This window comes from Nicotiana tomentosiformis, chromosome 2 (genome assembly GCF_000390325.3).
Source record: "Nicotiana tomentosiformis chromosome 2, ASM39032v3, whole genome shotgun sequence".
Taxonomy (NCBI): Eukaryota; Viridiplantae; Streptophyta; class Magnoliopsida; order Solanales; family Solanaceae; genus Nicotiana; species Nicotiana tomentosiformis.
The window spans coordinates 128,348,444-128,420,532 of NC_090813.1; the positions used below are offsets into that span (position 1 = coordinate 128,348,444).

Below are 72,089 nucleotides of genomic sequence, written 5' to 3' on the forward strand. Positions count from 1 at the left end.
GAAAAGACGTTATATGCACGATGATATTTAAAAAATGACCGATTAGGGCCTTACAAAGGAACCTAATCATCTACGGGAGTAGTCTTTTCTCCATCGGGCTCCTACCCACTCTAAGACCCGCTTTTGCTCCCGTCATCATCATCATCGTCGTCATCGTCATCGTCATCATCATCGGAGACTAAGGCCCCATCATCAGCTTCAAGCTCTCTTGCCTTTGTTATCTCTTCAGAAAGATCAAATCCCCGAGCATGGATCTCCTCAAGGGTTTCCCTCCGAGTTTGGCATTTGGCAAATTCGGCGATCCAATGTGCTCGAGTTCGAGCAGTATCAACAACCTCTCTCACATGTAACTGAGCGGCTTCAACATCAGCCCGATAAACAGCCACCATTGCATCTGCATCGACCTTTGTTTTTTCAGCCTTGGCAAGTTCAGAGGCCAGCCGAGCCTCGAGCTCCTCCTTTTCCCTTGCTTGAGCCAAGCATTTATCCTTCGGGCTCAGAAGTTGACTTTCGGTCGATGAAAACTGGGCTCGAGCAGCCTCTCTCTCTGCAGCAAGGTGGTCCATGTCTTCTTTCCATTTCAAGGACTCCGCCTTTATCTCATCAACCTCCTCACGGAGTTTCCCGATCAACTCAAGCTTTTGCTGCAGCTATGAGACCGAAAGATTAGCCGTCGTTTCAGTATCGAGCCTATAGGCTTTTAATAGTATCATTACATGCTCGGACAGACCGGTCTGATCTTGGTGAGCTTTAGTCAACTCAGCTCGGATATCCTTGATTTCCTCCCCTTTTTGCCCTAATATGAGTTTAAGGGCATTCCTCTCCCCCGTGACCCGTCGGAGATCGGCCTCATATTGATGCAGCTCAGCTCAGGATCGAGAACATGCCTCTCGATAAGCTGCCGCAACCTACAAGGGAAGAAGAAACGAAGTGAAAAAAGAAAATAGACATAAGGGATAATACCAAACGAAATAAATTAAGGCTTACCTGATTAAAAGCTTGCTGCACTCCGCGGAAAAAATCGGATACATCACTGCTACCGGCAGCATCCTCGACACCGGTAAATAGACCACAGAAGGGATCATCCCCTTCTCGAGGCCTGCCAGAAAAAGTAGTAAAGGTGGGCGAGTCTTCGATTGCTGCTTCCCCAAGTAAGTTACTTGGGGCGTTCCCTTCGGTTCGAAGAGATTCGGAAACAACCCCTTCAGATATATTCCCAATCTGTTGGCTTTGATTGGAAATACCCTCGATCTGCAACAACTCAGTAACTCTGTCCGAATCCTTCTCCGATATATCCTCCGTTTGAGCCGGAGCTGTATAAACCACCATCAATCCACCTGCCTGTGGAGCATCATCGGTTTTCTTCGTTTGGGCCACCAACACGAACTCATCACCTTCTTCTTCCTCATCTTCGTCTATTAGGCGCTGAACCGACTCTAAGGTCAAAGGGATGGTATTCTTCTTCGACTTATGAGTCGACTAGGGGTGGGCATCAGTCGATTCGCTTCGGTTGTAAATATTATCGGTTTAGCGTATCGGTTATCGGTTTACAAATATGGTAAATCGATAACCGAACCGATAAGATATCGATTATCGGTTATCGGTTAACCGGTTATCGACCATTATCCATTCAGTTATCGATTTACCCGATAAGATAACTCAATCTAGAGTTAAGCAAAAAAAAAGAAGACAATTCACATATAGTATACTAATTTCTGCGTTCTGGCCACAACTAATATTTGAAGCTTCATTTTGACAAATTAAAACAATTTGACAATATTTGCTTCTGCTTTTATACCGTACATCTGCAACTCTTTAACTCTTCTTATTAAATACCTCAACGTCAGTGAGCTCAGAGCATATGAAGAAATAAAATCCAATAAAAAGACCAAGCAAGAATCCAATTCCAAAGCCAAGAATTCCCAACAATGCTAAATTGCAAGTCAAGGAAGTTGAGATTCCATTTCCATTAAACAATCAACAACAGGTGGCATCAGATGACAATTAATAATTCTCCAATGCCTTCACAGGATGTGAACACATAATCAAAAAAGGAATGTATAAAATAAACTATTGACATAACAACAACTTTCTATCATACACCCTATAAATACAAGAAACTTGAGACTGCTCAGGAATCCCCTTTCATTACAGTACCCCTCCAAGTTCCAGGAACATCAATTAATTAATTCTTGCGGCAAAAGCCAATTCACAATACATCAAGAAATTGGAAGTTTCAAAGATGTTCAAGCATATAGCAAAAGCCTGAACTGCAGACAATGACTTTTTACTAGTCAAGCTCAATAACTGAGATCACAAAAGAAAGCAAAAGCTAGGCAGTACAATAGCAGTTAACAGGAACATACATAATAATTTTTTGGTTTCCTGCCAAACCATAATCAAGAGCAACAAGAGTACTAGTAATTCAATTGTTGTCCAAAGTCCAAACACAACTGAAATAGTACTAATTCTTCCACAACAGTTGTCCAAATACATTAATAACAATACAAATTAGTAGCAATTTCACCTTAAGATTAACAAGTCCAAACATAATACTAATAGTTCAAATTCAAGTTAGCAAGACAACAACTACTCAATCCTTATATGCTTCACCAAATTGCGCTCCAAACAACGCTCAACATGCCTCATTAAGGACTCAGTACCAGTTTGTCGTGCATTGTAACATAAAACAAGATGACAATGACAACATCTTACTTCCACCATCCATCATCACCTTCTCCAATCCTTTCATAGTGACTCCAAACATGTGAGATAGCTTTCCTACATTGTTCTTGATCACCCTTATTACTCCCCGGAACAGGTTGAAAGGCTAATTTTGATTGACTTGTTACAACATCTAAAGGTATTTTTTTACAATTGGTCATATGCGTAAGCAGTGATTTCGTACCATTATCTTTTGTGTCAGCAAAATATTCTCTTTTGCAATGTTTACAGACACCCTTTTTATTTCCTTCAGAATCAATAATTTGGTCAAAATGATCCCGTGCAGGAGACCTCTTTTTTCTTTGTTTCCTTACTGTCGATTGAACTGATTGAGATTGTGCCATCACATTTGAATTAGAAGTTCCACTTTCACTAATCACTTTATCAATTATGATATTTTTAGCCATGTGTTTGTGTCACTGTGAGTTTGAATTTAAAAGAAATCAAGCAGTGAGGCAACAAAATATTAAAAAACGAATTAGAAGAATCAACTGTAAAATAATACATGTCCTAATTCTAAAAAAGGTCCAAAACAGAATTATGTTAGTTAAATATTTCTATTATGTCGTAATAACCCAAGCAAACCTAGAGAATGATTTCATAAGGAGTATAATGACAATGAGAAAAAGGCAAAATGCAGTTACGAGTTAATGTTGTCATACATCTTCCCAACTTAAACAAGCTTTTCTGCGGTAAAAGAATACATGTTCTAATTCTAAAAGATGTCAAAAACAGAATTAAACCCAAAAACAGAATTAAACCAAAAAATAGTGACTTGTCAACTGAAATCAACCGAAACCCCAAATTACCAATATCATTATCAACATAGCCATATAAGTAATGACAACTAAAAGCATAGCACAATAGAATAATTATTATCAACGTATCATTGCTTTCCCCCGTTCATCAATAGAATAATTATGTTTCTTCACTTTGCTTGTCTGTATCATACTCTGAAGGGACAAAACCTTTATAAGTTGAAGACTTTCAGACATGTGAACCCGCAGATACTCTGGAGTACCTGCAATTTCTTTCAGATATTCTTTAACAGTATTTCTTGCTGCTATTTTAATAGAGATGGAAGAATGAAAAGAAACGATTAGAAGTGCTTGCAGATAAACACAAACGTGGAGAAGCAGCAAGATTTATTAGAGCAACAAGAAAATCAAAATCGATAAAGAATGCAGGTATCAAGATTTATCAACATAGTCACTGAAGAATGCGACTGAGAAAGAATAGGAAAGAATGAAGTGAAGCCCTAGCATATGTATATACTTAAGGGTAAAGTAATAATTTCATTAATCCTTATTGGGTTATCGGTTAACCCATTAATAAAATTGGCAAACCGAGGCCCGAACCGATAACCCAATAGTAAAAAAATTCTAAACTGTTACCGAACCGTTAACCCAATAACCCAATACCGATAACCCAATAAATAATTAACGGTTCGGGTTATCGGTTTTACCCGATATATGCCCAGCCCTAGAGTCGACCTTGCCTTCGGTTTTGGATTCTCAGAAGTAGATGCCCTTTTCCTCTTATTTCCCTTCGCCGGTTTGGAAACTGGAACCGAGGTCTTCCTCGCCGGGCAAGGGCCACAAAACTGCGTCTCTGTGTAGGCCTACACACAAGAATTCCCCAAAACACAAGAAATCGGTTAAGTATAAGGAAAATATTTCGTTCGAACTCCCAAAAACATGAAAAATGGGCTTACCATGAATTTTTGCCTCCCATCGGCCCTTCGCGAGATCACGCCACGAACGTTCGGCGTATGAGTAGTTCGACGTTAGAGCCAGTACCCAGCTCTTAAGATCGGGGACAACACCGGGCATCCAAAGAACTGCTACATCACAAAAAAGATATCGGCAAGAAAACAAACAAAGAAACAAGGCAATAGGAAATAAAATAGTAAAGTACACTCACGATTCGTATTCCATTCTTCGGGGAACGACATCTTTTCGGCTGGGACCAGGTCCGAAGTCTTCACTCGAACAAACCTGCCCATCCAACCTCGATCCTTGTCTATACTCGAGAATAATACCTTGATAGTTTGGCGTTGCAGTTTTATTAATCCGCCTCGAAAGAGGCGGGGACTATACAGTCTAATAAGATGATCGAGGGTGAAAGGCATCCCCTCGATCATGTTTGCAAAGAAACGGATCGTAATAACGATACGCCAAAAGGAAGGATGAATTTGGCCTAGAGTTATTTGGTATTGCCGACAAAAGTCGACGATAACTAGGTCGAAAGGTCCTAACATAAACGGGTAGGTATACATGCTTAAGAACCCTTCCATATGGGTGGTAATATCTTCGTCGGAAGTCGGAATCACCACTTCCTTATTTTCCCAGTTGCAATCTGCCTTCAACTGTTCGAGTTACTTTTTGGTTATCGAGCATAAATATCTCGATACCGGTTCGCATCGACCGGGAACCAACGTGCCTTTGTCGAGCTTGAAATCGGAGGTGAGAAGGCATGTTTTGGGAACACACTCATCTGGCCGTGGCTCCACCAGTGTTTTATCGGTGGCGGGCTGCGAAGAAGAGGCCTCTCCTTTTTAAGGAACGGTCTTTGATGTTTTCACCATCTTCCTTGAATTTAAAAGAAAGGAATAAAGAGGGTATGATGTTTCAAAGAAAGATTTTGTAGTGAAAAACACAGAAGGACAAATTTCACGCAAACGAATTCAGAAAGTATGGGGAGATGCTTAGAAATTTTTTTGATCAGAAAATGTAAAGGTGATTAATGGTAGAAGAAAGGGATATTTATAGGTTAAACGGTGGCGGTTCAATAATCGGTAATGGCCGACCATCGTCAGACACGCATTAAATGCCTCGGTAAACGGAACTGACAGGACAACTATCATGTGCGTTATGATCGAACTCGGTGCAAACGTCAGTGTGTATCTAATCGTACCGTTGGAAAGTCATATCGTTTCTCGTTACATCCTTCCTGAGAAACAATGGGACTATCTGTATACGGTCAAAACCGAGTAATCAATCGTACGGACTGGTCGAGATGGCAATACTTCGATCGAAGGGTGTATGCGTAATGTCAGGGCGAGGTCCGAAGTAAGGACGTCATGCTTCGAGCTCTAAGTCCGATCAATGATCGGTTCGGTATCATTATCGAGCCCATAACCAAATCGAACTACGGGGCAACGCAAAGGTTGTCGAAGATGCTTAGACCGATCAACACCCACCTCGAATATCAAGACTCCGAATCGGGATCAAGCCCGAGTCAAGGCCGATGGCTCGATCCAATACCGACTTCGAGTCAGTATCGAACTCACAAACAATGGCCGTTGCAACCGCACTAAGGGAAATAATCTTGACAGGAATTGGGGAAAAGATAATTCATCATGGGTTCTCTACTATATATTTTTTATTATAGATAAAGTAGGATCCCTTTACTATAAAGAGGGAGATCCTTGTAAGCATAAGGGAGATTCACACAATATAACAAAGACAACTCTTGAGAGATTAATATCTTGGAGCTCATTTATTTTGCCTTGTACATCAAATACTTCTTTTTCTCTGCCTTATATTTCATTTCATTTGTCAAGAATATATATATTTTCCATTTCACTCTACCATTTGTATCGAATTATATCATGTGTCCTTAGACCATACACAAATTTAACTCTATTCAATTTTCCGGATAAACAAAGGACTAGATCAAAGACCATTTTTTTAAAACATTATTTATTATTTATATAATAATAGCAAAAAACTGCCATGGGTTTATCTGTTAAGATAATAAAAGGAAAAAATAGAAAATAGTATTTGCTTGCCTACCGCCCGAAGGCAGACAACGCCACAAGGGGTCGAGAGAACCGGAAAAAATTGCGAAATCAGCAAAATTCCATCGGTGTCAACTGGCGACCGCCCCCCTTTACTCTAAAAATTCAAATTGAATCTTTCACTTTGTCTTCTTCAATTCATCAATGGCAGAAGTTTCTAGAATCCACCGTTTCCACCTCCCGACAACCACCACCTATGCCACCGTGGCCGTGGCCGACGACGATGATGATGAAGAATACCCAAATCCCTTCGCTTTCGATTTCGACTCCCTTTCTCCTCCTCCTAATCACACCTTTTTTAATAATTTCAACTACAGCCCCAATTCAGGACCCGGATCCGTACATTCAGATCTGGATTCTGAGAATTCATTTTACGTCGATGAAGATCAAATGAATTTCGTTACGGATCTGTTCGTTACAGAAGACCCTGATTTTGATAATAGAAACCCTAATTCTCGGGTTTATCCGTTCGGTGATTTTGGATCTGATTTTGATGGGGATTTTCTTCCCTCAGAATCTAACGTGTTTAATAATACGGGTGATGGGCTTCGGGTTGTGGGTATGGGGTCGGATTCCGATTCGGAGGAGCTGAATTCTAGGGTTATTGATCAAAATTTGAATGAAGATTTCGAGTGGGAAGAAGTCAATGAAAGGGTTGAAGATAGAGACTTTTTGAGCTCTGTGATTGATGGGATTGAAGAAATATCAGTTTCTTCAGATATTTCGAGTTCAATTAACGGTGGAGATGATGAGCCGGTGAGGAATTTAGAATGGGAAGTTCTATTGGCGGTTAATAATATCGAGAGAAGCCTCGATTTTGATGGAAATGATGATACTGAATTTGGTGATGCCTTGTTTGGGCAATTTCTCGAAAGTGAAGGGACCTTGATGAAGGGTAGTCCACCAGCAGCTAAATCTGTTGTTGAAAATCTTCCGTTTGTGGTTTTGAAGGACGAAGAAAACAAGATGGCTTGTGCTGTTTGTAAAGATGAGATTTTGGTTGTGGAGAAGGTGACTGAGCTTCCTTGTTCCCATTATTACCATTGGGACTGTATTGTGCCGTGGTTAAATATACGTAATACTTGTCCTGTTTGTCGCCATGAGTTGCCTACGGATGATAATGATTATGAGAGGAGGAATAATGGAACGCGTACTGGCGTTGGAACTGGGCTCGATGATTTTCAGGTTAGATACAATTTTGAAGTTGTTCCTTGAGATTGTAGTTTCTATTCATATAAGAAAAGATTTGATAGGATGTGCATATTCCCTTAGTGGTGAGTATGTTGATTCATTTTATAGCAAGTTCCTTTCTTTGATTTTTACATTGGGTACAGTGTATGTAAGGTTGTCAATTTGTATGAGAGTATGAAATTGATAATTTGTGTACTTTACCATTCGACAGCGCCACAGAGTAAACAGAATGTTGAGTAATTAATGCTACTACAAAAATTGATGAAAGTTTGAAACTATTTGGGTGCATTTTGACATTTGAGTTTATGTTCCCTATAACATGTTCTATATTGAATTAGGAGGAAGGCTTATCTTTCTCAGTGCACTTAGAGATATTTGAGTCAATAATACAACAACAACATACCCTGTATTATCCCACACTGTGGGGTCTGGGGAGGGTAGTGTGTACGCAGACCTTACCCCTACCTTGTGAGGATAGAGAGGCTGTTTCCAATAGACTCTCGGCTCAGGAAAGCATACGCACCACATTAATGAAAATATAGACAAGAAGGGACAGTACCAAAAAGTCATATAAAAGCAGAATAAAAATAACAAGATAGTAAGATGATCAATAATGAAAGAAAACAACGGTTAGTCATAAAACCTACTACCAACAGGAAGCGAGATTGCGTGCCAATACCACTGTTATATACACTCTAGACTACCTACTTTACTACCCTAATCCCCGACCTCCATACCTTCCTATCAAGGGTCATGTGCTCGGTCTGCTGAAGCTGCGCCATGTCTTGCCTAATCACCTCTTCCCAGCTCTTCTTTGGTGTACCTCTACCTCTCCGTAGTCCCTCCAATGTCAACCTCTCACACCTCCTCACCGGGGCATCTGTGCTCCTCCTCCTCACATGCCTAAACCACCTAAGCCGCGCTTCCCGCATCTTGTCCTCAATAGGGGCCACATGTACCTTGTCGCGAATAACCTCATTTCTGATCCTATCTAACCTGGTGTGCCTGCACATCCATCGCAACATCCTCATCTCTGCTACCTTCATCTTCTGGACATGAGCGATCTTGATTGGCCAACACTCCGCCCCATACAACATCGTTGATCTGACCACCACTCTGTATAACTTACCCTTAAGTTTCGGTGGCACCTTCTTATCACACAAAATATCGGAAGCGAGTCTCCATTTTATCCATCCCGTTCCAATACGATGTGTGACATCTTCATCAATCTCCCTATCCCCCTGAATAATAGACCTAAGGTACTTAAAACTCCCTCTCCTAGGGATGACCTGCGAGTCCAGCCTCACCTCCCCTTCCCCTCCTTGAGTCTCGCCACTGAACTTACATTCCAAGTATTTTGTCTTGGTCCTGCTCAACTTGAAACCTTTAGATTTCAGGATCTGCCTCTATACCTCTAATTGCGCATTCACACCGTCTCGCATTTCGTCAATCAATACAATATCATCTGCAAATAGCATGCACCACGACACCTCCCCTTGGATGTGGAGCGTCAGTACGTCCATCGCCAGAGCAAACAAAAAAGGGCTGAGTGCCGACCCCTGATGCAACCCCTATCATAACCGGAAAATGGTCCGAGTCCCCACCCACCGTCCTCACTCGGGTTTTTACTCCATCATGCATGTCCTTAATCAACCTAACGTAGGCAACGCGTACTCCTCTAGCCTCCAAACATCTCCACAAAACTTCCCTTGGAGCTTTATCGTACGCCTTTTCTAAGTTGATGAACACTATATGCAAATCCTTCTTTCTCTCCCTATACTGCTCCATCAATCTCCTAACAAGGTGGATGGCTTCTGTAGTCGAACGCCCCGGCATAAACCTAAACTGGTTCTCGGAAATAGACACACTCCTCATCACCCTTAGCTCTACCACTCTCTCCCAGACTTTCATAGTATGGCTAAGCAGCTTGATACCCCGATAGTTATTACAATTTTGGATATCACCCTTGTTCTTGTATACAAGAACCATCGTGACACATTATTTGAGTCAATAATGTGGAAGAAAAAAAAAGAAAAAAGAAAAAAGTATGAGGTGTTTGACCAAAGAGAAAAGTGTTTTGAGCAGAAGCAGTTTGTCTGTGGGGATGTCGTGTCTTATCAGAAGCAGAAAGTAAATTTTTGCGAGATAAAAGCATCTTATCAATTATTTTTATTAGAAAGAAACAGATAGCAGAATGGACTCCGTGTTCCTTAGCAAGGAATCATGGATTGTCAACCTGTCAAGACTCAAGTGCACTGGTGGTTTCCTCTGTTATAATCTCAGGCTTCAGTTTGTGCATTATTGCATGAGGTTGTTCTGTCCTCAACTCAACTCGTGTTCTGCCTGAATAATATTGTTACAGATGCACTTCATCAAAAAATATTGTTACAGATGCAATTTTGCTGAGATAAACGGCAGGAGGACATGAATTGCTTATAGTTCTGCGAATAAAACCTTGATATACAACACCAAAAAAGAAGTATAAGAGCGGATAATACTGAAGCGATGCCGATTGCAGGATATGATCAAATGTGGAGAAACGCTAGTCCTTATTTGATTCTACTACAATAAAATAATCCTGGCTTTTCTGATATGATCAAAGATGTCTGAATAATGATTTGGAATATCTGGGTTCCTTTTGGTGTATGGTTTCTTGAATAACCCCTAATCCATGCATGTGACACAGTGACAGATCCTGAGAGCATAGCTAGTGAAGAGAGAAATTGGGTTATTCTTGCTAGTGTTAAATGCTTGTATTGATTACTAAAGGTTAACTTTTAACTGAACACTTATATGGTCTGTATGACTTGCTTATTTGTATAAAGCTCTTAATCTTACTCCATATATCTGCGAGTCATCACCTATCTCTTTGATTTCTATTGATAAATAGCTAAATTGCTTGAATCTAGGTAGTTCTTGACCATTTCTTCTGACCTCAAAACTTGGATTGACATGAAGGAAGGAAAAATAAGAAAACAGAAAAGAAAAGAAAAAGGAGATCATGTTGAGGAGAACAGGAGTATTAGGTTCTTATTTTTTGAATGATTAGGAAATCAAAGAAAGGAATGGATGTCATCTGACGCTAATATTAGTTAATGAAGTATTCATTTTGTTCACAAGCCTATGGTCTTCTTTGGTTATACACAAGGTTCTGTGAAGGAGGTCCACCTTTTCTTTCCACTCACTTTTGGATGAGAAAGAAATTTAAGTTTTTGTCCATGATATTAACCCAACCATTGTCTCCTTCTCCCATCTTCTCTTTGGAAAGGCAATCTGGAGCAAATAGATTAAATTCACCGTCTTCTTTCCTTTCCTTTCCTTTCCTTTGTCCTCCCTGAAAAAAAAAATCCAAAACATCTGCTCATGTCTCCCTTGAGCAACATGCATGTCAAAATTTGCTTTGGAATTTTCTATCAATGTAATACTAAGTCCACTGTCTGGATAACTTTATCGTGCTTTCGTAGCAGAGATATACATCATCTAATGACAATTTAACTGTCTGAAAGAGGACTTTATCATGCTTTATTAGCAGAGATATACATCATGCAATGACAACTTCCTGTCTGGAACTTTTTGCCTTGCTTCTGAGTAAAGATGTATGTATTTATACTGCTGGCTTCCATTTTGAACAACAAATTTTAGTATTGTAACTTAAAGCCTACACCAATCAGAAAGAAAGGCCCCTTCCCTGTCCAGAAGGCGGTCATGTTATGTAATGGGACTGATTATATTTGGTCGTCTTCTAGCTTCAAATTTGGTTCTCTGCAAGTTACCGAGAGCCGAGAGGAGATCCATTTAAAAAAAAGTTGAGGAGTTTCTGATCAGTCAATAGGAATTAATCTTTGATGAAGGTTGGAGGTTTGCTGCTTTACTGAGTCTAAACTATTACTTTCCGGTAGTTCCTTGTTTTATATATTTTGTTATGTTATTTTCTGAAGTCCTCTTGGTATATTGTCTATATTACCGTGCTGTTGAACTGGTTTCTTTTCAGCATCTGATTACCTATTCGCAAAGGATTTAACTTATATACGTACCGGTAGTGTAAGGAATTTTTACACTATCAGTGTACTTTTTACTATTACACCATGATACTATTACTTTATTTTTCTAGTTTATCAATTTAGACCTATGATAGACAGGTACCTGTTGTAGGTTCTGATGATGTAAAAAGGTTTTACATTGTTAGCACAGAAGTTAAACTCATTCACAAATCATAATATCATTTTTCTTTGGTAAATAAAACTATTTTTATTACCAATGGGGAAGTTACAGCTCAAAGAAAAAAGAGAAAGAGAGACATACTGGACATTCCCAGTATGCAGAACTGTATCTCACCACACAACTAAGAACAATATTTCTAACTAGGATAGAAGTTCAATCTATTTAATCTACTGCCCAGTTTTGGATTCATCCTTCCTCTCACAAATACTTCTTGAATAATCATCTTGATGATAGCTTCTACTGGCCTTCTTTTGTTCTGGAATACCTCTCTTGCCATTCAAAGTAAACAGCTGCATCTAGAGACATCCTATATACTGTAGCTACTGCATTTTTTCCTCTGCTACTCTCACACACCATTGTAATTCCTCATTCCATCCCCTAGGTTGTCTCATTACTCCTTGCCATTGTCATAGCTTTTTCCAAATCATAATATCATTATTCTCCTCTCTTTTCTTTTTCTTTTTCTTTTTGGAGTGGTTAAATGTGGTTAGGTAATGCCTAATAACAATGTCTTACAGGTTAATATGATCGTAGTTATCCTGCCTTACCTGGTTCCTGCCCTCTCAGCTTTACTGGGTCAAAAGGTTTATGCATGTGCACGTTTATAGATGGTAAATATTCGGTAGCACTTGCATCTTCTAAGGAGAAAAAGGGGAGAGACTGCATATAGATAGCACGTTAGAATATTCTGCTCAAGGCTTGAATTCAAGGTAAAAAAATGTCATTCAAGTATCATCTTCTTTTTGCTACACCTACTAAAATGTGAACGCATGTATCTCGCTTCCAAAGATAGTACTAATTCGACCATGATATATCCCGATTCCCATGAATATCACTGCACAAAGAGAAGACACGAAACTATAACCTGTAGGCTAGAGTACTGTTGGGGAATGATGAATATCAGGTGTGCTACTCTATTCAGTATTTTCAGTGTGCTTACTATCTAAAATGTTTCAAGTACTGTTTCTTTAGATACTAAAACAGTGAGATTCACACTGAACCATGACATGTTTCACCACCTCTGAGCTGCTACCTACAACTACTAATCATACCAAGTTAAGAAATAAAGCATCCCTTTGTTCTTTATCTTTCACTTTATCAGCAGTTCAACACCTCAAATCAGTTTTGCTTGTTCTACCTTTGAGTTCTTTCTAGATAAGGCATCTGGAAAAGACATCTTTTCAACTTTCAACTGACATTTGCCAGCTTACCAGATAACTCCGAAAAACTAGGACTATGGGTTACATAGTTTCTACCCACAATCTGATAATCTGTTAAGCTTAAGTTACTAAAAGAATTTCGCCTGATTATCTAGTCTTGTCTAGTAATTATTTTCAAGTTTTGTTACGACTTTATGGTTTATTTTTCTGTGCTATCTGTAATAGCTTAAACGTGGAGAAAATTGTTGTCCTAGTCAAATAACTTTTCATTTGTTATGGCTTAGTCATTTTATGGTTCGTGTGCAGACCCCTTTCTTCTATATCTTTTGAAGCTGCATTAGTTCTGAAACCATACTCGTGGTTGAGAATTCACAAATTATATCCAAATATTCTTCCTTTTTAACTTCAACTCAAATATTGTTCGAATGCCTACTTTAATGTGCTGTTTGGATTGCTGTGAAAAGTTTTGAGAAGTTGAAATGAGATTAATAATCTAATGTATAACTTAAAGGATAGAATAATCTGATGTATAAAGTCTCTGATTCAGTTAAATTACATTAAATGCAGTCATATGTGTGGGATGTATCGCCACTCGCCAGTGATTGTAATGTAGCTCTTGAGAAATACTGATCGCATTTACGTCTCTTACTCCATTGGTCGTTTTTAAGTGTTGTTTTAGTCTCTCTCTCTCTCACACACACACACAAAAAAAATGGTAAATAAGTGTCAGCTTTAGGAAATCAGAAAGTATTATAATTTTTTTCTCTTCAAATCTATTCTTGTTGCAAGTATGGCTGTCCAACAGGATGGGACGACATTTAGCCGGGACGGTGGCGGGACGGGACAAACGGGACGGAACGGTAGGCCCATCCCGTCCCGCTAACAAACGGGACGGGACGGACGGTAGGCCCATCCCGTCCCGCTAACAGACGGGATGGGACGGGACGGGACAGGACAGGTTCGCGGGCCTTAAGTGTCGTTTTAATTTTTTTATTTATTTAAGCATTGAGTTTGATAACGGTTATTCTTTTGACAATGACTAAGTTTTTAAAGTTTGCAACAATTAATTTTTTAACTTATTTAATAAACTTAAAAATTAAACGAAAATTATGAAACTAAGTAAAGAATTATAAAATATTAAAACAAAAGACTTGTAATGAAATATTCTAGTAATTATAAATTTATAATAGAGTTATAATTTATTTAATATAATTTCAAGTCATTAAGTAACTAAGTAAGAGTGTAAGACAATTCATAAAAAAATTCAACGCTTAGAGCCTTTTATTTTATTAATAGAACTTTCAAATCTCACATACAAATATAATTCTTTTGAAGAGCACCTAATCTACGCAGCCACCTCCTAGGTAGGGTCCTCCGCTAATGAATGTCTATGATCTCCGATTTGAAATCTTGCCGTGCTAAAAGCACTCTCCGATGCTACTGATGATGCTTGAATAGAAAGAATATCTCAGGCCATTATTGAAAGTGTTGGAAAAGTATTGCCACGCTCCCTCTACCATGCCAAAAGTTGTTCGTTGCCTTCTTCGTCTTTAATACTTTCCAATCCTTGATTAAGATAAAAATCAAGTTCATCATCAATAAAGGAATCAAAACCTGTTATATCATCCATATCTTCCCATAGAAGTTCTACTCTAGACTTAGAAGTAGAAGGAGCAGTTTCACCACCTGTTGTTTCCATAGATTTATATTTATCAAACATTGATCTAACATAAGAGTATATGTTAGCTTGGCAGTCTTCGAGAGATGATTGTTCATTTTCTTGAATTGCTAAATTCTCATAAATTTTACAAACAAGTATGAGTTAAGTATAGTAGAAATTAAATAAACTTGGGGAATAGGGAAAAAATACTTTTAAAATTTTACAATCATTTCATTAATGGCCGGTGCATTAGTTGGATTAGTTTTATACTTACCAAATACAACAGAAATTTCACAAATATATCATAATATTTGTGTAACAGTAGGATAATATATACCAGAAAATTATTTTGTAGCATAATAAAATTTTTCTAAAATTTAGTAAGCAATTGGAGCCGTTGCCCAACGGTTAGAATTCAAAAAAAAAAAAAGGACGCGGGACGGGACGGGACAAACGGGACGAAATGGCCATCCCGTCCCATCCCGTGTCCCGTTTAACATGGGCCCATCCCGTTTAAAATTAAGTAGGACGGGACGGGACGGGGGACGGGACTAGGACGGTACGGGACGTCCCGTCCCGTTGGACAACCTTAGTTGCAAGTGATCCATAGTAGCATTTTTTAAGTATCTCTCAACAGCTATTACTCATCTTTTTGAGGAGAGATAACGGGTAAATTAATCAAATAATTCTTATTAAGTCATTCTCTCAACGAGTGTGCTAATACTTTCAACGATAAGAGAGAGTATATATAAGCAAGGAAATTAAGGGTCCATGATTCGAGTCGGGAACCTAATTTTTTTTTTTTTTTTTGACTTAAGAGACTAAAGTAGGTGAAAAAAAGAGATGAACACAATTTTATATATATCGCATGTAAAACTGTAACATGCGCTATACTTTAACGGCCATAATAATTTACTGTATAGCGCATGTAATACATGCGCTTGTGTACAACTCATTTATTACATGCGCTATACTCAACAATTGAGCTGCCATAATAATTAACTGTATAGCACATTTATTAGATGCGCTATATTGATATTTGGAATCCCAACTGCTAACTTAAGGTCGAACGTTCATTCTTGAAAAAATCATTCTTGAGTGAATTTAAACCATACCTTTGTTCTTTAGCATCCTTTATACACCACTTCATCTTCATCAATATACCTTTTCTCTTTGAATCTTGCTACAATGTCTGATGAGCGAAAAATTAGGGTTGTATTATATTGGGGCGGTGAGGTTGTGGCGAAAAATAACCCGATACACTATAGTTGTTCTCCATAGTATATTGTTAAGGTGCCACTCACATTGGAGTACGACAAATTGATATCTCTGATTTGTAAAAGAACGAGTGTGAGTAAACGTTCGGTTAATCTTATCGCTTACCCCGCAAGCTGTTGCTTGTTATGTCGAGCTTAACATCGATAACGATGAAACTCTACAAGATTTTTTGAGAATTTCGGATGAACACAATGATGTTCTTATGTTAAGAATGCTGGAAATGTACGTAAAGTCAGAAGACATCAACAATATTGATGTTCCGCAAAGTATAGCTAACACTCAATCATCTGGCGGTATTTTCGAAGTTGTTTTATTCGAACAGATTCCGTACGAAAGAGTCTGGCCAGATTTAAACTTTTCTCCACGGGTTAATGAAGAGCGATGACGTAATTTCTCCCCAATGCAGCAACATAGAGGGTCGCCAAGTTTACAAAATTCACAGGCCGAGTGGTAAATTACAATTTACCATGTTGTAGTATAAATATTTCTTATTATGTATCATAATCGTACTAACTCATATATTTTTCATATGGTTTCTAGCCAGATATAAATTTTACAAGTTATGAACCAGCCAATAGCTGAAATATACCTAATTTTGGAGGGGTAGATCATGCTGGTCCATCCTCGAGTCATCATCAACTCGATAATGTGCATCATGGTCTATCTTCAAATTATGAATGGTACGTTTAAGAGTTAAAGTTAATATATTATGTTGAGATGCCTCCGAAATATTAATTATTGTATTAGTTGTACAGTGAAAATAAGCAACATGATGGTCTTGTCCTAATTCAGTGTAACGACCCGACCGATCATTTTGAGCATTTGCATTCCGTTCGGTGTTTGAAGTCTTGAGTAGTTTCATATGATGCATTAAAACTTGCGTGTGTGATCGATTTTAGTTTTCGAGTGGTTCAGGATTGGTTTGGAAGAATGATTCTCATTTTAGAAGCTTTAAGTTAGAAAAGTTGACCAAATTTGACTTATTTGACTGTAGATCGGAGTTTTGATGGTTCTGTTAGGTCCGGATGGTAATTTTGGACTTGCTCGTATGCCCGTATTTTGCATTTGGATATTTTCAGAAGGTTTTGGCTCTAATTGTTGAAAGTTGGCAATTTAGAGGTTTGAAAAGTTCATAGGTTTGACCGGGACTTGACTTTAAGGTTACTGAATTCTGATTGTTGTTCCGGGAGTTGGTATAGGTTCATGATGTCATTTGGGACTTTTGTGCAAAGTTTGGTTAGATTCCGGATTGGTTAGGCTTGAATCGGACGTTTGGTCCGAAGTGTGAAGTGTATGCACTTAAGAGATTGATCTTGATCAATGCTTCGTGCTTTTGATATTTTTTTTAATGATTTTAGGCCTTGAGTAAGTCCATGTTGTGTGCTGGGACTTGTTGGTATGTTTGGGTGAGGTCCTAGGGGCTCGACTGTGTTTTAGATTGATTTCGAACCATTTCGGAGTTTGCATAAGATATTGGTTTTCTGGTGCTCCAGTTGAGCTTCGCGATCGCGTTGAGTAATTGGTCAGTTGGGTTGGTAGTTCACCGTGTTTGCGTAGGAGCCATCGCATTCGCGGATATGGAAATTGGGTTGGATAGATTTGTTCCTCGCGTTCGCATATGTGGTACGCGATCACATTTCAGCGAGGGAGCTGGGGAATTTTGGCTTCGCGTTCGCATGGGCTTGGACGCGTTCGCAGAGGTCTGGCATCTGAGGTCATCGCGTTCGCGTGGTCGGTGTCGCGAACGCGTAGAGTATTTTTGTGGCAGTGTGATTTTGTGCATCGCGATCACAAGGGTACAACTGCGATCGCGTAGGGTACAATTGGGCAGTGCTTATAAGATATTATATTCGGGGGTTTTACTCTTTTAATCACATTTTGAGTTTAGGAGATCGGGTTTGGGCAATTTTGGAGGGGATTTTCACGACTTGAATTGACTTGAACTGGGGTAAGTATTTTTGACTCAAATTTGATTATTTTACATGATTCTATCTTTGATTTTGGTATTTGATTGATGAATCTAAAAGAGAAATTAGGGTTTTTTGTCAAAACTTTTCTAAAGTGAATAATTAAAATTTGAACATCGATTCAGAGTCGGATTTAGGTAAAACTAGTATAGTTGGACTCTTATTCGAATGGGGTTGTCGGAATTTATGAATTTTGTCGGATTCGAGGTGCGGGTCTGGGTTGACTTTTTGGTTGACTTTGAATAAGATTAAAGATTCAACTTTTATCGTTTGAGTATGTTTCCTATGACATTATTTGATGATTTTGAGTTATTTTTGGCTAGATTCGAACCGTTCGGAGGTCGATTAGTGTGGGATGGCATTTTTAGAGTAATATTTTGGCTTGTTCGGTATTGTTTTAGCTTGTTTGAGGTAAGTAACATATCTAAATTTAGTTTGAGGGTAATTATCCCTGGGACCTATAATACTTGAGATGTGTTGGGGGTGATACACGTGCTAGGTGATGAGAGTGTGTGCATACACCGGGTATTCATGATCTGGGTAGACTCTAGACTAGTATGAGACTAGTTTGCTTTCATGCCTCATTATATCCGTATTTTCTATACTTGAATGATAATTTGAGCTATGATTCATGTTAGAAATCATGTCTAGGCTGTGTACTTATTTGTTTGAGACATGATGGGGCTATTCTTGCAATTTTGAGTTGTTTGCCTTAATTGTAGTTAGATTTTCAGTCATAAATCTTCACATGTTATATTTCAGTCTCTGTACATTATTTATTTGTCATATCACATGATGTTGTTGTCTTATATATGTGATACTGTTTGGGCTGAGTTCTATGAGATGTGAGCCATTGCGACTTTGAGCGGTTGATGATTGATGTGGGCCATAGAGCCGTATTGTGACTGATATTTGGATCGGCTTACACGCCGCAACGGATTGATTATTGATTAACGCTTGGGCAAGCATCTGCCCTTCCGGAGTGTGATATTACAGTAAGCGTAGGCACAATGATATATATGTGCTTTTGGTGAGAGGCATTTGTGCCAGACACCCGTATAGTCTTGAGTGATTGTGTGTGTGATGGTGAGGGGAATTTGTGCTAGGCACCTTGAGTGTGGTGAGAGTGAGTGTACTTGATGATTTCACTGTGATGTTATTGACTTGGCATGTATACTTGAATGTATTTTCCTCGTGCTAGATGGTAATGAAATGTCCTATCTGTTGTTAAATTTTTGGGAAGTCACAGTTTTCTTGTTGAACTCATGTTTTAGTGATTTCAGAGAAAACAAATGGGCTTTGACTGTTATACTTGGAAAGCATGTCTAATTTTCCGTATTTACGGACGAGCTAAATATGACATCTCTTGAATTATTTTATTATACTGTTATCATTATATCATGTGTTGTTATTGATCATTTGTGTTGGGCACTGACCTTCATATGAGCTCGTCACTACTTTAGTCCGAGGTTAGGTTGGTTACTTATTGAGTACATGGGGTCGGTTATACTCATATTACACTTCTGCACCTTGCGTGCAGATCTTGGAGTTGATGCTGTTGTGTATGGCGGGAGTTGGCATTGAAGATGTACCTGCTTTCGGATATAACCATCATTTGTCCTTGATAGTTTTAGATAATCTGTTTATGTATATTTCTAATAGATGTTGTATTTATTTTCATATCAGCTTTGTATATCTAAGTCTTAGTGGCTCATGACTTGTACTACTAATCTTTGGGTTATTGTATATAAATTCAGTTATTTCACTTATTGATTTCTTATCGTTTTCATTAAAGTTGGGTTGACTATTGTTTAGCTTACCTAGTGGATTGAGTTAGGTGCCATCACGACTATGTGGATTTTGGGTCGTGACGCTCAGTTGGGCGGTGACAGTATATTGAATTAGGATATGGCAGATACACAGAGTGAGGAAGATGACAATGATTATGACAACAACGCTGATGAGTCCAGAGATAACACACCCTTCCCTAATGAGAGCGACGATGAGGAACTATACTTCAAATATGAGAGTGAGAATGCACAACCAGATTTGAAGATGGAGCATGATGCCACCACTCAGCAAGCTCCCTATATGCAGACTCCACCTACCATTAGACCAACAATTTACGAGTCGTGTGTGCCTTTTGATTCAAGAGAGATTCCCTACCTTGATCACTTGCCAAGTATGCCGGATGTGGATGCCCTCACAAGGAATCTTGATGTAATTCATACAATAATGTGGGATGAAAGTAGACCAACAAAGCTCTGTAAAAATATGCTTTTCGGTGAAAAGGCTTACCTCAGCAACGCGATGTGAATTTATAGCATAAAAAACTACCCTAAGATCGAGGTCGCTGAGTCATCTAAGAAAGCAGATAAGGTGATTTGTCGTAGATGGTACCAAGGTTGTAAGTGGATGCTGCGTGGGAGAAAGTTGAAAACTAATATGTGGATGGTGGGGAAATACATTGGCAAACATACTTGTAATATAGACATATTCAATGGAAATCATTTTAACTTGAACGTTGAATTGATTTTCCTTATCTTGATTCTACACATTGAATCATCCATAAGGTACAAGGTGAAGGAGTGTATAACATCATTTGCGCAGTTATATGGGTGTTCCATTACCAAACGAAAGATATTTTCGGGAGTAAAAGTGCGTTTGAGATTGTTTATAGCAACTGGGATAAGTCATTTTTAGCTCTACCGGGGTACATGGATGCTTTGCAACACTTTAACCCCAGGACAGTTGTTGAATGGAAGCACGACTGGAATCCTAACTTTCCATAAAACGTATTCAGATATATGTTCTGGGCATTTAAATCATCCATTGATGATTTTGTTTATTGTCGTCCGGTAATCTCCATAGTCGGCACACATATGTATGGAAAGTATGCTATAAAGATGTTGATTGCCGTTGGAGTAGATGCTAAGGGCCAAATATTTTCTCTTACATTTGCTATTTGTGCCAATGAAAGTCCAGAGACTTGGACATGGTTTTTAAACCACTTGAAGAAGCACGTTGTGAGACAACGTTTAGGATGACGTCTGCACTGTTACTGTGTTAGGCACCTAAAGGCCAACCTCTAGCATGCTTATTCAAACAAGAGGTTTCATGATCTAATATGGATGGCTGCAACAGATCATCAAGAGAGGAAACTCTTGATGCGAATGGAATTAATTAGGCAGGAAGACGAATGAGCACATCTTTAGTTGAGGGATCTTGAGATTGAGAAGTGGACTCTGCATAAGAATGGTGGCAGAAGATGGAGAATTTTGACTACAAATGTCTCAAAGTCTTTCAATGGATTGTTGAAGTCAGTCGTGGATTGCCAGTCACTTCAATAGTGCGTATGTCATTCAAGCAACTGGCGGATAGGTTCATTGATATATTCCATAGTGCATCCTCCTTAGTGAAAAGAGGTCTTCAAATTATGCCCAAACCGATCAACAGTTTGAGCGTTATCGGGAGTGGTCACAATGACATACATATTAGCAATATTACAGTGACCAAAATATTTTTGAAGTTCGCACTGGTTTGCATCGATGCCGCGGTAATAATACCCATACCATCAATGAGAGCACGTGATTATGTTCATGTGATAAATGGTCGATTTATCACTTGCCATGCTTTCATGCCATGAAGTGCTTTCAATATACTGGGTTTGTAGCTACAAGGTATGTTAATAGATAATATTGTGTGGCTGCATACGCAAACACCTATAGCAGGCACTTCCAACCATTGGGTTATGAGTCTTATTGGACGCCAAAAGCATTTGCAATGGTTTGTAAACAAGGCATTTTTGCGTTGCATGGTAGTGCAAAAACGAACGTGGATATGGAACAAAATAGATATTGGGGATACCGTATATGCGCGTAAATATGGTATGTGTTCCTAAACAGTACACGATTTTCATAAATGTCCTACAATCGGTTTGAGACGCGATGACAATTCAGCTCTTGGTGGCAGTTCATCCAACATTGGCAATTATCACGCATATTATTAATTTTTTTTTGCAGCATATTTAATAGGAACAAATGTCTGTAATAGTGTGTTTTAATATCAATGAAATACAATTTTATTTCTAATAGTATTAACTCTAATTGACACTTAGCATTGAACATTTAATAGAAAACTTAACGAAAAATAAAAAAAAGGAAATATTTTCATTCGTCATTATCATCAGTATCATGCACTAATTCATCATTACTTTCGTCGGGGTATTCGTTGTCATTTTCTTCATCTTCTTCATCACCATCTTATTCGCATCCGTCGGAATCCAGTGCAACATAATCTAGCCTCTAATTGACACACATTTTTTATATTTCATCACTATCATCAATAAGACCACTTGCTTGGCTTCTATAATAATATGGCACTCCAATGTCTAACGTCTGCGGTAGATATTTTGATACGCCCTCCCACTCTACAACTATTGGGAATACATGATAATCAAGATCTCTATGACAATTTTCATTCTCTAATAGAGCCCAATGTTGATCCTCAGTCCTTTGGAGGTAGTTAAGATCATCCAGTGCATGATGAATGGCTAGTGCCTTTTCCATCTCTAAGATCTCCTTCATCAAATATCGAATAACTTCTGGTTTGTTTATGTGTGTTGAAGTTTGGAACATTGCAGACAATGCTTGTGGTACAGCTAGCCCACGCCAAAGACATAATACTTCATAATCACACCTTTTTGAGTATAAGGGAACCCATTGTAGGTTTTCACCCCAAATTCATACACCTGCATGCTTTGTAGAATACGCTTCCCCCTCAATAATGTGCCTTGTAATTTTTAGATCTATATGTATATTGATGAGTTTACATGATGAATGGCTAGTGCCTTTTCCATCTCTAAGATCTCCTTCATCAAATGCCGAATAACTCTGGTTCGTCTATGTGTGTTGAAGTTTGGAACGTTGCAGACAATGCTTGTGGTACAACTAGCCCACGCCAACGACATAATACTTCATAATCGTACCTTTTTGAGTATAGGGGGGCCCACTGTAGGTTTTCACCCCAAATTCATACACCTGCATGCTTTGTCGAATACGCCCCCTCAATAATGTGCCCTGTAATTTTTAGATCTATATGTATATTGATGAGTTTATTTTCTAAGTGACGTAAAATACCATACCACTTATTAGCCACCAAACTAGTATAGCAACATAGCATGCTTTTTCAAGAAAGGAATCGATTGTGTTTTGACCCGTTCCATGTGGATCGTTTGAGATACCTTCAACCCTTTGACTCTTCTTAAACCATTTATTAAATGTAAGTGGTATTTTGAAAAGGCTTTGTTAAATGAATAATTGGAAAAAAATTTGGTTCTACTTAACAAAGACGAAAGTGGAGGTAGTTCAACATGATGCATGCACAATATGCACTATTAAATGCACGCCTTGTCTTGTCGACCTGAAAAGGCATGTACACACTTGTACCGTAATGATTCCTTTACTAGTTCAACATAACACATGTACACCATACGTTATGCAGCAGTTCAGAAAAATAGTACAAATTAAATACACGCCTTGTCTTATCGATATGAAAAGGCCTATATGCATTTGTACCATAATGCTTCCTTTACTAGTTCAACATGGCGCATGTACAATATGTGTTATGCAGCTATTCAGAAAAACAGTACAAATTAAATGCATGCCTTGTCTTATCGATCTGAAAAAGCTTGTACGCACTTGTACCATAATGATTTCTTTACTAGTTCAGCATGGCACATGTACAATATGCGATATGTAGCAATTCGAAAAAATAATACAAATTAAATGCATGCCTTGTCTTGTCAATCTGAAAAAGGCATGTACGCACTTGTACGTAATGCAACTAGCCGACCTCAACGACTCGGTTAGAACCAGTCCGAGTGAGTCACACAACTTTGCGCTGATGTAGTGAGTGATCCCTAATAAACTCCTAGAAGTAATCAATGCGTCGTGGGCGGAAGTTTTGGCTAAGCAACTCTCCATTTCATATATGTGATAACCTATGGGTCCCCCGAAGCATAAGTTGCTCACGAGAAACGGGTCCAGGATGAACAGCCGGGCGATCCATAATGATGTATATACATTGAATAATATTAATTAAACATATGTTCTCTTTACTCGTTTAAGGTCTCAAGATACCTTGAAATATTTTATTGATTAATTTCATACGAAGTATTATTAATTATTTATTTATTTAATTCATAACATTTTATATTATTATTTAATTCATAACTTTTTATATAATTAATTATTTTTATATGAAGTATTTATTTATCCTTATTTAATTCATAAAGTTTATATGTTAGTTTTTAAGATTTTAACCAAATATCGGTAGAGTCTCATTTGTACTGACTACTTTTTATATTTTTATTCGTCATTAAAAGAATACTAAATATTTAATTTGTTTAACTTATCTAGATATTTTTAAATTTTATTATTAACTATTTTGATATAAAGCATTATTTATCATTAGTTTAATTCGTAACTGTTTACATGTTAGCTTTTAGATTTTACGATAAAAAAAAGAAGCAAAGTCTCATTTGTACTGACGACTATTTATATTTTTATTCGTCAGCCAACGAACATTAAATATTTAGTTTATTTAACTTATCGTATTCTAATTGATTGGTATATGATCATTCTTTTACTATAAGATTAGTAATTGATTAGTATGTATATGCTTACTAATTTATTAGCACATAATTCGTAATTGATTGTAATAGAGGACTACGTTAATGACAGACATATAATTATTGTTCTACAATTAGATAATATTCAACAAATTAAATATTCAACAATTAGACAATATTCAACAAATTCAATAAATAAATAAATTCTACCACAATTTCATAAAACAAAACATATTATCACAAATTACACGGAATGATAAGTAATGTTATTATTATTATTTTTTACTTTATGAAATTACTGGAATTTAAAATCCTTAAACATAACAATGAATTATCACAAAACATCACATATTATCACAAATTACACGGAATTATAAGTAATGTTATTTTTTTATTTTGGTAATTTTTTTACTTTATGAAATCTTTAGAATTTTAAATCCTTAAACATAATCCAATTATTTTATTTTATTTTATGGTGTGAGCACCTAAGTTTTGACTATATTTGAATTTTTATCATCTTATACTATGTAAATATGTTTAGAAATTTAATATATCACCTTATACTATGTAAATATGTTTAGAAATTTAATATATATATATTTGTTTTTAGCTTTGTTATATTTTTTTATATAGGGTAAGAATTATAAATAATTTAAAAGGTCAAATTATTACTATTAGTATTATTTTTATTTTTTATCTTTATTTTTAAATAAAATAAATTTAAAACAAAAACGAAATAAAAAATAATTTTCGGATGGGAATAAGAAAATAAAAAAATTAAAAGTATGGAATAAAAAAGTAGGTGAAAATTGTTTTTTTAAAAAGTAAAAGAAAGTGGAAAATTAAAAAAATAAAAGTAAAAGAATGTGGAAATTTAAAAAAATGAAAAGTAAAAGAAAGTAGAAATTTTAAAAAAGAAAAGTAAGATAAGTGGAAATTAAAAAAAGAAAAGTAAAATAAGTGGAAAATAAAAAAAAAAGTAAAAAAAAGTGAGAAATTTAAAAATAAAAGTAAAGGAAAGTGGAGAATTGTTTTTTTAAAAAAGAAGAAAAATGGAAAGTGAGAATTCTTTTTAATTAAAAAATAATAAAATAATAAATAATAAATAAAAAAATCTGAAAAAAATTCTGAATTTTTTTCTATAAATAAAAGAGAAATGTGAGGAGAAAGATAGAAGAAGAAAAAAAAAGAAGAGAGGAGAGAATTGAGAGAATGCTATTTTCTTCTTCTATGCTAAGGGAATTTCTAATCGTGTCATTCTTTCTTTCTCTCTTCTTTTCGAAAAATCTAAGCTATTTATCAACCATAACCCAACAAATATACTTCATAACATTCCTTTTTACACGCCAAAAAGTGAAGTCAATAGTCGAGGTTGAGGATTCCGTTGGAGCTCCGTTCACTAGCTTTGATGTTCTTATTCGCTTATGCTTGTTCGACGTTCGTCTGAGTTATTGTACCTGTTCTTGGAAACTCATTTAATTGGAAATTTTGCATTAAAGATTTATTCTTTCCTCTATTTTTTAATCTTATTTCATGTGATTTTATTTATTGGCCTTTAAACTTTATAAATAATAATGTAAATTAGTCCTTAAATGTTATATACTTAATCATGTTTCTGGAAATATGGTATTCAAACTTGCTTTAAAATTGGGAAGATTTGGCCCCTAATAAGTTAGGGCTTTAATTGTTGGATTGTAGGGTATTGATATATGATAGTTTATTTATTCAAATATCTAAAATTATACACTTTTTCCATAAGTAATTCCATAATTCATGACCTTACAATAATCTAAAAAATATAAGAAGAATAATGAACACCGATAGAGTGCTTTACGCACGCCTTTAATTAGTTTATCGCGATTATGTATACGTTCGCGTGGCATAATTGTGATTTCCAAAAATAAAACCAAAGTATGTGTTAACTTTTGCCAAAACAATCTTAATAATAAAATGCTATTAATCGTGTAGACGTACGCGTGACAAAATTTTGGCATAATAAACAAAACGGATTCACACACATGATTTGTTTTAAAGATAATTCTATATTTTAATAATTAAAAGCGGATAGATAAAACATGAAAACCAATAAATCACAGTTTATCTAAAATTAATTCAAGCCAAGTTGTAGTCAATAAAGCGACCGTGCTGGAACCACGAGACTTGGGGAATGCCTTACACCTTCTCCCCGGTCAACAGAATTCCTTATCCGGACTTTGTTTTCGCAGACTAATAATAAAAGAGTCAAATCTTCCTTTGAATAGGGATTCAAATAAAAGATGACTTGGAACACCCAAAAATTCAATTCCAAGTGGCAGCTCTGTAAATAAAATAATCCCTACTCAAATTTATCACTTTAATTGAAAAACTCTTTAACCCACAACAACCCATAAACATATCTTTTTGGGGGTGTATAAAAGGAGGTGTGACAGCTCTGGCGACTCTGCTGGGGAAAAGAACCCAGAACCTCTGGTTCAGGGTTCAGAATTCGAGCTTATAATATGATCTATACTTGGCTTTCTTGATTGTTGATATTACTATGTTTGTGGGCCTAATGTACTAATTGACGCTCATTTACTGCTTTGATATTATTTGAACTGTATAAACTGCCTTCTTACGCCTCTCTTCTGAGTTTTCTGAATTTATGGTGCACACATGCGTGTGGTCCATTTTCATTTAGAGGTCATACCAAATAGAACGAGGTTGGATCAACAACTAGGCCGGGTAGACTTTCGTGCTCCCGGTACATTGCCCCCACTTCAGCTCGAGCTGTCCGCTTGGGTAAGCCAGGTCTAAAACACTCCCCCAGGATTTTAAACATACAATAACATAGCCTTATGTCGGATTCCTAGTAGGAATGTTTGTTTGTATCATGTGCATTTGACTTTTGTGACTCAACACAGGGGTTGGGTCTGTCTAGGACAGGTGTACCCAAAAAATAAAAGACTATCCTGATGCATCCTACGTGCTATTTGTGCATTTATTTGTTTCAGCTTGCATGTTGATCGGCTTCTAGAATAGGGGAGGAAAATCAAGAAAAACCAAAAGCGGGGTAGGAAAAGAAAAATTCACCCGATTATGAAAAAACCGAGTTATTTGGAAAATTCTTAAACTCTGCCGAAATTTTGAAAAAAAAAGAAAGAAAAAAAGAAAAGTCATTTCTAAATGAGTCAAAAAAATCATGTATTTCCTGTTGTGTGCAAACTGACCGAATTATGCGGGTTTGATTCTCACCGGATGTGAGATACGTAGGCAAACCTCATCGGTAAAAAATTCAAAAATATTTTCCCTTTTCCTTAATTCCATCTTTAGAATTCTTTCCTTAGAAAATCCAAAAAAAAAAAAACTAAATCCAAAATTATTTTCCTTCTCTTCCGAAGTCTTTCATTCGAAAAAAAAAAGAACAAAAAAATATTTCAAATCAAAATCCAAAATATTTTCTTCCTTCTTTAGAACTCCTTTTAAAAAAAAAAAATAAAATAAAAATCCAAAAATCCATAAAAATAAAAAAGAAAAGAAAAATAATAATATTGAAAAGTCTTTATATTAAAAAAAATGGTCCAGTCTATTCCCGATCTTCCTGAACTACGTAATGATCTAATTCATGCAGCGTCATGATACGTAGTCAATCCCCATCGGATTCAATCATAGCCATAAACAAATTGAGTGAAAAACAATAAACCGAAAAAATAATTTTGAGTGAAAAAAGAAGAAGAAAAAAGTGACAAAAATAACAAAGAAAACAAAGAGCGAAAAAAAAAAGCAAGAGCGAAAAATCCAAAAAGAGAACTCTGTGTCTAGTTTGACAAAGAAAATCGCGGAATCTTTTTGTGAATTTGCTGTCAAATGGCGCGAGCAAGCCGCTAGGGTAAAGCCTCAAATGGACGAAGCATAAATGGTTACGGTCTTCCAACAAGGCCCAAGAGACGTACTACTTCCAGAACATGATGTCCTATATGGGTAATCCGTTCGCCGAGGCTATCAAAATTGGGGAGATGATCGAAAATAGTTTAAAAATGGGCCGAATCTTGAGTCATGCTGCCTTTAAGGCCACATCATAGGCCGTTATGAATGGTTCGGGGGTTTTGATGAACAAAAACGGGAGAGAAGAGGGAGCCATGATGGCTTCAAGCTCGAGAGGGGCCCACATGTCATTCAACCAATCATATATGCTTCCTAAGGTCCCACAACACTATTATCCCCATCAAGATGCTGCTTATGCCGTGGCACCGCCTCCCTATGAGGTGATGAACGTGCAACCTTACATGCGGCCACAACATTATACACAAAATCGAGCTCTGTATCCCAGAAATGCCCGTCCCTACCAAGATCCATACAATCCCCAACCAAATATTCCCCAATACAATCCTCGCCCAAGAGAGCCCCTCAGAAGGAATCAATTCACCCCTATTGGTGAATCGTATTCAACTTTGTTTCAAAAGCTAATCAGGCTAGATCTGCTACAACCAGTGCCCCTGAACCGGCCGAACCCCGAGTCCCCCTCGCACCGAGCTGATGCTAGATGTGAATACCACTCAGGAGCAGTGGGGCATGACACTGAAGATTGTTGGACTCTTAAAAGAGCAGTGGAAGACCTCATCGAGGTCCAGGCAATAAGGCTTAGGGATGAAGAGGACCCTAATATGATGAACAATCCTCTGCCTGCTCATACTTGGCCAGTAATCGGATTGATTTGTGAAGATGAAGAATTTGATCCGGCACTGAAGGCCATTGCATCCATTGCCGAGACAAAAGAAAAGGCAAAAAACGGTCGCCAAGCGTGAAAGTTTCCCATCAGGCGGGAGTCTCGGTAGCCAGTCTTGCTATCCTTTCTGCGTCCGGGTTATCTCAGGGTGTGATCCAGATGTTTTACTTTATTGTCTTACTTTCTGATGTAAACCCTTCTATCTTTAAAAATTTAAAAAAAAATAAAACCAAATAAAATTAATATTTCATTGTCCACGAATGTCTGTTTTCTTAATCTTGTCACCTTCCTTATTCTCTTTTCAGTTCTGTTAATGCAGATTTTAATAACATGACATGCTTGCGGACTTTATGCCCAGATCCTAAAATGCTGTCAGACCTCGAAATAATGAATCAAGAAGCAGAATGTTTTGAAGACGAGGCTTATAAGAAAATAAATAGAAAATTGGAACGAAGTTGAGATTCCCTCTCTTTGGATCATTGTTGAAGCCGAGATTGAGTTTAAAGATTGGATCAAGAAACGATTTGAAAAATTGACATTGATTGATGAAAAATTATTGGTCGCAGTTTGCCACGGGCAGTTGTACAATGGTACAAATGACTCGTGTCTACAACAAGAAAGTGCGGCCCAAGAAATTTTAAAAAGGATAACTCATTCTAAGACGTATCCTCCTACCTCATGAAGAAGCTAAAGGAAAATTGACTCCAAATTAGAAAGGTCCATACATTCTAATGAGAGTACTGCAAAAGGGAGTATTGTACCTAGGAAAAATCGAAGGAAATGACCCCGAGACAACTGTCAATCAGACGTGGTCAAAATGTATTATGTTTGACCCTTTTACACAACTTTAATGCTCTCTGATTGGGATGACGAAGGTTTTCATTCTTGATATCCAAACACTATAAACCCTTTACAAACCCTTTGAGCCGGTTACCTTTTCTTTGATTACCCTCTCTGGAACCTCAAAGCGTTATTGCAAAAAAAAAAAAAGAGAAAAAGAAAATGAAATGAAAAATGAGGAAAAAGGAAAGGAAAAAGAAAGAGAAGAAACCAAAACAGAAAAGAAAACCAAAACAAAACAAAATCAGAAACAAAGTTCATTGAACTACGTTTGACTTGATTCCAAAAGGATACGAAGACAGCCTCTCTCTCGGGTTCAGTCACACCAAAATAAAAATCCACATTCCCCAAAAGTTAAAACTGGGGCAGAATTTATAATGGTTCGGCGATGGTTTCGCCCGAAGGGTTCCAAAGTTGTAAGTCAGTCCAAATCCTTTTCACCCAAACCTTTTTCAAAATCCTTCCGATCAATCAATGAGAATGTTCAAGAATTGGAGGATACAGTCACAGGATCTGATGCAACCAAAATGAGATAAATGAAATAAGAGAGTCTTATTGGCGAAAACCCTCACGGGCACCGTAAGGCGATGAGAAGTAAAGAATTAGAATGAGAGTCTTGTTAGTGAAAACTCGCAAATAGCACTATAAGGCGATGGTGAGAAGAGAAATGAGAGAGGTTAGTTGGTGAAAAACCGCAAAGGGCGCCATTGATCGAAAAGAGGATCTTCACAGCCATTGGCATTGACACAGTCCTAGGCAAGGTTTTTCGGTTTCAAGACAAAAATTGTGATGAATTTCTGAGAATCGGACAGTTTACACAGATCAGGCATCCCGTCTAAAAGGCATGTCATATTCATTGAAATTCACATGTACTCCAGATAAGTCCTTCTTTCCTTTCCCCGAAAGGGCCACTTCTTGTCTAAATTCATTCTCTATTCTACTGTTTGTTTTTCTTTGAATCCCTTTCGGTCTATCTCTGTTCCTAAATTAAGACAAAGAAAGAATGGTAAGACTGATTTACAGGGCTCTCATTTGATACAAGCTAATATAAAAAAAAAAGGCACCCACAATCTTGGTAGGGGCATCAAGTCAACCCCGACTGGCCATGGCGACCGCTCCTCCAAAATCAAAAGCTCTTAGAAGGAGGAAATCAAATTGAAGTGCCTACAAAGGTAAAATAAAGTTGAAAAGGTTAAGTCCTACGTGGCTAACCATCTTGGCAAAGTTGGAAAAGCCAAAGGTTCCCCAATGCTCTGAAGTTAAATTTAGAAGAAAGAAGTGAAAAGCCCATAAAGGTAAAATGAAGCTGAGAAAGGTTAAGTCCCACGCAACCAACCGTCATGGTAAAGTTTTGGAAAATCCAAGGGTTTTCCAGGGCCAGAAATAAAATCGGTGTTTAGGGAACAACCAGTTGCAGCTAAAAATACCATCAAAGAAGACGAGCCGAGATCAAGTGACTGAAACACTCAAGGCCGCAAAACCAACCACCATTTCAAACTGACAAATTGTTCTTTGTTTGAACCACAGAAAACATGTGCAATCCAAAAGCAGCTTTACAAGAAGCAGGTGCAACCAAAAAAAAGAAAAAAAATAAGAAAGAAGAAACAATGCGGGAGCTAGAAACAACTTTGCAACAACGACAACTCCAAAAGGGAAGTCTTCTCCAAACTCTTTCCCGCATTTTACTCATTATCTAAAAAAAAAAAAAAAAAAAAACCCAAATCATGGTAGTATAGGGTCTCCAATCCCTAGCTGCGTTTTCCAACATATGGTTTTCACTCCCTAGTTGAGATTATTTTAGACATAGAGTCTCCACTCCCTAGTCTTTTTTCCAACATAGGGTCTCCACTCCCTAGTTGATTTTATTTTAGACATAGGGTCTCCACTCCCTAGTCGCTTTTCCAACATAGGGTCTCCACTCCCTAGTTGAAGTTATTTTGGTCATAGGGTCTCCACTCCCTAGACTCTTTTCCAATATAGGGTCTCCACTCCCTAGTTGAAGTTATTTTGGACATAGGATTTTCACTCCCTTGTCTCTTTTCCAACATAGGGTCTCCACTCTCTAGTTGAAGTTATTTTGGACATAAGGTCTCCACTCCCTAGTCTCTTTTCTAACATAGGGTCTCCACTCCCTAGTTGAAGTTATTTTGGACATAGGGTCTCCACTCCCTAGTCTTTTTTCCAACATAGGGTCTCCACTCCCTAGTTGAAGTTATTTTGGACATAGGGTCTCCACTCCCTAGTCTCTTTCCTAACATAGGGTCTCTACTCCCTAGTTGATTTTATTATAGATATATGGTCTCCACTCCCTAGTCTCCTTTCCAACATAAGGTCTCCACTCCCTAGTTAATTTTTATTTTTTCACACATAGGGTCTCCACTCCCTAGTCACTTTTCCAACATAGGGTCTCCACTCTCTAGTTGCTTTTATTTTAGACATAGGGTCTTCACTCCCTAGTCGCCTTTTCCAACATAGGGTTTCCACTCCCTAGTTGATTTTATTTTAGACATAGGGTCTCCACTCCCTAGTTGATTTTATTTCAGACATAGGGTCTCTACTCCCTAGTTTCTTTTCCAATATAGCGTCTCCACTCCCTAGTCTCTGATTTTTTTGGGGTACACCATTCCCGACCTTTTATTGCTTTCAATAAAGAAGTAGTTTAGAATTTTGTTACAATAACTTACGAAATTTTTCTAGTGCAAACTGGGGCAAAAACAATTCGTTCGTTTGTTTGTTTTGGTGTCTGAGTAGGTTTTACCTCGAGGCACAGGGTTCGAGATGGCCAAAAGAAGTCTCAATTTAGAATAAAATAAAAGAAACAATAGGTGAATCCAAAATGCAAAAGAAGTTGAAAATATATGGAATGCTCAAGACATGACTAAAGCCATGAGCATTGGAGTCCCGTTTTGATTAGAAGAAGCTATAGAACAATGAACTAGCACCTACAACTAGCGAGCATCAAGGTTTTGATCAGAGTCTGCATGAAGAACCAGTCAAGACTCAAGATCAAGTTTCAGAAGACTCATAGATAGGAATCTTATAACTCATAGTTGATAGGCTTGTTGAGTTTCTTTTTTATTTTGATATAATAGCAGGACCGCGGACTGGAGCCTCGACGGAACCTTACTCGACTCCTCAACTCATCATTCCACCATTCTCCTTGAACTACACGTGACTTGATTCCCCTATAACCCGGGATATGTAGGCTGTCCAAAACCAGGACTCGGTTGCACCCTGTCTTTTATTTCTTTTCCTTTTGAATAACGGTTTGGTAAAAAATTAGTCACATGGCTCACCTAGTCTTTTCCTGAAAACTCTTCATGTTTCCAAGCAAAGAGGGGCAGCTGTGAGCACCTAATTTTTTACTATATTTAAATTTTTATCACCTTATACTATGTAAATATGTTTAGAAATTTAATATACATATTTTTTTTTAGCTTTGTTACATTTTTTTATATAGGGTAAGAATTATAAATAATTTAAAAGGTCAAATTATTACTATTAGTATTATTTTTAATTTTTATCTTTATTTTTAAATAAAATAAATTTTAAAAAAACGAAACAAAAAAATAATTTTCGGATGGGAATAAAATAATAGAAAATTTAAAAGTATGGAATAAAAAAGTAGGTGAAAATTATTTTTTAAAAAAAGTAAAAGAAAGTGGAAAATTAAAAAAATAAAAGTAAAAGAATGTGAAAATTTAAAAAATGAAAAGTAAAAGAAAGTTGGAATTAAAAAATAAAAGTAAAGGAAAGTGGGGAATTATTTTTTAAAAAGAGAAGAAAAATGAAAAGTGGGAATTCTTTTAATTAAAAAATAATAAAATAAAAAATAATAAATAAATAATTCTGAAAAAAAATTCGAATTTTTTTTCTATAAATAGAAGATAAATGTGAGGAGAAAGAGAGAAGAATAAAAAAAAAAAAGAAGAGAGGAGAGAATTGAGAGAATTTTATTTTTCTTCTTCTATGCTAAGGGAATTTCTAATCGTGTCATTCTTTCTTTCTCTCTTCTTTTCGAAAGATCTAGCTATTTATCAACCAAAATCCAACAAAAATACTTCATAATATTCCTTTTCACACGCCAAAAAGTGAATTCAATAGTCGAGGTTGAGGATTCCGTTGGAGCTCCGTTCACTAGCTTTGATGTTCTTATTCGCTTATGCTTGTTCGACGTTCATCTGAGTTATTGTACCTGTTCTTGAAAACTCATTTAATTGGAAATTTTGCATTAAAGATTTATTCTTTCCTCTATTTTTTTAATCTTATTTCATGTGATTTTATTTATTTGTCTTTAAACTTTATAAATAATAATGTAAATTAGTCCTTAAATGTTATATACTTAATCATGTTTCTGGAAATATGGTATTCAAACTTGCTTTAAAGTTGGGAAGATTTGGCCACTAATAAGTTCGGGCTTCAATTGTTGGATTGTAGGGTATTGATATATGATAGTTTATTTATTCAAATATCTAAAATTATACACTTTTTCCACAAGTAATTCCATAATTCATGACCTTACAATAATCTAAAAAATATAGAAAGAATAATGAATACCGATAGAGTACTTTAGGCACGCCTTTAATTAGTTTATCGTGATTATGTATACGTTCGCATGGCATAATTGTGATTTCCAAAAATAAAACCGAAGTATGTGTTAACTTTGGCCAAAATAATCTTAATAATAAAATGCTATTAATTGTGTAGACGTACGCGTGACAAGATTTTGGCATAATAAACAAAACGGATTCACACACATGATTTATTTCAAAGATAATTCCATATTTTAATAATTAAAAGCGGATAGATAAAACATGAAAACCAATAAATCACAGTTTATCTAAAATTAATTCATGTCAAGTTGTAGTCAATAAAGCGACCGTGCTGGAACCACGAAATTTGGAGAATGCCTTACACCTTCTCCCCGGTCAACGGAATTCCTTATCCGAACTTTGTTTTCGCAGACCAATAATAAAAGAGTCAAATCTTCCTTTGAATAGGGATTCAAATAAAAGGTGACTTGGAACACCCAAAAATTCAATTTCAAGTGGCGACTCTGTAAATAAAATAATCCCTACTCAAATTTGTCACTTTAATTGAAAAACTCTTTAACCCACAACAACCCATAAATATATCTTTTTGGGGGTGTATAAAAGGAGGTTTGACATATGGAATTTAAATATCATAGCAATTAAATTAAAAAATATTAGATTAAAAAAAATCAAAAATTAACAAAACACGCAACAAAACAACAGCATAAATTTAAAAAAATAAATTACACAAAAATATAAACAATTTATGCGAAAAGAGTTTAGTAAAATGCCTATTTTTTGAAAATTTTGAACGGTGAATATACGTCGTCTTTTCTAGTAAATCGGCCTCAATACTTGTTCTACACCACGATCTAACCTTGAATCTTATGTTTTTTTTTCTGGAAATTATAGCGACACGTGATTTTTATGGGACAAGGTGGGATCCAATGGAGGAAAAAAATAGAAAAGGGGAGGAGGGGGGAGCGAGGGAGGGGGGACTGACGTACGGCAGAATGCCTGGGGAAGAAGGACGTTTAATTTATTGATGTATACCACATGTATTATAGGGGCTTTTGCATCTATACCCGATTTTAAGGTCACAGTTGAACCTATACCCACTTTGCCAAAAATATTTACAAGTCTACCCACTTTACGATCAAATTCAGACTTATCAGTCTGAAGTTAAAAAGAAATTAGTTTGAAGTGAAAAAATTGCACTTCAGATGCACTTAAGGCCAAATAGGTCTGAAGTGCAACTAATGGTTTCATGCACTTAAGGCCAATAAGTCTGAAATGAAAAATTACACTTCAAATGCACTTAAGGCCAAAAGGTCTGAAGTGCAACAAACGTTCTCCTATACTTAAGGCCAATAAGTCTGAAGTGAAAAATTGTACTTCAGGTGCACTTAAGGCCAAAAGGTCTGAAGTGCAACCAATGCTTTCATGCACTTAAGGCCAAATTGGCGTGAACTGCAAATTGCCGAGAAACAAAAATTTAGTCTTCAAATTTTAACAATCCAATATACGATTTAATACCTAAATCTACTCCAAATGAGCTCAAATTTGAAACATAATCTCCAAATATTCAAGAACAAACCCAATCATCAATTTTTCAAAACAAAAATAAATCTAATGAACCCATTTTGAAATTAAGAAAAAGAAAAAGAAGATATTTTAAGCAATAGTAAAAAATAAAGTGCCACAAGAGCTCACCACTGTAAAACATTATAAAATACCTTAAAATATATTCACAAACACTATATAAAATCACTGTTGCAATGGGTACAATATCATATGAGGCATGAAGTTGATTAAACATTGGGTACAAGTTAAAAAGAATTTAAAAAATGGGTACAGGTTAAATGGAGGCAACCAAATAGGGCGCCCGTGCAATTTTTACTACAATATATGCGTTATACATGGCAGTTGGAATACATGCGCTATATCTTAACGAGGTAACTGACCTTTAAGGTATTACATGCGCTATATATAAAATTGTACTCATCTCTTTTTTTTTTTAACCTATTTTGGTCTCTTAAGTCCAAAAATACTATTCCCTCCGTTTCAATTTATGTGAATCTATTTCTTTTTTAATATGTGCTAAAAAGAATGACATCTTTCCTTATTTGGAAATAATTTACCTTTAGAAAATTGATTTTCAGCTTCTTTTTTCAGTTTTTACAAAAATATTGTTTTAAAAAATATTTTTCAGTTTTTTCTAATGTAGTTTTTTTGTGAAAACTGAAAAAAAAATATTTTCGTTTTTCTCAGTTTTTAGTAAAAATAATTTCAGTTTTTTCCAGTTTTTACAAATAAATAAATAAATAAATATTCGGGTATGGGTAATGAGTCTTTTTAATTAATTAGGAGATATTTAGAATTGACCAACAGGACGATGACACGTGTTCCTCCATTTAAATTAAGGGTATATTTGAACCCAAAGTATGGCTGCAGGGGTATAGATAACCCAATAGTATAACGATGAGTATTTTTAGACCATTTTTGAAAATAAAGAGGTATATTTGGTCCTTTGCCATAAATTGAAACGGAGGGAGTAACATTTAGGCCCATGATTCAGGCCCATGATTCGGAGTAATTCAAGCTGGAAGGGATGCTGATTGGTCGCATACCAACAAAGGTACAAGGGGAGTTAGAATTTTACACGGTATACCCCTCTAAAGAACCATTAACACTATATACTTCAGTTATAAAATTACATGCAGTACACATTAATTAATTACTCCACATATTCAATTAGTCAAAGGGCAATAACTACCTAACAAATTTGTCGCCTAAATTAAAGGAAATTATTTACGAAGCAAATCCAAAATCTTAATACATCCATTTTAAACTTGGACATAAAATTAAAGAATAAAATAATATTATCCATTAATTTTTTTTAATTATGGGAACCTTTGTCCTTATTTTCTTGTATACAATAAAAATTATACAGTAAACTAGTCATTGTATACTATTAAAGTATGTTAATATTCCAACTAAAATAATATATACACAATAAATAAAAATAAAAAGTATGTTTGATTTGAATACAGTATTCCAAATTAGAATAATGCTCTGTATTAGTTTGAATACTATATTTCAAATTAGAATATTGTAGTATATTTGGTTTGAATACTATATTACAAATTAAAATATTGTGATATGTTTGATTTTGAATATTGTATTCTTTATTAGAATATTATGGTATGATGATTTGAATACTATATTCTTCATTAATCTATTGTAATTTATTACGTTTAATTTGGTTTGGATAATATATCCCACGTTAAAATATTGTGGTATGTTTAGTTTGAATATCATATTCTATTAGAAAATTGTGGTATGTCTAGTTTGAATATTGTATTCCAAATTAGAATATTATGACATATTTGATTTGAATATTGTATTTTTTATTAGAATATTATGGTGTATATATTAGTTTGAATACTAGTATATTCTAATATTTTTTTTAGTTTAGATACTGTATCCCAAATTAAAATATTTTTACGTTATTTTAACTTTTCTTTTGATTACATAGATAGAAGAGAAAAACAAAAAAAATGAAACGCTTCATCTAACAAATGTTCCATTTTAATATTCTTCTTCCTTCTACGTTCCCATGTCATAGAAAAGAATAGAGAGGGTTGTTTATTTAGAACAAGAGAAATTATTAGGGTTCAAAATTGTTTTTGGTGAAAATGTATAATCCTAATTCCATGGGATGATGGAGTGTTTTAAGGAATTTATTAAATTGGACTGAAAGATAATCTAGTCCCTTAAAATGTGGGATATGTTTAACGACATATACTGATATTAAAAATTTAAGAAGTAAATAAAATTTTACAAAGTAGGTATAAAATGTAAAATAAATATTTTAAAAGTATATGGTGTTAACCAAGGGCGGCCCAAGGGTCAAGCCACTAAAGCAAAGGCTTTATGCCCCCAAATTTTTCTTTTATTTTTTTACTCGTATTTGTATTGAGACCCCGACTAATCTAGGCTTTCGTACCGCGTAAGACCTAGTAAAAGAGAGAACACGTTTTAATAAGATTTTTTTTAACCACAGGACTCGAACCCAACATATTTAATTAAGGTAAGTTGGATCAAATACATCTCACAACAATCTTTAGAGGCAAGGACTAAATATATTGGGTATGTTAAAATAAAAAATAAAATATTTTATAAAAATTCAAGATAACTTTTAATTTAGTAGTGATGTAACCGTTTGAGCAAAAAATGCAGAAAGAGAATCACTCCTCCTAAACCCTTGTCGCGAATATAAAATTTTTCATTATTTAAATTTTATGAGTGACATCATTAGTGAGGTATCTATATGAATTTGGTTCTATTATCTAAGATCAACAATATCTTAGGAGAGACTAAATTATTTATAAAAGAAACTATTAACAACTGATGTTAGGCAAAAATTCTATACTTTTAGTACATTACTCGCCCTATATTTTGTTGGTTTAAGTGAGTTATTGTGCGACAATTGCGTTAAATTGTGTTGTTCTATGTGTAGGAACATCGCAATGAATCATCGATGTTATGATAATTTTTTTTCCTTCTGAAAGGCCCCAAATTAAAAATTGGCTTTAGGCCACCAATCTTCTTGGACCGCCCCGACGTTAACTAGTGTTTTTAATAGGTAGATTATCCCTAGAATTAATAGGACAGGGTACGAGAATTGGAGATATCCGAATGTTTCTTTAACTTTTACTTTAGGCACGCTGAATAGCAAATTTTGGCCCCACTAAACTGTTGGAATTTAGACTTATGTTGGTATAGCCTGAAAAAGAATTGTGGCTCTATCGAAGTTGTAAATAATAAATAATGCTTGATGCACTAACTTTCAGTGTGAAATTGTTCTTTTTCTAATGGCCTTTGATTGGGTATATTAATCTTTCCTAATAGAGTGAGAATATATTGTAATAAACAAGTTTATATATACAATCTTTTTTTATAGACAAATCTCAGGTGGTCTGGTCGTTTAATGGGAAATTTTGAGGAATATTAGACTTCGAAATAACCCATGGGAGATATGGTGCATAAAGTTTTTTGTTTTTGAATTATTTGAAGCAAACACCACTGATAAGTCACCAACCAAAAGCAGAAAATTGTTTTTGTGGGTGCTACAGCAAAAGCAGAACTCATTCTGTTCAAATGTCTACTCCTACCCCCATTATTCACAGTAGTAACACCAATGATACCTTTGCATTTAAAAAATGATACTTTTGCGTTAAAAAAATAATTCCTTTGCCTGCTCTGCTCTTTTTCCAATGACCGTTTCTCTTTTTCTTTGTCATCATCTACTCATTCTTTCATTTTAACATCTTCCTCTCTTTTTCGCGAGCGGTTCGCTGCATCCCTATCCATTGTTTTCGCAAAAAGTTCATTACTTCATTTGTTAGGACTTAGGTGACTAGACTCTAAAGTATAACCGGAACCAAAGTGTTGCTTTTCTGGAATCAAAGTCACAAAATTGGTGAAAAAAACAATGGAGAACCCATTTATATATAACGCATTTCTTCAATATGTTATACCTTAACGGCACGTTTGTCCGTTAAGGTATAGAGCATGGGTTACATGCACTATATGAAAATTTTACTGACCCACCAATAATTCATCTGAACTTTACTGACCCATCAATAATTGAGGGTATAGCGCATGCATAATACGCGCTGCATGCGCTATACCCTCTATTATTGTACCCCGAACTGGTTTTTTGCTTATTTAAGGAGTTTCAGAATTTTAGTAAAAATCCATTCAGGATCCTTCAGGTCTTTCGAAATATTTGTTGCTTAACTTATTTTGCATTTTGTTATAATGTCCAAAGAGCGAAAAATTAGGGTTGCATTATATTTAGGAGGGGAAGGGGAAGGTGAAGTTGTGGTGGTCGAATAACTCATTACGCTATAATTGTTCTCCACAGTGTCATGTTAAGTTGCCACTTACAATGGAGTACGATTGATATCGTTGTTATGTAAAAAAATGAGTGTGTGAAAACGTTCGGTTAATATTAAAATAACCGGAGGATATCTGTATTCTGTTACTCCGCAAGGGGTTGCTTGTTAAGTTGAGTTTAACATCGAAGACGATGAAACTCTGACAGATTTTTTGAGGACTCCGGATGAACGCCGAGAACTTATTGTGATAAAAATGTTGGAAATGTATGTCAAGGCTGAAAACAGTCGCAATATTGAGGTTCTGCAAAAAAGGGATAACCCTCAATCATCTGGTGGTTTTTTTGGAGCAGTTTTGTCCGAACAGGTTCCGTTTGAAATAGTTTGGCCAGATCTAAACTTATCTCCACGGGCGAATGAGGAGCGATGACATAATTTCTCACCAAGTTTACATAATCCACAAGCCGAGTGGTAAATTTTAACTTTTTTTTGTATTACGATATTTTTTTTATGTATTGTATTTGTATTACACTCATATATTCCAAAGGGCGTACCGTCCATATATGAATTTTGCAAGTTATGAACCAACAAACAGTTAGAATATGCCTAATTTTGGTGTGTTGAATCTTGGTGGTCCATCCGAGAGTCATCAGCAACAGGATAATGTGCATCATGTGATATCAATAGATTATAATTTTTAAGTTAAGTGATAAAGTTTATATGTAATGTTTGGATGAATTTGAGAAACTCATTATTTTATTGGTTATGCAGTGAAAATGAGCAACTTGAAGGTCCTGTCCTTACTCAATTGCCCGAATACGATATATTAATCGGGATTTGGCAGATGCGCAGAGTCAGGAAGATGATAGTGATTATGACAACAATGCTGATGAGTCTGGAGATGACACACCCTTCCCTAATGAGGGTGATGATGATGAGGACGAGAATGATGAACCTGATTTGATGAGGGAGCATGATGCCACAAATGAGAGTGCTCCATATATGCAGACTCTACCTCCCGTTAGACCGAGAGTGTACGAGTTCCATGTGCCATTTTATTCAAGGGAGATTCCCTACGTTGATCAGTTTCCCAATATGCCGGATGTGGATGCCCTTACAAGGGATCTTGATGACATTCAGACAGCAATGTGGGATGAATCTAGACCAATGGTGTTGTCAAAGAATATGCTTTTTGCTGATAAAGCGCGCCTAAGCAGGGCAGTGCGAATGTACAACATAAAAGAGTGTCGTGAGATTGTGGTTCATGAGTCATCTCCGGAAGTATACACGGTTATTTATCGTAGATGGTTTCAAGTTTGTTCATGGATGCTGCGTGCGAGAAAGTTGAAAACAAATATGTGGATTGTGGAGAAATACATTGGCACCCATACTTGTGAAATGGACACATTCAGTGAGAATCATTTTAACTTGAATGTTGACTTGATTTCTCTTGTCTTGATTCCACACATTCAATCGTCCAAAAGATACAAGTTTAAATAATGTATAATATCTGTCCACCAGGTATATAGATGTACCATTACCAAAAGAAAGGTATTTTTCGGGCGTAAACATGCGTTTGAGATTGTTTATGGTAACTGGGATAAGTTCTTTGCCGCTCTACCTAGGTAAAAGACTGCATTGCAACACTTTAACCCCGGAACTGTTGTTGAATGGAAGCTTGAGCGGAGTCCGAGAATATAAGAATTCATATTCAGATAAGTGTTTAGGACATTTAAACCGGCCATTAATGATTTTGTGCATTGTCGGTCGGTAATATCCATAGACGACACTCATGCATATAGAAAGTATGATATTGAGTTGTTGATCGCCGTTGCGGTAGATGCTAATGGAAGCATATTTCCCCTCGCATTTGCTATTTGAGCCAATGAAATCCAAGAGACATGGATATTATTTTTGAACCACTAGAAGGAGCACGTTTTCAGACAACGTTCATATATTTGTCTAATATCTGATTGGCTTGGCGGTATTATAATTTCTGTACAGAATATGCGTGCATGGCAGGACCGTATGCCTACCATCATTACTGTGTTAGGCACTTGAAGTCCAACTTCTAGAGGGCTCATCCGAACAAGGACTTATATATTTTAATGTGGATGGCTGCAACAGATCACCAAGAGTGTAAATTCAGAAGGCGAATATAATTGATTAGGCAGGAAGACCTAGAAGCCTATCGTTAGTTGATGTGACATGAGCTTGACAAGTGGACTTTGCATAAGGATGGTGGTAGAATATGGGAAATTTTGACTACACATGTGTCAGAGTTTTTAAACGGGTTATTGAAGTGTGCACGTGGATTGCCTGTCACTGCCATGGTGCGGATGTCATTCAAGCAGATGGCAGAGAGGTTTGTTGAAAGATCTAGAGGTGCATCATCAATGATGGAAAGGGGTGTTGAATTTATGCCACATCTAATGAAACGATTTGAGAAATATAGGAAGCGAGCACAATAACATACATTTTTGCAGTATAGCAGCGAGCGAAATATTTTTGAAGTTAGCACTGGTCTGCATCAAAACTACGGGAAATAATACACACACAATTAATGAATCCAGAAGATTATGCTCGTGTAGAAAATGGTCAATCTGTTACTTGCCATGCTCACATGCCATGAAGTGCTTTCAACATACAGGTTTCACGGCAATGAAGTTCGTTGATAAAGAATATAGTATTGCTGCATACGTAAATACCTATAGTAGACAGTTGCAGCCAGTGGATGCTGAGTATTATTAGCCGCCGGAACCATTTAAAATGGTGTGTAACAAGGATTATGTGCGTCAACGGAAAGTGCAAAAAAGAACGCGGATATAGAACTAAATGGATGTTGGTGATATAGTTTATGCACGTAAATGTGGCATATGTTCCCAAATAGGACACCATCGCCGTAAATGTCCTTTAACTTGTTTAAGAAGCGGCGATAATTCAGCTCCAGGTGGTAGTTCATCCAATGTGCCCAATTATCAAGGATAAACGTAGTATTTAGTTAAAGTATTTTTGTTGTACTAAATGTCTGTAAAGGTTCAGTTTGCAGCATTTCTAAAATAAAATTATGTTTCCAATATGGTTAAATCTAATTGATATTTAGCATTAAAGATTTAATATAACAATTTAAAATATTTTTCAAGAAATAAATAACAATTTTCATTCACTATTATCGTTACTGTCTTCATCTTCTTCGTCAACATCTTGTACACACTCTTCTGAACCGAGGGCATCGTAATCTAGGTCCCAGTTGACACACATTTCTCGTATTTTATTGCTATCATCAATAAGACCACTTGCTTGATTTCTACAATAATATGGGACTCCTACGTCCAACATCTATGGTAGAAACTTAGGTAGCCCCTCCCACTTGACTACTGTTGGGAAAACATGATAATCAATTTCTCTATGCAATTTTTCTTTTTCTAATAAATCCCAATACTGATCCTTGTTCCTTGTAGGTAGTTTAGATCATCTAGTGCATGATGAACGTCTAGTGCCTTTTCCATCTCTGAAATCTCCTTCATCAAATCCCGAATCACTTCTGGTTCATTTTTGTGTGTGTTTGTTTGGAAGGTTGCAGATAATGCTTGTGGTACAACTAGTCCATGCCAGTGGCATAGCACTTCATAATCACACCGTTTTGAGTAAAGGGGATCCCATTTATAGTTTTTTCGCCCCAAATTTGCATACCTTCAGGCTTTGTAGAATGCGCTTCGCCCTCAATAATGTGCCCTGCAACTTTGAGATCAGTGTGTCTATTGATAGACTTATTTTCCAAGGGACGTAGAACACCATACCACTTGTCATCAGCCAAATCAGTATAGCAACCTAGCATATTTTTTTTCAAGGTAGGGATCGATTGTGTTATGACATGTTCCATATGGATCTGTTGAACTACCTTCACATTTTTGCCTCTTCTTAAACCACTTATTAAATGTTAGTGGCATTTCTGAAATGGATGTTGTAATGGTTCTTGAAATGGTCTTCTAATACTGATCTCTTGGTTCAACTTAAGAAGAACTAAACTGCACGAACTTGTATATTAAACGTAGCGCATCACCAATATGCGTTATGTGTATTGTCATGTCCACCTGAAAAAGCCGTCGACCTGAAAAAGCTGTCAATCTCAAAAGCTGCACCCACTTGTACCCTAAAGAATTATTATCACGCGAAACGTAGCGCATCACCAATATGCATTATGTGTATTGTCATGTCGACTTGAAAAAGCTGTTGACCTAAAAACGTTTTCGACCTGAAAAAGCTGTCGATCTAAAAAGATGCTCCCACTTGTACTCTAAAGAATCATTATCACGTGAAACATATCACATCAATAATATGCGTTATATGTATTGTCATGTCGACCTGAAAAAGCTGTCGACCTAAAAAAGCTGTCGATCTGAAAAGTTGCACCTATTTGTACCCTAAAGAATCATTAGCACGCGATACGTAGCACATCACCAATATGCGTTATGTAACCTAGCTTCACTCTTAGCTTCCTATAAAAACCTCGCGCATTTTAGTTATTATTTGCATTGTAACGAAACTAATAAAACAACTTTCCATTAATTTTTTATTTTCGAGCATTACGATATGTCTGGACGCATGACGTACCAAGGTGTTACTTGTGGCAAACATGCGATTTTGAATCCATGTTGGTCAAATTGCAATATGGGGCGCAGATGTTGGATGTGTAAACAAGTTGTAAGTTATTATTATTGGAAAAAATATTTGTTAATAGTTTTTATATAACATCTTAATTATTAGTCTTTTGTTATCATCTCCATTGGTTGGACGAAAATCAATGTGGTTTTGACTAATGGTATGATGAACTCATTAACCAGGAACACTACAAATCATGTTTGCTAAATATTTGGAATCTGACCGGTGAGTACGAACTCTAGATCTTGGAACTGCAAGAAAAACTTGCGGTAGTGAAGGAGAAACTAAAAGAGGCAGAATAGAAGAAAATAACCGGTTGGAACAGAAATTTAAATGGTAGAAGCATAGAATAATGGGCGATAGTGACTAAACAAACACATGGATGCGTTTAGTATAGTTTTTTATTTTTATGTTGTACGTCATGTATTATCTTTTATTATATATTTAATGTCATATATACAACTAAGAATATATATCAAGGAGTCCCACAACCTGTATGCTTTAAAGCATTGGCGGGCCTAAGGCGCATCCCATCCCGCCCGGCTATGCTATCAGGATCATCCTCATTACGTCGCCTCTTTATCGGAGGATGCGCTACAGCATGATCGTCAGTAAGGCTGGCAGGCTCGGTAGAAGCGGCCGTTGGGCCAGAAGTAACCTACAGAATAATAAGATATTTTAGTATATAAAATATAAAATACTAACGTACGTATTAGCAAAAACAATTTAATGGTCATACCATGGTCTCAGCAGGTTCCTGAATAAGATCATCCGTCTCTGGAAAGTTAGTATCGCACAATGTGGCCTCCGTGACGGGCGATGATGAAATCTTTAAAAAAATAAAAACACTTTAGATATTACTGACGGATCTATAAGGTAAAAACAAATTGAAATAATAGTAATACAAACAAACATGCACATGAGTAGCGACACAATGCTCTGTAGGAACACCGAGGTGTACTGGAGTAGATGAAGTATATGAAAGATCCTCAGCATCCCTCGGAAATGAGCCATAACTCACTCGTCGCCCACTATGAACCTCTCGTATCGGATGATCAGCAGCAACTGCCGATGGCTCTGGACGATCAGGAAAATACTGATCCCACTTCTGCTGCATAATGGTCGTGCCCGCGATCAACAATGGAGCTGACAAGGTCACCTGCGAAGTCCCTGGTGACCTCTGAGGGCTGAATGGCGTCATATCATGAGGAGCATCGAGTGGCTTAGGGTGGTCGCCTGGTTGATCATCTCTAATATCCTCCATGGGTGCCTCAACGCCCTCTTGTTGGGGACCCTGTCCTCGCCGACCACTATGACCACGTGGGCCACCCCTTCCTCTCTGGCCATGCCTGCCACGTCTACCACGTTCAGGGGCCACTTATGGCCCATGATGGTACTCCTTGGGCGGCACATAAGCAGCCTCGTATCCTAAGCGCCCATCTTCTCTGGCACGTCTCAATGTGGCAACAACAAGATCAGCAACCCGACGACCAAGCCCGTACACAACTGCCGCTCCCTTGCCTGTATGCTGTAGCATCTCCAGTCCCAACTGGTAGAACTAGTCTAAGCCAATAACCTGCATAGCATATAAAATATTAGATACGGAAGGCGAATGCAACATTATAAGTAAGTATAACAAATAATATACTAGTGCCTCATGCCTCCCGGCGTATGGAATGTACCGACCACCAGCGCGATGAACATGATTCCCGATGAGAAGTCGGGTAACGCTGCGATACCAACCCATGTACTCATGCTCACCCTCCATACATTCAGGTAGAGGGTATGGTGGAATCAGGCCATACCTCTGGTTCCAATCTTCAATTTAGGCCTCTAGTCAGGCCAAGTATGTCTGGTCAACCCTGCAACAATCATCCCGCTGGTAATGTGTCATGTGCCAAGTGGGCGGCATAGGTACAAGATGGGGTCGACCAAACTAGCGAAGGAATCGCTCGGTGGCATGATGCTCGACTATATTGAGATATATCAGTGGGATAGAAGAGCTCCACAAAGCTCGACCGCGGGAGCATTAATCTGGCAATCCAGCTATGAGCGCGTCTTTGTATGGCCTCCATACCAATTATTTATCAAGCACAAGAATCGTGAGTAAACGCAACACATATCAAGCAAGGCCAAGTAAACTTAAGTATATATGTACCTAAGGGCCTTCTAGTAAATCCAACAAATCCCTATAATAAGGGAGATGACGTGGCCTCGCCTATCAACCCACCTCCAAGATAGCGGAAGAAACGGTTGAGGTGGCACATCCAGAGCTATCGGTGGCTGGAATTGCAGGAATCGATCCCAGACCCAAACCTAATATAGATTGTGGACGTAAATTTTAAGGCATTTTTTACTATGTATGTTATAATCATGAAAAGAATTGACTATGTTTTCGCCTGTAGCAGCGGTAAAAAACCGGCAACGTCTATCTGGGTTCCCATGCATGCCCGACACATCTGCCTATACAGGTAAGGTAGAACAGCCACACCCTAGCTGTAACCAAATAATCATCAAGCCGCTCCAGATGATGTAGAAATCGCAAGCTGACTAGGTTTCTCGAAGTGTTCGGGAATAATATACCGCCAAACATTATCAGTAGCAACAACCTCATGTACCGGTCGATATCCTCGGGTGGTGAATCATTAGTAATCTCCGCATCCATCGCCACCAGATGCTGCCGAACGGGCGTCAACTGCAATCGATTGGCCCCACTCAACGCAGTCGGCTCCGCAGGCTGGAAACTGGTGAGCCGCTGTAACATATGAAGGTAATCCTCTCCCGTATAGTATCTAAGAGAATGCGGGTAAGCTACAAGTATACCATCAACGGCCAACCCGAAAAGAACCTCCACGTCCTCTAGCGTGATGGTAGCCTCGCTGATGGGTAGATGAAACGTGTGCGTCTCTGGTCGCCACCGCTCTATCATAGCCGTGATCAACGCCCAGTCAAACTACAACCAGCCGATCTCTATGATCCTGTAAAAATCCATCACGACCCAAAATCCTTGAAAGGTCGTGATGGCGCCGGACACTACTGTCAGGCAAGCCAACTCCAATAATTAGTAAATTCTCATTTTAATATTCTTGAAATCATATTTTTCCCCTCAATTAAATAGTAGAAGATGGAGTTTACAAAATACATAATAATATCTTTAAAAATTCCAATACAGTGCAACCCATAATCATCCCAGAATCCGGTGTCACAAGTGCATGAGCGTTTTCTAGAATTTTAAAATAAAATACAATAACTGTCCGGAATATAATTTGGACTGGAAAGAAAATACAATACTCCGAAGGAGACTCTGCTGGCTGCGGTGCGTCATATAGAATGCAGCTCACCTAAGACCCCGCCATAATCGCGCCTCTGTGCCCACGAGGCCGCTAAACATATGTGTACATGTACAAAAATATGCAGTATGTGTAGTATGAGTACGTAAATCAACGCGTACCCAGTAAGTATCCCGCATAAACCCGAAGAAGTAGTGACGAGGGGTCGACTTCGACAGTTACTATGGGATATAAATAAATAGAATAATATCATTTAATTAGACATGGATTAATTAATGAGGTTGCAAGCCCATTATTCTGAACTAAGTAAGCAGTTCTTTTCTAATTAAGATCTCTCCAAATTGATTTTCCATTATTTATCAATTTATCTCAGGCCGAGAAGGCAATATTAATTATTACGATTTCCAAATCAATCAATTAAATCATGCGCAAATCATGCCGAGGTAGTACGGCCCGATCCAACAAATATTTAAATTGTGCACTCCCAGAGGGTCGAATGGCGCGAACCATAGATGCATCTATTTACTATCAAGGCGCTCGGCCCGATCCACAAGTAACAATTATTTTCAAAAAAATACAAGTTTCTCATTTACATTCAAGTACCTCATATAAACCTTCAGGTAAGTGAATTTAACCTTATACAATTCTTTTATCAATTTCTATCATGACTAGGTGATTACATTAGCCGGCAAGTGCACAAACATTCCAGGTATAGCATGATACGGGTCCTAACTACCCGGACAATAGCATAATAGTAGCTACGTACGGACTCTCATCATCTCGTACGTACGTAGCCCCCACAATTAGGTACAAACATTTATTTAATTCACATATGGGGTTAATTCCCTCTTACAAGGTTAGAAATGAGACTTACCTTGCTCCAAAATTCTATAACCGGCTCCAAGGCAGCTCCGACAATTCAAACTGATGCCCGTCGCTCCAAAACTAGTCAAATATAACGCAACCGAATCAAAATATACTCTAATACTCATAATTAATCATTTTATAATAATTTTCAACTCCGTTCGAAAAGTCGGTAAAATTACCCTCGGGCCCACGTGCCCGGAATTCGAAAATTTTCGAAGATAAACATTACCCATAGCATTACGAACTCAAATATTTAAAATTTTTTCTCAATTCCTTACCCAAATTCGTGGTCAAATTCCCAAAATACCAATTTCTAGTTTTTTCTTCAAAATCCCAAATTTTTACAAATTGTTCATGTCTAAATCCATATATAATCCAAGTATTTAACTTGCAATAGGTGAGAATCACTTACCTTGACATAGATGAAGAAGATGGAGCTCCAAAATTGCTCCAAGACCGGCTCCTATGGAGGAAATGAAGTAAAAATAGCCAAATTTCCGTTTTTTAAAAACTCCACTGCCTAGGCGACCTTCTTCGCGATCGCGAAGACCAAATTCAGCTGCCCCAACTTCTCTTCTACACGAACGCGACAACGGTGATGCGATCGCGAACCTCTGCCTGATCAACCTACGCGAATGCGAGCCCAGCTCCGCGAATGCGAAGGACAAACCTTCATGCCTCAGACCAATGCCTTCCGCAATTGCGTACTTGCCCTTGCGATCGTGAAGAACAACTTCGCCAACTCTCAGTCAGCACTATGCGATCGCGTGCCTATCTACACGATCGCGATGAACAACCCAAATACCAGAAACCAGCAATCATAAACAAGGGGAATTTGGTCCGAAACCATCCCGAAACACACTCGATGCCCCCGGGACCCCGTCCAATCATACCAACCAGTCCCATAACATAACACAAACTTGCTCGAGACCTCAAATCGCATCAAACAATATCAAAATCATGAATCACACCCCAATTCAAACTTAATGAACTTTGAAATTTCAACTTCTACCATCGATGCCGAAACCTATCAAATCACGTCCGATTATCCTCAAATTTTGCACACAAGTCACATTTGACATTATGGACTTACTCCAACTTTCGGAATCGGAATCCGACCCCAATATCAAAAAGTCCACTTCCGGTCAAACTTCTCAAAAATCTTCAAATTCCTAGCTTTCGCCAAACGACTCCAAAATGATCTACGGGCCTCCAAATCCACTTACGGACGCGCTCCCAACACCAGAATCACCATACGGAGCTATTCTCAGACTCAAAAATTTCCAAATGGACATCAATAATATTGAAATGCACTTCAACCCAAATTTATAGAATTCTTTCAAAATGCTAACTTCCACAATAGGTGTCGAAATGCTCCTGGGATATCCAAAACCCGATCCGAATATACGCCCAAGTCCGAAATCATCATACGAACCTGCTGGAACCTTCAAATCCCAATTCCGAAGCCGTTTACTCTAAATTTCAATCTTAGTCAATTCTTCCAACTTAAAGCTTTCGAAATAAAAATGTTCTTTCTAATTCAACTCCGAACTTCCCGAAATTCAATTCCGACCATGCGTACAAGTCATTATATCTGAAGTGAAGCTACTCAAGGCTTCGAACTGCCGAATGACGCACCGGGGCTCAAAACGACATGTCGGGTCGTTACATTCTCTCCCACTTAAACATACCTTTGTCCTCGAACGTGCTAAGAACTGCGTTGGAATTGTCCGAAGTCACTATTTAACACCTCGTGCACCTACCCGTGCTACCACAACTTAGTTGAGCACATTAGCTCGATCAAACCTGAAGATATTCTCTTTTATTTAGGAAAATAAGCCTTAGAGCACAATTCCAACATTCGAAATTCTCTGCCAGGCCTGTTTCCAACGTACGATCACCGTATCAATCACCACACAATGTACCAAAACATGACTGCATACCTTTGCTGAATTCACACAGTGCACCGCATAATTCACATGACCATAATAACATCCTCTGATAACAATAGCCGAAATTCCACGAACCTGATGCTCACCATGCACCTCATGACATATATAAGTCTGGTTCCAACTCTTGTAATGCTGCCGCAGCGGAAAACATGCGTAGAAATTTACAACCAACTGCCGAGTCAACCATTCATTAAGTTTCTCCCCTTGACAAGAACCATTACCTCATTCTGGACTGAATACCGATACTTACTCTTTAACTATTCCTCATACTGATCTGATCACATTGACCCCAGGTCCAATAATCCCGTCTCTCCCATTATAAGTTGTTCAGGCAATAAGCCACCTCAGACGCTTCCAAAAGTCTCATGTGCTGCCATAATGTGCCAATAAGCTATTCTAAACATCTAAATTCCTTTTCCTGCTCATCTGAGCTCGTGACATCCTTGTCAATACCGAACTGCAACCTCAATCCCTAATCTTTTAAATTTCATGCCGCTCACCGCACCTATCTTACCAATACGCGAGGGCCCAAGAATTGCATCATAGCTCCTAAACCACTAATAGGATACACACTTCACTTTGTAGAAACCTTTCACTTTACTTGTTTTAGGAGAATCATAGCAACACATGACTGAATTCTCATAACCGTAGAACACACAAATCCTCAAGTAGTGGTCTAAACCACCATAACCCCTCCGGGATCCATCTGCACATAACATGCCATAATACTCGAAAGCCTCCAAATAATATCGGTTACGACGACCGTCAAACCTCGCACGTACCATCACAAATCACATGAATAACCCTATACACTGAAAGATTTGATCATTGCCATCATTATGCCAATTCAACCATTACTAACCAAACCCGACTTCTCTTAATTTACTCTGGATCTTCCTTAGAAACAACAACAACTCCTTTATCAATATAACGAACTCAATCCGCACTCATCCTGAGTGGCCTTGAATCACGAGACCATGATTTCTCAAATCCCACGAACCATTTCATACCCTCCTTGTGCGCATAATCGCGTCTTCAACTGATACACTCATTCTGATGATTCTTCTATAAATCCAAAGTTACATGTTCCCCTTCCTTTCATGATACCCCGTAGACCAAAGATAACACGGAACACTCCAAGCTCCTTTATCATAATCCGCTACAAAAGCTCAATATTCAACCATACTATGGACTCGAAATCCTTAGGCACCACGCCTTACAGAGCTATTTTTGGGTATAATAGAATTAAATACTTAATTTCCATAACTATACATGATATAATTAATATGTATTCATATAAAAATACTTAGTTTGACAAATTTTCTATATTGTTGTTTTATATGTTATTTTCTTACATTTTGACTAAAATTCGAGAGGGTTTTTGTCTGAACTATCATCTTTTTTCAGATATTTATGAGGTTAACAGAGAATTAAATAATTAATTTCAATAACTAAAAAGATATTTTAGTAATTATTCATATAACAAATACTTAGGTTAATAAATTTCCTATATTAATATTTCATATGTTACTTTACTACATTTTTCTACTAAAATTCTACATGGTTTTGTTTGAACTATCATCTTTTTAAAGTTATTTTTGAATTATAACAGAATTAAATATTAAAATTTTATAAGTAATCAAGATATATTCAACAATTATTCATATAAAAAATACTACAAACTTAATAGTAAATAATATTGAATTTATTTCATTCGTAACGATTTGTTTGTTAACTGTCATATTTTGCATAAATTTCCCGGCAACATCTCTTTTTTAACGTCAACTGATTATTCTATGATTCATATCTAATATTTGATAATTATCTACTAATACATTAAATCCATAATTGAGTACTCTATCCAAGTTTGTTAAGGAGAGCATGTAGTTTTTATTCTACACAACGGAATCTTAAAGAGCATTAAAGTAACACTACTCTAAATGGCCATAAACAAAGTCAATTACCATAAGCTAAAATTTATTATCAGTTTTACTACGCTAAAGGGCACTACATAACAATTAAGGGCACAACATAATACTAAAGGGCACTAAACAACAATAAAGTCACATATTAATATACGTACAATAATAAAATCACATATAACAATAATTATTCATAAAATAACAATATATATTTTTACTAATTTCTTAGCACGTAAATAAACTAATCCGGATAAAAAATAAAAAAATTAGTTAAATCACAAAACGATCACAAAAACATACAACATAGTAAATAACAACTAATACATATTTTATATACATGAGTTTTACAAAAAAGTGATTTGGAATACCTCGATTTAAAGTTTTTTGAAATGTGAAAATTTGATGATTTGGAAGCCGAAATGAGCAATAGACGAGATCCACTACACGACAACGCCTTGGATTCGGTGTTAGCTTACTAAAATACGGAGAAGACACAATTTTTGGGGGACGAGTGGGCTCCAATGGAGTTTTTTGGTTAAAAAATGGGGGGGGGGGGGGATGGGACGTTTTTTCACCTTCTGCTTCTGTCTGGTCGGGGAAGGAGACGGGCCCGATATTTTATATAGGTATAACACATATATTGGATGCACTATATATACCTACCTGTCTTTTCAACTTCTTGTATAGCGCATCCTGCATATGCGCTATATATATATATATATATAGAAAGAAGTTGAGCGATGCATTATTGGTGAAAAAATTATTTATATAATCAGACCATTTATTAAGTAAATATAGATACATATATTGATAAGTACTACTTAATTTTTGGTAAAAATGATAACTTATCTACTAGTATAGGTTAAAACTTACTAATAACAATAAAAAATCATTACAATATCAGTGTATGTAACTTAAATCATATCTGTTTTAGTCTGTTTCAAAAAATAATAATATATTTTGATATTTAAAAAGTTTAACTTTAAGTTTCTTGTTTTGTTCTTATATAATTATAAGCTCTTATAGTTAGTATACTTAAGCCACAAGTTTTAAATTTCTAATAAAAGTTTTTTTAATATGTGATTATTTTTTTAATTTCTTAAACTATGTGTTAAAGCGGTCATATAAAATGAAAGGAAATGAGTATCTTATGACTTGCGTTTATCATTTTCTCACTCTAATGTTTTGAATTGCAGTTGAATAATTTTTACTTCATTTTGCATTATATATATATATATATATATATATATATATAAAATCTTATCAAGGATTTTTCTTTTTTCTTTTCTGCTTCTCTTTCCTTCTATTCACAAGTCATATGCGGATCGAAGGTTACAGGTTCACGTGAACAACTTAATAACTTTTGTGTAAACCCTTATATTTATAAAAAATATTCGTTAAAAGTATAAGGATACTTAGCTTGAAAAATTCAATTATCATATATATTAACTTGAAATTATTGTAAGAATCCATAAACTTAAAATTTTAGATCCGCCTCAAGCTAACGTCGTCCGACATATCTCAACAGAAAACAAACAAAAAAAAAAAATCTCCCACTGTAAAGTTATTTAGGATTATCCACGAGACGAACCACCGAAAGCGGCCGGAAATGAAAAAGAAAACGAGATGAGCGGGTCCAGACATGCATAAAACTCCGGCAACATTAGTAGAGAATTTTTACACTGAGAAGATTGAGATATGGGAGATTGTTGATTTACCTCCTGAGAAGAAGATTGTGGGACATCAAAGTATAAATAGTGATACACAGTGAAATTCTAACCAAGCGAAGAATTCGTGAAAAACTCAATATTAGAACACTTAGTACTATTTCTCAAAATTGTTTTACATTTCCCGTACAAATACAAAAAAGAATCCCAAGCTTCTACTAGGAGACCAATAGCTAGCAAAAATAAGAAAAGTAAGGAAAAGTGAGTTAGGTTGGACCACTTCAGTTATCCACACACATCTTGACCTTCGATCAGAGTGAACTTTAACTAGGTTGAATCATAATTCGTTTAATATATTTTGACCCGTCCAAATTAAATGTGATTCAACCCGTTCATGTGTCACCTATAGTTGAGAAGATGAAGAAAGTGGAACAGCGAGGTGGGTCGGTTTCTGGTCACCAGCCATGATAACGACGATCTTTGGAGTCATCTCCACACTCCCACTTGTCTTGTGATCAGAATATGCAGATTTCTCGTCGTCAGTTGCCGTGGAAGACGACCGTTTACGATAGGAACAAACGAGGAAGAGAAGTGCTACGGCAATGAGTGTTAACGTTAATGCTAAACTTCCAAAAAGGTAAGGAAGCGGAGATCTCCAATGCAACAATGAAGTACTACCATTTGAGCCCATAGTACTACCATTGGAGATGGAGGTTGAGTTTGTGGCTACAGCCCTCATGATTATAATCTTCTCAGCTCTCTCAGTCTCTCTATATATATGTTGAAACTGTGTTATAGCTGAAATAAAAATCTTGAATTGTGTTGAGTTTTATAGAGGTAGTACTGCTGTACAAGCACTGTGACAGTGTGACTTATATATTAAATTGCTAAAATGGCACTAGGCTCCAAAACGATTCTCCTGTTGCTTTGCAAATTGCACGACAAAATTATAATTTTGTTTATTGAGTTATGATATTTCCAGGAAAGTAATTCTGGACCCTTTTGGTTTCGCTTTTCAAAAGGTAGATAAATTTCCGAGGGGCATGATTTTATTTAGTACCTTTTCATTGCTAGCTGCTACTGTTGTTTATTATTTTGTTCTTTAAAACCATATATTTGTGGAAGGAAGGGACGCTTTATTCATAACATGAGTATATTGCAGGACAGGAGGAAAATAGTATTGGCACAAAGTGTTTGCCACTAACTAATACAAAAGGAGAGAACATGATCATATATACAAAAGGACACTGATCGTAAAATGTTTCATTGGAGAAAAATAGTTTGTGACGGAAAAAAAAGGTCATTACGTAGCTATTTTTTCACGAAGATTTGAGTTTTTTTTTTTTTTTTTTTTTTTGTGTGTGTGTGTGTAAGAAAAAGGACTTTCAATAAAAAAAAGTGCCTCATTACCATTCTTTACAAAAAAAAAAAGGTTTTTGAAGTACTTTCTGAAAATATTTTGTTTTGAAAAATGTAAGCAAGATCTTTGAAAATATTTTTAAAAAGCTTTATTATAAGCAAACAGATGTGGCCTTGGGGAATATACCACTTGAAAATAGGGTGTTTTTGTATTAAATAAACCAAGGGAATTTTTTGATAAGTAGTAATAAACCATTGGGCTTTGGAAACACCATTGTCTTAAATGCAAAACCAAAAATATAGAATCTGAAGTTTGTCGAACTCGTAATTTAATTAGCTGTAAATGCGCCCTTGTAATCTTAGTTAATGTGGACAGAAGCTATCACAGCCACCAGACAGTTGATGATCCCAACAGTGTTCAAAAACCTTACGTCTAATTATAATGTTTTCCCCTTTTTCCAATTTCCACTTCAAAAACATTGCGTTTCCGAGCCACCGCATCCCACCAACTCCATCATAGATGCTAATCATACATTTGGAGACTTGACGTCTAGGATTAAAATAAATTAAACGAAACATTCTCATATATTGATATTGTGATCAAGCTTATAAATATTTGATATTCTTATATTATACTCCTTCCGTCACATTTATGTGATCATGTTTGTTTTCAAACGGATTCAAACAACATAGAATATATGCTTACTCGTAAAATGATACAGTTGAATTTATACATAGTTTCTAGACAAGTGAATTGATTTTATCCTGAAATAATATAATAATTGAAGAAATACACAATACTTAGCCTTAGAATGTAGATGGAATAACAAAGATGATGATTCCGTGAATACGGTTTTCGAACACCGTAATGATGAGATCTAAAAGTAAGAAAATAAAATTGTATAAAGCTTTGTAATATAGTATATGTTCTTGCCAGAAAATTCGTGTCCTTTACAATGGTAACTGAGCTCACTATTTATAGCTATGCTTGGGGAAAGAGGTCCTAGGATCGTGCCCTCCTTTAATGCCAATTATGAGGGTCATTGATGAAGATGTAACGTTAAGCATAAATGTCAAATTCTCTGTAACGGACCGTCGCTCTTAATGCTGTAGAATATTCCTTAGTAAATGCTATCGGGCGCAGAGCATTTAATACACTTTTATGAACGTTATTCGTTCTGGTGACAAGCGCAGTAGCTGCGTTTAGTCCTCAACCATTCCATCTTGTATTCCACGTGTCCTCCTTTTAGTCAGCCACATGTCATATCATATTTTACCCTATACAGATAGTGCCTCTGCTTTTCGGTGACATAACTTTGTGTTACCGGTAAGTTGGTAGAGACACCTTTTTGGCGGAAATTACTATAATTCCCTCCGAAGGTCTCTAACAGTTGATTAAATGCACGTCTCTCCGTATTTAATGCCCCGAACACCCGTCATCCCATGATTCAACACAACTTTTATCGATTATCGAGGTAATCATGGCCATGAATTTAGCCGCCAAAATTTTACTTATACGCAACTTTCTTTTCCTTAGCATTTCACAATTGCTTGAGCTTCTAATTTGCATCCTTGTTTTTCATCCTTTTTCTGACTTTCTCCAAACATAAACTTTTTACCTTCTTCTTTTCTAATGGCTTATTCCTCCAACTGTGGTGGTCCTACAAAGAATAAGAACAAAACCGAGTATTCCGTTCCTCCAACAGTGGATTCCATCATCCTAAGAAGGCTTAGCACTTCGAAGGATTTTGATGAGAAATTTTCTACTGCTAACCCTCGTACATGGGCTGTTAGTAGGTACCCTTCTTCCATTCGCCTTTCCAGTATTCTTGTTGTGAAGGAGGGTTGCCGCTACAATGAGTTGGAAATTATCGCTCTTGATCTATCGAAGCAAGTGACCCTTCCCAAGGAAGGTTTTACATACTTTTTCACGTATGCCTTTACTATGGGTGCGTTTTCTTAGAACGGAGAGCTTGATTCCGTGATTGCGGAGTTTTGCCTTCGCTACCAGGTAAGTTTGTCACAGGTAAGTCCTTCAGTGTGGAGGACGATCGCCTGCCTCCGACGCTTGTGCCTAAAAACTAGAGAGGAGCTAACCTTAGCTCATGTGATGAATCTCTATTCCCCCAAAATCTTTCGAGGGGGAATGATAAACCTTTGCAAGCGTGTCCACCATGCTTTGATGTCTAGTATGGATGATGACAACAACCATGGATGGATGGAATGGTTCGTTGCAGTTACCACCAATGACATCATTCCGATAATTACTTTATCCTTTCCGGTTGCTTGGAACCGCACTCGTAAGTTCTTTGTGTAATATTCTTCTTACCAGATATTCTTCTATGGCCGTATCATCTCTTCATGCTCCGTATGTTTCAACAACTTGATGGATCCCACCAGTGGTGGAAGGTTTGAACTGGTGGGTTCAGAAGATTTTGAACATCATAACGCCCGAAACTCATTCGTGGAAAGAACTAGCCCTTAAGTACGGGTGGAAGGCCAAAAATCATGGTAACTCTAATTTACCTTGCTTTCATTTTTGTGTATGAAGAACTTGGTTGAACCCTTCTGACTTTGTTCATGGAATTAGGTCTACCTGCAGGCTCTGTTGTTGTCCCCGATGAGGATGTTCTGGTTGATCTTGCTGATGCAATGAGGTTGCTTCAGGAAGCACTTACTCGAACAGGTATCTCCGGGCCTGTTTCGGGTGCAAACATTTCTTTACGGAGTCCCCGGCTGGAGGATAAACAAACACAGAGAAGACACTCTTCCACGGCCGGGGAAAAGAATAAAGGGCAAAGCTCTCCGGTGGCGATGATGATTGGTCCTCCTTCTGGGCCGGTCGTAGATACCATGATGATTGATGACGATGAAGAAGTTGTTGATGAGGGATCTTCCTTACAAAGAAGGCGACGATCCTCATCATCTCAACAGGATGCTTAACCTGTTGAGAGAGTTGCACCAACTGAAGACGACATCTCAGCACTTTGGGGAGAATCTGATTTAGTAGAATTTGCCAACTCCCGCTTCTGGGCCCCAATTGCTGTAACCGGTGCTGCAAGGCTGAGTACCGGATCCCTGCCTTCTTTGGTTGGCAAGCATCAAACAACCAGCACTGCATTGGATGCAGCTGCTTCTCACTCTTCAACTCCATCATCTTCATCTCCACCTTTACCAACACCAGCAACTGCTACATCATTTCTATCTTCGTCTACTTTTCCGCCAGCGGTTGCTACACCATCTCCATCGGCCGCACCAGAACATGGAGAAGGTGTTTCTCTTCCACAGTCCCTAGTTCATGGGATTTTGGGGCAAAATTATGTTGCTCCTTCTGAAGATCCACAAAGGAGGAGGAACATCACTCTTTCACTCTCTATCGGGTACAACTTGCTATCACGACCGGTGGAGCTTGATAATTGCCTAAAGTCTTTGGCTTGAGAAAAAGACTGGGAAAAGATTTAGACACTCTCAGAAAAGTGTTTGTTGAACAGTGCTATGCATAATGCCATAGTGGTACGTTCCTTCCTTCCTCTGTTATTTCTTCTACTTTGAACAAATGCATTCTAAAATTTACCTCTTCTTATTTTATAGGCCAACTTTCTTGCTTCTGAGGGCCTTCAAAGATTGATTCGCGAGAAGAAAGAACTTACTTTGAACGGGATCAGTTTTTGGCAGATCAGGACCAGACTATTCTCCGCCTCTCGGAACTAGAAACCAGAGTTGCTGAGACCATTGTTTTAGAGGCTCATTTGCAGCAAAGCGAGCAAGAAGTGGTAACCCTTAGCCAAGAAATTGGGCCGCTGAGGATTTGATTTGATGAGGCCAAGGCCAAATGGGCAGAAGTCCAGAATGTCATTCTTGCTGCAATCGACCGCGAGGCTGCCTCCGCTAAAAGAGTGATTAACTTGGAAGTAGCCTTGAACTCCAAAAGTGAAGAGCTTGCTGCAGTGGAGGCGAAACATGCCCAGCTGGAAGAGAAGTACAGGAAAACTATTGAGCATAATATGCTCTTTAGTTCAACTGTCCGTGAGCTCAACGTCAACCTCCAATCTGCTAGATCCGCCAGGGAAAACCTTTCCGCCGAGGTTACCCAACTCGAAGAAGAACTTAAGCGTCGAGCGGCTTCCCTCATTGTTGAAAAAAATTATTCCATGTATAGCATGAGGAGAAAAACCTTGGAAGAGGCCAAAGATGGTAATGTGGCCGAGCGCCTATGAGCAAGCCAGCATGGCCGAGATACAAAGCCTAGTATGGCCGAGCGCCTATGAGCGAGCCTACTACAGACCTCAACATGTGACAACTCTTTTAAAGGAGGTATTAAAAGAGAGAGTCGCCACCTAACGGATTAAGGAGCGTTAGGGAACCTATTTTGCAAATAACTCTAGATTAACCAGTTCGTGTCACCAAAGATCGGGTAAGGGCTCAAATTATCTCGAGGAAAAGGTATTAGGCACTCCTCAAATTATATGAATTAATCTAAGCAAAAGAGAAAAGACAAAATTGGGCAAATAAATAAAATGATTGATTTTAAAACTACACTAGCTCATCATCTTTAAGCTAGTTTTATCTCTTTGACATGCCTTTGTGGTTCTGTTGATTTTAGAAGCTTATTAATCACCTCATTGAACTCATGACTGCTAATGTAAGCATGCCCTAAGCCGGTTGGATCTTTGTATCATTTTATGTATATTCTGAGATTGTTATACACTTAGCTTAAGCTATAAGGTATGGATAAGATTTATTATTCATTACTGGAAAATACTTTAAAAATATTTATTGTAAATTATTAAGTATAAATAAATTATTTTAAAAGGGGAGGAATTTGATAATTTTAGTATGGTTGAACTCGTGTTGAAATGGGTGATCGGATTTCGTGAAAAGTTTGCCGGATTCCGAGAGGCGAGTATCGCGTTGACTTTTGTTGACTTTTTGGAACAAATTTTTAAGTCGATATATATATATATATATATATATATATATATATATATATATATATATATTAATTATTAGTTATTATTTATTTAAAATATATTTATATAAGTTAAATAAAACCAACCGAAGTCGGTCGGTTTAGTCATTAAATTAATATTTTAAAATTATAATACCGACCGAATTCGATCGGTATTTGTGAAGTCAAATGGTCAAATATTTTTTTAACATTAAAGTATATATATGTATATATCAATTAATTATTATTTATTTATATAAATTAAATAAAATCGATTGAAGTCGGTTCAATAAAGTACCGAGCGAAGAACTTCAGTATACTTATAGATGCCCAGAGGGACATCTTGTTAAGCTCTGTATATGTTCACAAAGTGAGGCCTAGAGGTGGGGATTGTGGGATGGTGATCGGAAGCCATAAGCCCTCAATCTCGAATTTTGGAGTATGTGAAGACTAGGAAATGTGATTTTGGTGGGTTTGAAGCAAATGGTAGGAGATGTAGATCTCCCATTGGGTGGTTCGAGATTGGGGAAGCAGAGTTGATAGGGCCAGACCTCGTGCATCAGGCTATGAAAAACGTTAAGAATGAGTTTGTTGCTAACACATGTTTATATCACCATGTCGACCCATACGACATTGTGGGGAGATGACTTAGCCGATCTAGTGGTGATCGGACACTATGCCATGCACTATAATCAACCACGCTCAATGGTAGTGTACATACTCTAGAGGGGTTCATACAGCCCAAGCGCTATAATTCGCACGGACTTCTCACATGCTATAATATCAATATCAAGATCCGCACGGACAACTCACGTGCTATAGTGTCAATATCCTTACAAAATAACTATGCGGGCCACATAATGGCCGCAGAGTGAGGTAGTCATTTGGGCCATTTTTGGATGTCCTTTCGCGGTCCATTATGCGACCGCAAAACTATTTCGCTGGCCGCAAACTGATCGCAGAACCAACATGGAAATTTTATATATATATATATATATATATATATATAATAAAAGAGAAAGTAAAATTTAAATTTATACTTAATATTAAAGTAACAATAAAAAGTAATAATAATGACTTTTGTTACAAATTCATAAAAGAATTATTCTAGTTAAATTTTATTGAGCTTTAATTATAAAATTAATAATAAGATATTTAGCTAAGCGTTTTACCAATTTAAATATAACAAAAAAATTATATGCGTAGAGGAGGAATTGCAAAATGTCAATGGTAAAATAGTGTTCGAATGGGAATCAGAATACTGGAAGTCTTGCTCCTTTAAGGAAAAACACTTGTGAGCGGTTGGATAATCTTTGGTTCGATCGCAAGTTTCGTTTCCAGTTAGGAACTTTGCCATCGAGCCAAAGATTATCTAACCATCAGGCGGACTTCCAGGATTGGGAGGAGGTGGATTTCTAGGACTCGGAGGAGGCGGGTTTGGAGGATTTTCATGAGGAGGAACTCGTGGAGGAGTATATGGTGGATATTGTGGCAGAGCATATCCGGATAGTGAATATGTCATGACCGCGGCCGCAAAATTCTGCTGCTGTCCGCACTCTTATGTGCGGTCCGCGCCCCTCCTTCGCCTCAGCACCCAAAAATTTACAGTCTGCGCTCCCAGAAATGGCAGAACAATATTAGAGTGTTGAAATGTCCGGACTCGCTCAAAACTCACCCCGAAACTCATCCGGAACCTCCCAGACAGAAACCATATATGAATTTCAATCATAAAACACGCTACGGACCTGCTCGCGCACTCAAAACACTGAAAAGAGGTCATCTTATGTGTGCAAAATATATTAAGTTAAAGTCTTGGGAATATTAAATTGGATAATTTTTGGTATATATTTAATTATATATTTGCCATGCCTCAAATATGAGGTCCTGCAAAGATTGATTCTGGATAAACAAGAACTTTCTTTTTAGCGGGATCGACTTTTGGCTGATAGAAACCAGCTCGCCGAGCGTCTCAAAGTGCTGGAGGAAAAACTTGCACAGATGAGCGAGTTTGAGGCTCGGTTACAACAAATTGAGCAAGATAAAATGGCCCATAGACAAGAGGCTGCCCAATTTCATGAAGATCTCAGAGAGGTTAAGGCTAAGGCTAAGTGGGTCGAGCTTTAGGATACTGTAAGCGCTGCTGCCGAGCGCGAGTCTGCCTTCGAGGAACAAGTTAATAACTTGAAGTCTAACTTATGCTCCAAAACCGAGGAGACCAATACTGTCGAGGAGAAGAGGGCCAAAATGGAAGAGAGGCTTATGGGTTTGTGTTGTTTCTGAAGTCTTCAGGCATCTGGTGTTTTCGCACCTGCGGCGGGGAGACCGCAGGTGCGGGATCGCACGTGTGGAGAGTGAAGCGCAGAAGCGAAAAACTGGAGATGTGCCAGGGGTCGCAGGTGCGAGGTCAATTTCGCAGCTGCGATGCCCGCAGATGCGATAGAGTGATTGTTTCACCGCTGTGAATGACCACAGAAGCGTACAGTGCTCCGTAAGCGCGCACACGCAGGTGTGACCCCCTTGCCGCAAATGCGGTCCCAACCCCTTTAGTAATTTTTCACACCTAGAATGCGGTGGCACTCCTTCAGAAAATCCTGTGCACTCTCTGAAGCCAAACCACTGAATGTAGGAGGGTCATATTTCTTGAACCTTGCAAGTCTAAGCTGCTATTCCTCAGATATTGCTGCCCTGATCATAGGCTGAGCTGTCACGACAGGCTATGTCGCCATGACACCTGGAACCTGACCAACGTGGACTCGCTGCTCTGGTGTTACACTCCATATTTTCGTACGTCAAAGTATACCATAAATAAATTGATGAAAGCTAGGAAATGAGATGTTACATCCCGCATTTTTGTATGTTAAAGTTTCGTCGTAAGTTAATCGACGTAAGCTCGGGAATGAGATTATTTTGAATTATATCGTTTACACATAAGTCAATATCCGGTTAACCCTTTCAACTTAAATTTTTATTTTGAAGACTAAGTGTCTCAATTCATTTCAAAACCTCACCGAACCCGAATACGAACCAATTACCCCAACAAGTCACATAACAACTGTAAAGCATAGATTAAGGAGTAAATGGAAAACGAGATTGTAATACTCAAAACGACCATCCTGGTCGTTACATTAAACATCTGATAAATAATTGATTAAAACATATTAACTAATAAAAGTAAAGAAAATAAGTAGATACGCAATCTAACAAATAAAGGGAAGGGGGTAGGATATGCATGGAAAGCAAAACAAAGAATTTTTTTTAAATAAAAAATGAATAAATAAGGGAAGGAGGGAGATGATGTACATGAAAACAAAAATCTGCAACATTTAGATTAAAAAATTAAAAAAATAGTTAAATCAAAGAGAAAACAAATAAAAAAACATATATCGATTACTCTATAAAATAAATGTAAACAGAAAAGAAAGACCTTTTTATTAGAAGGGTTTATTAGACGAATGCCCACGTTTCTTCTGTATTGATGTTGATGCCGAAATTGCTAAGGCCTGAGAGCTTGAGTTGTTGGCTGCAAATAATGGACTCCCGGCGCAGTTTGATACTCCTGGTTCTTCTGATTCTGGTTCCGAGTTTTCGGAAACTGAAAAAGGATCGAAAGGCGATGTGGCCGAAGGCTAAACTGGGAAAAGCGTTTAGCCATCGGTGGAACCAACTACTCTTTCCGACAATGCTTATACTTCTCTTCCACCTGGTCTCGGGGGCGCTGCAGTTTAGCTTTTCCTTTCTTTTCTCATTTTGTACTTGTAACATTTTGGCTCGTTCTTGTAAATAAAGACATATTATTTTATTCAAGTGTCGTTTGAGTCTTACTTTCATTTGAATATCCATGCACGCCTTTAACTTTTGCATTTGCTCGAGCATTCTGCGCATGTTATTCAATTCGCGCTTTACTATGTGTAGTCTCGGATGCCTTTTCTTCGAAGCATTTTGGTTCCGAGTATTATCCCTTTTACGTGAGGGTTTTTATGAATATCTTCACAAGTTTTCCTTTTTTCATGAGATTTTCTATGAATATTTGCGCAAGTTTTCCCTTTTACATGAGGGTTTCTATGAATATTTGCGCATTTTTGCGTCCTTTTCATATGCAGCTTCAGGTGTATTTTTTTCCGATGGAATTTTGGATTCTGGGCATTGATTCTTCCGGAACCAACCCTTTTACGTGAGGGTTTTTATGAATATCTTCACAAGTTTCCCTTTTTCATGAGGATTTCTATGAATATTTGCGCAAGTTTTCCCTTTTACCTGAGGGTTTTTATGAATATTTGCGTATTTTTGCGTCCTTTTCATATGCGGCTTCAGGTGTATTTTTCCCCGATGGCATTTTAGATTCTGGGCATTGATGCTTCCGGAACCAACCCTTTAATGTGAGGGTTTTTATAAGAGAGGGCTCTCTTATGTTTACGGTGCTCTTGAAGAGGACGTCTCCTGTTCATTATGGCACTAACATTTGAAGTACTTGTTTAACTTTCAAATGACAAAATCAGATCATCGTTCAGACAATAAACAAGATATAAGCAAAAGAATTTTATTTTATTCCTTCTATTTTCAGAAATTACATAAGTATTTTGCTATGCAGAAAAGAAATTGCCATTACTTGTGGCTATCTTGTACAACTTGTTTCTACGGGGTTGGTTGCGTAATCCCCGGTCTCGATGATGTATTTTGTTTCTGGATTTTCATTTCCGATTGACGTGATAGTCATTGTTGTCGTATCCTCATATTATCCCTCCAATGTTTGAATGCGAAGGATGCGAATTGGAACACTAGAAGTCTTGTCTCTTTGAAGGTCCTACCAATGAATTGCTAGGTAATCCTTCACTCGGCAACATATCTTGTTTCCCCTTAGGAATCCATGCTATTGAGCGAAAGAATACCTAACATTCCTCTGGTGGTTTGTGCTCGTGAATGGTCGGGTAACCTCTGTTCGGTAGCAAACTTAACTTCCCGGTGGGAATTTGCTATAGAACCAAAGATTACCTAATCGTCCCCGAGTGGAAGCTTGTTCGTTTGCCTTGCTATCAAAGGTCTTATTACTGATGTCTTCGTAATATGCTTTCTATTGCTTCCTCGGTAAAAACCTTGCCAGAAAAACCCAATTGGGATAAAAACTGAACGAAGGGAAAAAGGGTGCAACACATACTTTCTGTTTGAGTATTGTTCATCAGCAATAATATATTTTGAGGTGTGCCACGTTCTAGTTGTTGGGAAACTTGTCCCCATTTTGGTTCTCCAACTCGTATGAACCTTTCCCAGTGACAGCTGAAATTCGGTAGGGACCTTCCCATGTTGAACCTAGATTTCCCGCGTTGAGCTCTCGGGTATTTTGTGTTACTTTCCTTAGAACCAAGTCTCCTACTTTGAAAAAATAGAAATTGGCTCTTCGATTGTAATATCGCTCCATCCTCTTCTTTTGAGCTGCCATTCTTACATGCGCCAAGTCCCTGTGTCGCTCGAGCAGTTCCAAGTTGATTAGCATTGCTTCGTTATTCGATTCTTCATTTGTCTGAGAATATCTCAAGGTGGGTTCGCCCACTTCAACCAGGATTAAGGCTTCAACACCGTATATGAGGGAAAAAGGAGTTTCTCCTGTACTTGATTTGGCCATTATTCGGTTGGCCCATAGAACTCCGGGCAACTCTTCGAGCCATTTTCCTTTTGCTACTTACAACCTTTTCTTAAAGTTTTGAATGATCACTTTGTTTGTTGACTCCGCTTGACAGTTTGCGCTCAGGTGATAGGGCGAAGATGTGATTCTCTTAATTTTCAAGTCTTCGAGGAATTTTGTAACTTCTGCACCGATAAACTATGGCACATTGTCACATTCTATCTCTTTTGGTATTCCAAACCTACAAATTATATTTTCCCACAGGAAATCGAGCTCTTCGAGTTCTCCGATCTTCTAATAAGAACCTGCTTCCACCCATTTAGAAAAATAATTAGTCAAAATTAAAAGAAAATCTTACCTTTTCGGGAGCCGGTGGCAGCGGTCCGACGATGTCCATCCCCAATTTTATGAATGACCATGGGGACAAAACCGAATGTAAGGTTCTACCGGTTGATGTACTAGTGATGCATTGCATTGGCACTTATCACATTTTCGTATGAAATCTTTGGTGTCTTGTTCCATGCGAGGCCAGTAATATCCTGCCCGTATCAATTTCAGCACCAAAGACTCTGCGCTGGAGTGATTGCCACATATCCCTTCGTGGATTTCTCTCATGACATAGTCAGCTTCTGACGCTCCTAAACACCAGGCCAGCGGGCCTTGGAAAGATTTCCTATACAATTGGCCTTTAATGAAACTATAACGTGCAACTTTGGTGAGTAGCACCCATGATATTTTGGGATCGCCGTGCAACTTCCCGTGCTCGAGGTAGTTGAATATTTTGTTCCTCCAGTCCCAAACCAGACAAGCCGAATTCACCTCGTAGTAACCATCCGTATCAAGGACTGAGCTCATCATTTGTACCACCGTTTCGGACTCCGATCCCTTTATTTTCGTCGATGAACCTATGTTTGCTAATGCATCCGCTTCTGCATTATCCTCTCTCGGGATATGAGTTATTGACCTCTCACGGAATCGTGCCAAAAGAGCTTGGACCTTTACCACATATTATTGCATACATTCTTCTTTGTTATCAAAGATCCCGTAAACCTGATTTACCACTAGCTGTGAGTCACATTTGATTTCTATATCCTCGGAATGAAGTCCCCGGGCCAATTCGAGCCCTGCAATCAAAGCTTTATACTCTGCTTCGTTGCTAGTTCAAGGGATCATGTTAATGGCTTGCCTTAAGGTTTCCTCCGAAGGCGCGATTAAAACTATTCTTAGCCCGGACCCTTTTACGTTCAAGGCTCTATCTATAAAAAAGATCCAAACCCCTGATGTCGATTACGACACCATTACTGCCTCCTTGGTTGCCAAAGGTAGCAGTCCCGGACTAAAATCGGCCACGAAGTCAGCCAAGACTTGTGACTTAATTGCAGTCCTCGATTTATATTCTATGTCAAATTCACTCATTTGGCCAATCTGCCCGAGAGCTCGCATTTATAAAGGATGTTTCGTAAAGGGAAAGTACTCACCACAGCTATTAGGTGGCATTGAAAATAGGGTTTCAGCTTTCGAGCGGCGGCTACGAGAGCTAAGGCCAGTTTTTCCAAATGTGGGTAGCGAGTTTCTTCTCCCGTTAAAAATTTTCTAACGTAATAAATAGGAAACTGCGTACCTTCGTCCTCCCGGACTAAAACCCCACTTACCGCAACTTCTAAAACCGCTAGATAGACTAGAAATGTTTTGCCTTCTTTTGGTTTTGAGAGTAATGGAGGGCTTGATAAGTACTTCTTTAGGTCCCTCAAAGCATGTTGGCACTCCGACGTCCATTCGAAATTGTTCTTCTTATTGAGCAATGTAAAGAAGCGATGGCACTTTTCTAACGACCGGGAAATGAACCTGCTCAAAGCTGCTAACCTTCCTGTGAGTCTTTGAACTTCTTTCACGTTTGATAATTGATCCGGGATATCGTCTATGGCCTTGATTTTGTCGGGGTTTACTTCAATTCCCCTTTGTGAGACTAGAAACCCCAAGTACCTACTGGAGCTGACCCCGAACGCGTACTTCTCGGGGTTAAGTTTCATGTTATGCTTCCTCAGGATATCGAATGTTTCTTACAAATGCTTAAGGTGGTCACCTACATTCAAGTACTTAACAAGCATATCGTGAATATAAACTTCCATGGTCTTTCCTATTTGTTTTTCAAACATCTTATTTGCGAGCCGTTGATAAGTGGCTTCGGCGTTCTTCAACCCGAAGGGAATTACATTGTAACAATATGTACTGAAATTTATTATAAACGAAGTCTTTTCCTGATCTTCCGTGTTCATCTTAATTTTGTTTTACCCGGAATAAACATCAAGGAAACTCATTAACTCGTACCCTGCCGTGGCATCAATCATTTGATCGATATTTGGCAGTGGAAATGAATCTTTTGGGCACGCCTTATTAAGATCTTTATAGTCTACACACATACAAAATTTATTGTTCTTCTTAGGAACTACTACTACATTGGCTAGCCAGTCTCGATATCTTACCTCTCTGACCGAACCAATTTTAAGCAAGCGGTTTACCTCTTCTTCTGTCGTACCGGTGGTACGTTGGGATCCAAACTCAACTTGTGCACGGCTATTTCCGTCGGGATACCTGTCATATCCTCGTGCTACCATGCAAAATAATTAGCGTTAATTTTAAGGAATTCAATAAAACTAGACCTGAGCTCGGGTGCAGTCCTATTCCCAAGTGAAATTTTCTTTCTAAGAATTCTTTGAATAATGACACTTGCTCTAGTTCCATTGCCGTGAATTTTGTTGCGTCCGTTTCTTCCGGAACATGGAAATATCTCGGCACTTGATATTGTTCTAATGATTCTTCCTCTAGAATAACCTCTTTTAACTCGGGAGTAGGCGCCGGTTCCTGTAATTGCTATACCGTTCGTTCCTCCCCTTTGCTGCTGGAATCTGAGATTGCATTCATATCCCTTACTGCCGGTGGGTCACCTCTTATCTGCTTGATTCCTTCGGGCGTTGAAAACTTTAGCAGTTGGTGATACGTCAAAGGTACAACTTTTATCTCGTGTAACCATGGCTTTCCTAAGATGATTTTGTATCCCATATCACCATCCACTACTTCGAAGAGAGTTGTTTTCATTACTCCTTCAGCATTTGTGAGCAGCAAGATCTCCCCCCGGGTCGTCACGCTCGCAAGGTTGAATCCAACGAGGAGTTTTGTCGCCGGATAATGCTTCCAGTGAGTTTATGTGATAATCCAAAATGTTATCTTTAAATTTAATAAGTAATTCTGTGTTCTAAGACCTCGAAAAGCACCATTTATCATTTCTCGACTTGCGTGTGCAGTCCGTACAATTTTCTGGAAAGTTTTTATGAGATCAATGGATTAAAATATGAAATAGAGCTTTAAACCTCAACTGAGTTCACTTTGGTCAGCATTTTCAGCAAACAGAGTCGGATCAGTATTTTGACAATTTTGGTACGTCCATATCGTGATTTGGGATTTGGGCGTATGCCCGGAATCAAATTCTGAGGTCCCTAGCCCGAGATATGGAATTTTGATGAGATATTAAAAGCTTGAAAGCTTAATAATTTTTAAGAAATTACTGATGTTGGATTTATTGATACCGGGTCCGTATTTTGGTTTCGGATCCTGGTATAGGTCTACTATAATATTTATGACTTGTCTACCAAATTTGGTGAGAATCGAAGTTAATTTGACGTGATTCGGACGTCCGGTTGTAAAAATATAAGTTTTAAAGTTTTCTTAAAAATTTCCTTTGATTTGGTGTCCGATTCATAGTTCTTGGTGTTATTTTGGCGATTGGATCGTGGGAGCAAGTTCATATGATATTTTAGGACTTGGGTGCATGTTTGGTTTGGAGCCCCGAGGGCTCGGGTTGGTTTCGGGAGATTAACAGACCCTTTTTGAACTTGGGAAAAACTGCAGAAATCAGCTTCTGGTATCCTTCTTCACGTTCGCGAGAGGGGGCTCGCGTTCGCGAAGAAGAAACTGGAGGCAGGTGAAAATTACTCTTCGCGTTCACGAAGAGAGGGCCGTGTTCGCCAAGGGAAGAGGGCAGTGTTCGTCGCAAACGCGTGGAAGCGTTCGTGTTCGTGTACAAGGCGAGGCCTGGCCGGGCACCAAGCGATAAAGCTTCGCGTTTGCGTAGGGTGTATCGCGTTCGCGAAGGCCAAATTTGGCAAGGCTTCACGTTCGCGACATTGCCTTCGCGTTCGCGAAGAGCAAAGTTTTGGCATCACAAAAATGTGCTTCGCGAACGCGAGGCACTGACCGCGTTCGTGAAGGGTAAAAATCCGAGAAACAGAACTTAAGTTCTAAAAAATGAGATTCGTCCCATTTTTAACCCTTTTCCATTTTTGAGCTCGGGTAAGGTGATTTTTGGGCGCTTTTTACGGGAAAACATTGGGGTTAGTGTTCCTTATCCTATATTGATTATATTTCTTGATTCCATACTCGTTTATATCATGAATCCGTGAATTTATGGAAGAAAAATCAGATTTTTATAAAATCTTTCTAAAACGAAAATTTAAGATTTGAAGGTCCATTTGACATCGGAATTTGATAAATTTTGTATGGTTGGACTCATATTGGAACTGCTGTCGAATATTTTAATGAATTTTGGATTTTTATCTGAAAAATTAGTAAATTCATATGGAATTAATTCCTATGATTTGTATTGAGTATATTGAATTATTTATGAATAGATTTGAAACTTTTGGAGACAAATTTAAAAGAAAAAGTTGTGGTCGAGTAATTGATTGGAAATTACAAAGCGAGGTAAGTGTCGTGATTAACCTTGATTTGAGGGAATAGAACCCTTAAACTATTTGTTATGTGAAATGCATGTGAACGACGTATAGGCAAGGTGACGAGTGTCTATACATCGTCAAATTAATTATTTGCTTAATTACTTGAAAAATCATAAATCATTTTAAATCATGAACTAATTATTATAATAATTATTTCTCTCCTATTCTTTGTCAAATATTAATTCTTGAATTCCTGCATTAATTGTTACATGCTATTTGAATTATGTGTCTTAATTGTTATTTGATATTTAGCATATTAAATATTAAACTACCTATTTTCTCCTTGATTTCCATAAAAATTTGCTATTTGTCATTGTTTGTTTTATAATTAAATCATAATTATTGTATGCTTGTTTTCTTATAATTTTATATTAATTATTGCATTTATTGAGGAAATTTCTTCT

General features: G+C 37.4%; 2 protein-coding genes across 5 annotated transcripts; one reads left to right on the forward strand and one right to left on the reverse strand.

The window, feature by feature from the left end:
• Positions 1-6,491: 6,491 nt before the first annotated feature.
• LOC104092800 (E3 ubiquitin-protein ligase CIP8-like) lies at positions 6,492-19,772 on the forward strand. Of its 4 annotated transcripts, none has more exons than XM_070196100.1 (2): positions 6,492-7,711; positions 19,544-19,772. In XM_070196100.1, the coding sequence occupies exons 1-2, from the start codon at positions 6,671-6,673 to the stop codon at positions 19,718-19,720; spliced, it is 1,218 nt and encodes a 405-aa protein (XP_070052201.1). In that variant the 5' UTR covers positions 6,492-6,670; the 3' UTR covers positions 19,721-19,772. The 4 variants fall into 4 exon arrangements, with proteins under 4 accessions (XP_070052201.1, XP_009596762.1, XP_009596764.1 ...); XM_009598467.3 differs by lacking the exon at positions 19,544-19,772 and adding an exon at positions 12,457-12,860 and having other exon boundaries at positions 6,493-7,711; XM_009598469.4 differs by lacking the exon at positions 19,544-19,772 and adding an exon at positions 10,080-11,959 and having other exon boundaries at positions 6,493-7,711.
• A 35,602-nt stretch (positions 19,773-55,374) lies between these two features.
• LOC104092799 (protein GLUTAMINE DUMPER 2-like) lies at positions 55,375-55,710 on the reverse strand. Its single transcript, XM_009598465.4, has one exon. The coding sequence runs from the start codon at positions 55,708-55,710 to the stop codon at positions 55,375-55,377; it is 336 nt and encodes a 111-aa protein (XP_009596760.1).
• Positions 55,711-72,089: the final 16,379 nt, after the last annotated feature.

Coding starts and splice junctions, on each gene's coding strand:
- LOC104092800 (XM_070196100.1), top strand. CDS start 6,671: ATGGCAGAAGTTTCTAGAATCCACCGTTTCCACCTCCCGACAACCACC. Junction 7,712..19,543: donor CTGGGCTCGATGATTTTCAG/GTTAGATACAAT, acceptor CCTTGCGTGCAG/ATCTTGGAGTTGATGCTGTT.
- LOC104092799 (XM_009598465.4), bottom strand. CDS start 55,710: ATGAGGGCTGTAGCCACAAACTCAACCTCCATCTCCAATGGTAGTACT.